Raw genomic sequence first — 72089 nt, 5'->3', positions numbered from 1 at the left:
AATATGTGAAATTGTAAAGGATAGGGTATTGTCTTCATAAGTTGCAAAGGCTCCCCCTGAAGATGTGCATATAAGTAATTTGCTCTTGGAATGCAAATGCACATGGCAGGTTGTACTTGTGGAGATCCTCTTCAACCTATGATGACAATTTATCATGCATGATATGATGTAATGAAGATAATGACATGCATAATGGAAAATGGACGTCTGCAAAATGATCTAAGTATAGAATTTATCATCGCATCACAGAATAGCAAATAAGTAGCAGACGACCATCGAGTTTAAGTGTTACAACTCAAAGAACCAAATGTATCGAAAACGAGAGTTGTAAGCACTTGGCAAAAGTAGCAAAAAGTAAAGCAACCACCCATATGGACCCGCTTGAAGACTATCAACTCATATGCTTCTCCCCCTTTTGTCAGTAAGGACCAAAAAGGTTTGAAGACATAGAGCGCCTACTCGTTCCCATGAGGTGCAGGTGAGGCAGCAGGGTCGTCGTTGAGGTCCGGTGGTGCAGAAGAACTTCGTGCAGTGTCGACATGCGCTGAAGTTGGACGAGGTGAAGTTGCATCATCTTGGTCATCGATGACTCTGGCATTCACTGTCGCAGCTGAGGACGAGTAGTCAGAGTCTTCAAGTGAGAGAGTCCGATGCAAGTGAGCATTTCTGGGAGGAGTTGAGTCAAACTTGAACCGTTCGGTGAAGCCATCGTCTTGCAGATCAGCTTCAGCACTAAGTAAGGTCAAACTCTTCCACGACCTCCGACAGGTTTCATGAGTGACAAAGGCATTCTTAGTGGCAAGATTGCGAATGCGGTTAACATCCACCAAGAGGCTTTGCATCTGACGCTTAAGCCAGTCGTGATGTTTGTCCTGTTTCTGATGCAGCACGACGAGAAGCTCTCGGTCATTTAGGACACAAGATTGCCTTCGAGGCCTTTGCGCAATGGTGCTACCAGTGGCGTCAGTTTGAGCACGAGGGGCCCGTGTGTTGCCAGCAAGGGGATAAACATGAGAAACTGCTGGAACTCCTTCAATAGGTTGGGTGAAGCTTTGGTGATCAACATTTGAAGATAAATGGGATCCTTAGCCGGCTCTGGGTGAATAGCTTCAACTGAAAGATCAACCTTTGGCAAGAATATGAGATGATTGCACACAGACAGCTGATAGTTGAATGTTGAGTGACGCTTGATAAGACGCATGACCCATGGAGCATAGAATTTCAACCCAAAAATGTCGGAGCCAGATGCAGCCAACTGCCTGATGAAGAAGTCTTGAGCATTGAAGCTGATGCCATTGAAGATATAGAAAACCAAAGTCTTCATTGCTCCTTCAAGCTTCGCTGCAGATCAATGTCCTTTGACAGGCCATAGAGTCTTCCTGATGATATGGTAAATGGTGCGAGGCAGGTACTCTAGGTCTTCAACAAAGAACTCGGATGGGTATTCAGCGTCGTGAGGCAGAGGCTTCATCATGCTCAGCATTTGACTCATGTTGGGTTCTGGCTTCTGAAAGATGCTTTCCAAGGCATTTTGGTGTTGTTGACAACCTGGTTCATAGTATTCACCAGGAGTGGGCTGGCCTGTGAACTCAATGATATCAAGAGATTTAGCTTCATGATGGACATTGCCTGTCATCCACTCAAGGACCCAAGTCTTTGGATCCCTGTTGTAGCCTCGAATGTGAAGAGTTGCATAGAACTGTAGTAGAAGTTCTTCATTCCAGTGTTCCTTATCTGTGACAAACTACAATAGTCCAGCATCTCTGAAGCAATCCAACGCTTCTTCAAGACAGGGCAGGCCAGCTATAGCTTCAGAGTCGAGGCGCATATGTGGAAATATGCGCTCTTGATTGTATAGGACGCAGGAATAGTAGCTGCGCTGCTGATAGCTCCAGAACCGATCTGATGAAATGCGAGGTCTGGTATAAGGGTTCTTGGAGCTGTTGAAGAAGGTGTTATGTGCCACGAAGCCATTCACATTGAAGACCCCAGGTGAAGTGGTAGTGCCTGGGAATCGTGGAAGTCTTGGCTTGGGCTTTTGGACTTGAGGTCTGTGCTCGACATGATACTCAAATTGTGGACCCGCAGCAGGTGGAGGAACCAGAACGGGCCAGCGGACCATAACAGGCTGACCACGATCAAATGCCAGCTCAATTTTATGAGGTCTTGGAGGGGGAACAGGAGCATTGGCATTGTTTTCAGGGGCTTCAGGGGCCACATTGGTTTCAGGTGCTTGTACCTCAGGTGCTTCAGCATTGACTTCGGGTGCTGTAGTGGCTTCAGAGCTTGGACTTCTGGCACCGCAGTAGCTTCAGGCACCATATTAGCTTCAGCCATGACGACGTCATTGGCTCCAGCGGTGATGTTGGTGGCCGCCTCAGGGTTGTTAACCTCCACTTCAGGAGCTGGAGGGTCGGACACGTTCTCCTCGAGAATAAAATCTTGGTGGGACGGGGTGTAGCAACTCTTTCAACTCTTTGTGCTTCTTCTTCATCGGCTGATGCAGCCGGAATATCTTCAGCCATTTTGGCTTCGGACTCAGACACGTGCATAGTGGGAGTGACTTGGGGCCTTGGTCCTTTGCGAAGCCTGCGTAATGCTGGCGACGCTTGTGGAGATGGAGTGTTCTGGGCCTCAAAGTCATCGTCATCTTGCACTGGTGGGGTAGCTTGCGGTTGGGGAGAGCTTGGAGTGTCTTGTCGTTGTGGGTGATCAGCCCACGATGCATCCTGAGCAGTTGGCGTCAGAGGACGACCAATGCTGATGAGTTCGTTGTGCGTGAGCACAGGCGATGATACCAATTGGTGCTCGATCTGAGGAAGGACTTCATCATCTTCAACATTTTTGTGAGGACCAATGTCTTCAGCTGCGGTGGGGTCAACAGCTGGATTGTCTTCAGCTTCAGGAGCCTCTGGAGAAGCAGGCTCATGAATTACCACTTGGCGTTCTTGATTTTCAGACGCAGGACGAGCCACTAAGATGGGCTCGACCTCAAGGGGCTCTATGGGAGCAGCCCGATCTCTCTTCTTGGTTTTGCGTTTCTTAGTTGGAGGAGCATCATCAGTGGTGCCCTTGGTTTTGCGCTTTCTAGCTTCAGCTTCAGCAACCCTTGTTTTCTTCAGTTCTGAAGCCACTGTGGGGACCTTAGGCTTCGAGCCTGCCATACTGGCTGGGAAGACAATTGGATGTACTTCCTGCCTTGGTGCTTCGGGTTCAGCCACAGCTGGCTTCTTCTTCTTCTTGGCCGCCCTTCTGGGGTCGATTCTTGGTCGCCCCAAGGCCTTGTGCTTTTCAGCCTCATTGTATCCTTGGACACATTTAGCGGCAAGATCATTCATGCGCTCACGAGAACCTTTGGCTTCTTCGCGTTTGGTTCGGAATGCTTCCTTAAGCTCATCCATCATGGTCTAGAAGTTTTGAATGTCTTCAACATTGAGCTTGGCCATGTGCTTCTTGAACTGAGCCTTTTCATAATCTATCTTATGCTTCAGTTCAACAATCTTCTGAGCTAGAGCCAGCTCAGCAGCAATGGCTCCATGGAAGGCGACGCTGAGGCCAATGGGAAGCTGAAGATCGTCAAAGCTGACATTTGGGCTGTCAAACCACTCATCAATGAATGTGTTGATGATTTCAACATCAAAGAGAGGAAGGTCATTGAAGATTTCTGCCTCTTGCTTGCTCTTGATCAACTGCTCAAGAGCATCATCGCCAAGATCATCATCGCTGGACAGATCAATGGCGTCATTACGCAGAATAGCAGCAGCGGTCAGTGCTTGGCTAGTGGGTTGCAAGGGCATCTTCACTTTGGAGGGCTTGGAGATGCGTGACAAATTTTCAGACTGCACACTGAGTTCAGGAGGTGCAGTGGCCAGAGGCTTCGCCCGTGAGACTTTTGGTGCAGGGGCAGGCTTTGAAGCTTTAGGCTTTTTCAGCTTCTTTGGCTTCGGTGGTGCAGGCGCTTCGTCAGATTCAGCATCGTCTGCAGGTTGATCCACGACTGCCCCTTGAACCATAATATGAGTGATGAGACCTTCCAGGTTGTCAAAGGGCCCAACAAGATTGGGTTCAGCTTCGCGTGAGCCATCGGCATAAGGAGTAGAGGGACCTGGGTTGAAGTCTAAGCCTCGTGACTTCTTGTTTTCTTTGGCCGAGTTCCTGGCAAACTGAAGGTTGCGCTTGAACAGTTTGTCGTCACAACACCATAGCAGTGACAATGGGTCTGCATCTGCAGGTTGTGGTCCACGGACCATACAAGGATAGAAGCCTTGTTCAATGGCTTCAGCTCTGGACCTGGGTTGAAGATTTTTGTATAGGATGTCTCCCCACGGTCGCTTGATGGCATTCTTCTCAGCATACTCCTGGGTCACGAACCTGTACTTGAACCATTGTTCTGCCCAATATCTTCGAATCCATTGGATTCGAGTTTTTTGCTGATTGTAGTCCTCCTCCGGATCTGTCTTGTACAGCTCATAGAGGTCAGGAGGCAAATCTCTTGAGGTGTTGCCACGACGCTGTCTGCCACCCTTCCTTGCAGATTTTTCTGGTGCTATGAAGTTTAACCTGAAAGGCTTCAACGCTGTCAAAGTCTTCCGTCTACTGGTCAGACAGGAACTGGCTTCAGGAGAATTTATATGATGTTGTAAGAATTCTGCAAATGAATGCAGACTATGAGAACCAAGGGATTCTCCCACGGACATGTACCTGTGATAGCATTAAGGTGCGAGGGAAGGGGAAGAGGTCATATGCATTCTCAGAAGATTTTCAAGATAAATCAATTTAGAAGACATTGACCTCATAGTGCGAAGACATTCACTCATAGATAGGGAGTTGATTCCAGATTTGTACGAATCCATGAATAAGTACAAGTGAGGAATCTAACTACTTTATGAAGCATAAGTGAACATACTAGGCATATTATGAGATGCAGTATGAAATAGATTCAACTTGGGTGAATAGAAACTGCTTGTGGTAGAAAATGATGAATCTATAGGATCAAAGGGGTCGTAAAAAGGAGGTTTTATTTACCACACGAAGAACTGCTAGACGGAGTGGAAGAGGAGGCCGAGCAGTTCGAATTTTCCGTGCCCTAACTTGGCGACGGAGGACACCTACGGCGACGGCGGGGAAGACGATGTCCGCGGTCGGCGTGAAGACGACGTCGGTGAGGTCGCGGCAGCGAAGCGCTTCGTCGTCGGTGTCATCGAGGGCTAGCGGTGGTGCTAGGGTTTGTGCGAGAGTGGAAGAAAGGATAATGACTGTGGTGAGGCGTGTATATATAGGGACAGCGACGGCACAGTGTTATTACACAGGTGCCCCTGGCGATTCACATCTGAAGGACACGTGGCTACCATGCAACACATCGGAGGTTGTTCCATGTTCCCACGCACGCCAGGATTGTTGGGTGGTCGTTCCCACTTCTCCGGGTTTCAGGTGAAAGGATTTAGCATTGAAAACGGATTAATGTTTGTCTCTGTGTCTTCTGCTGACAAGGATGCAGAGAAGACATTTTGACAGTGTCAATAGAATGCATAGAGGGGTTAGGGTCCGATCACATTCACTTAGTTCAAAAGATTCAGTAAGAAGCCATAGCTATAAGTGAATGCTGTAGAGGACGGAAACCAAATCAGTATGTTGAAGATAATCATGAGGACATTTTAACATTGAAGACAAACAAAATGCGAAGACTTTGCAAATGTAACGCCATGAGAAAAACACTTCAAAGGGAAAAAATTTGGTGGTGGCGTTACCCACCGTATAGGAAATAATAAATATGCCCTAGAGGCAATAATAAAGTTGTTATTTATATTTCCTTATATCATGATAAATGGTTATTATTCATGCTAGAATTGTATTTGAAAGTTCTAGTTATCGACTAGAGGGGGGTGAATAGGCGATTTTTATGAAAGTCTTCAAAGCATGGAAGTTTCGAAGACAAATGATAGAAATAAACCTATTACCATGCAGCGGAAGGTAGACTACACTAAGCAAGCCATAGTCAAGTATTCAATGAAGTGGAAGCACAACGACTAATAGCAGCTAGGCAGTATAGATCAGGTAGGAAGATAGTGTGAAGCCAATCAGAACAAGTTGTGACTCAGTGAAGACGAAAGATAATGCAATCATACAATGACTTCACCAGGGCCAACATTAAGTAAAGGAATGGGAAGGATGAAACCAGTGACTCGTTGAAGACAATGATTTGTTGGACCAGTTCCAGTTGCTGTGACAACTGTACGTCTGGTTAGGGAGGCTAAGATTCAACTCAGAAGACCGTGTCTTCACCTTATTCCCCTTGAGCTAAGGACACCCAGTCCTCGCCCAATCACTCTGGTAAGTCTTCAAGGTAGACTTCCGAACCTTCATAGACTTCGTTCACCGGCGATCCACAATGACTCTTGGATGCTCAGAACACGACACCTAACCGGCTGGAGGATTCACAGTCCTCAAGTGTAATAAGTCTTCCGATCACACAGACAGGAAGACTTAAGTGATGCCTAACACTCTTTGGCTCTGGGTGTTTAGGGCTTTATCCTCGCAGGATTCTCTCTCAAAGGCTTCGAGGTGGGTCGCTCTCAAACGACAAAAGCCGTGCACTAACTCTGAGCAGCCAACCGTTTATGGTTGTAGGGGGTGGGCTATTTATAGCCACTAGGCAACCCAACCTGATTTGTCCAAAATGACCCTGGGTCACTAAGGAACTGACACGTATTCCAACGGTCAGATTTCAAACATACACGGCAACTTTACTTGGGCTACAAGCAAAGCTGACTTATCCAGCTCTGGATAAGATTTTCTCTCATTATCTTTGCTCGAAGACATAGGATTTTTGGTTAAGCATCACTTCAGTCATTCTGACTGGTTCACTTGGACCCCACTTAACAGTACGGTGGTTCCTATAACTCAATCAAACAAGAAAAGGAATGACAAAACAACTAAGTCTTCGCGCTCCATAGTCTTCACTCGATGTCTTCTCTTGTCATAGTCTTCAATGTGACTGTCTTCACATACCACCTTTGACTTCAATGTCTTCATACATTTTTAGGAGTCATCTCTGGTAGGAAAACCGAATCAATGAGGGACTTCTACCTGTGTTATCCTGCAATTCTCACAAACACATTAGTCCCTCAACCAGGTTTGTCGTCAATACTCCAAAACCAACTAGGGGTGGCACTAGATGCACTTACAATATTAACCGGAAACTTAGTACATGTGTGAATACATAGACAAACAGAGTGTCCAGTATGCCTCTACTTGACTAGCTCGTTAATCAAAAATGGTTAAGTTTCCTAGCCATGGACATGTGTTGTCATTTGATGAACAGGATCACATCATTAGAGAATGATGTGATGGACAAGACCTATCTGTTAGCGTAGCATAATGATCATTCAGTTTTATTGCTGCTGCTTTCTTCATAACTTATACATGTTCCTCTGACTATGAGATTATGCAACTCCCGAATACCGGAGGAACACCTTGTGTGCTATCAAACATCACAACGTAACTGGGTGATTATAAAGATGCTCTACAGGTGTCTCCGATGGTGTTTGTTGAGTTCGCATAGACCGAGATTAGGATTTGTCACTCCGTGTATCGGAGAGGTATCTCTAGGCCCTCTCGGTAATGCACATCACTCTAAGCCTTACAAGCATTGTGACTAATGAGTTAGTTGCGGGATGATGCATTATGGAACAAGTAAAGAGACTTGCCAGTAACAAGATTGAACTAGGTATGAGGATACCGACGATCGAATCTCGGGCAAGTAACGTACCGATGACAAAGGGAACAATGTATATCGTTATGCAGTTTGACCAATAAAGATCTTCGTAGAATATGTGGGAGCCAATATGAACATCCAGGTTCCACTATTGGTTATTGACCGGAGATGTGTCTCGGTCATGTCTACATAGTTCTCAAACCTGTAGGGTCCGCACGCTTAACGTTCGGTGACGATCGGTATTATGAGTTTATGTGTTTTGATGTACCGAAGTTTGTTCGGAGTCTCGGATGAGATCGGGGACATGAAAAGGAGTCTCTAAATGGTCGAGACGTAAAGATCGATATATTGGAAGGCTATATTCGGACATCGGAAAGGTTCCGAGTGATTCGGGTATTTTTTGGAGTACCGGAGAGTTACCGGAATTCATATTGGGCCTTAATGGGCCATCGGGAAAGGAGAGAAAGGCCTCAAGGGTGGCCGCGCCCCTTCCCCATGGACTGGTCCGAATTGGACTAGGGAAATGGGGCGCCCCCTTCCTTCCTTCTCCTTCTCCCATCCCTTTTTCCTATTCCATGTGGGAGGTGGAATCCTACTAGGACTAGGGAGTCCTAGTAGGACTCCACACTTTGGGCACGCCCTATGAGGGTCGGCCTCCTCCTCCCTCCATCCTTTATATACGTGGCCAGGGGGCACCCCATAGACACACAAGTTGAGCATTGATCTCTTAGCCGTGTGCGGTGCCCCCCTCCACCATAATCCACCTCGGTTATATCGTAGCGGTGCTTAGGAGAAGCCCTGTTTTGGTAGCATCATCAACACCGTCATCACGCCGTCTTGCTGACGAAGCTCTCCCTCGACACTCTGCTGGGTCGTGAGTTCGTTGGATGTCACCGAGCTGAACGTGTGCAGATCGCAGAGGTGTCGTACATTCTGTACTAGATCGGTCGATCATGAAGACGTATGACTACATCAACCGCGTTGTCATAACACTTCCGCTTACGGTCTACGAGGGTACATAGACGAAACTCTCCCCTCTCGTTGCTATGCATCACCATGATCTTGCGTGTGCATAGGAATTTTTTTTAAATTACTGCGTTCCCCAACACATAGTAACCCCAGGGTATTTGATACCGGTTCAGTTGCTATGATTAGTAACTTGAAATAGGAGTTACAAAATGAACATAGACTGGTTAAGGGCGAGGTGACGATGTGTGTTGGAAGTAATTCCGAGGTTGATAAGATCACCATCGCACACTCCCTTTACCTTCGAGATTAGTGTTGAACCTAAAATAAATGTTATTTGGTGTTTGCGTTGAGCATAATATGATTGGATCATGTTTATTGCAATACGGTTATTCATTTAAGTCAAAGAATAATTGTTATTCTGTTTACATGAATAAAACCTTCTGTGGTCGTACACCCAAGGTGAATGGTTTATTGAATCTCGATCGTAGTAATACACATATTCATAATATTGATGCCAAAAGATGCAAAGTTGATAATGATAGTGCAACATACTAGTGGCACTGCCGTTTAGGTCATATTGGTTTAAAGCGCATGAAGAAACTCCATGCGGATGGACTTTTGGAATCACTTGATTATGAATCATTTGATGCTTGTGAACCATGCCTCATGGGCAACATGACTAAGACTCCATTCTCTAGAACAATGGAGCGAGCCACTGACTTATTGGAAATAATACATACTGATGTATGTGATCTGATGAGTGTTGAGGCTCATGGCAGGTATCGTTATTTTCTGACCTTCACAGATGATTTGAGCAGATATGAGTATATCTACTTAATGAAACACAAGTATGAAACGTTTGAAAAGTTCAAAGAATTTCATAGTGAAGTGGAGAATCATTGTAACAAGAAAATAAAGTTTCTACGATCTGATCACGGAGACGAAATATTTGAGTTGCGAGTTTGGCCTTCAGTTGAAACAATGTCGAATAATTTCACAACTCACGCCGCCTGGAACACCACAGCGTAATGGTGTGTCAGAACGTCGTAACCGTACTTTATTAGATATGGTGCGATTTATGATGTCTCTTACCGATTTACCACTATCGTTTTGGGGTTATACATTAGAGACAACTACATTCACGTTAAATAGGGCACCGTCTAATTTCATTGAAACAACACCATATGAACTGTGGTTTACCAAGAAATCTAAGCTGTCGTTTCTTAAAGTTTGGGGTTGCGATGCTTATGTAAAAAAGTTCCAGCCTGATAAGCTCAAACCCAAATCAGAGAAGTGCGTCTTCATAGGATACCCAAAAGAAACTATTGGGTACACCTTCTATCACAGATCTGAAGGCAAGATCTTTGTTGCTAAGAGTGGATCCTTTCTAGAGAAGGAGTTTCTCTCGAAAGAAGTGAGTGGGAGGAAAGTAGAACTTGATGAGGTAATTGTACCTTCTCTCGAATTGGAAAGTAGCTCATCAATGAAATCAGTTCCAGTGATGCCTACGCCAATTAGTGAGGAAGTTAATGATGATGATCATGAAACTTCAGATCAAGTTACTACCGAACCTCGTAGGTCAACCAGAGTATGTTCCGCACCAGAGTGGAACGATAATCCTGTTCTGGAAGTCATGTTACTAGACCATGACGAACCTACGAACTATGAGGAAGCGATGATGAGCCCAGATTCCGTGAAATGGCTTAAGGCCATGAAATCTGAGATGGGATCCATGTATGAGAACAAAGTATGGAATTTGATTGACTTGCCCGATGATAGGTGAGCCATTCAAAATAAATGGATCTTCAAGAGGAAGATGAACGCTGATAGTAGTGTTACTATCTACAAAGCTCGAATTGTTGCAAAAGGTTTTCGACAAGTTCAAGGTGTTGACTACGATGAGATTTTCTCACTCGTATTGATGCTTAAAAGTCTGTCCGAATCATGTCAGCAGTTGCTGCATTTTATGAAATCTGGCAAATGGATATCAAAACTACATTCCTAAATGGATTTATTAAAAAAAGGAGTTGTATATGATGCAACTAGAAGGTTTTGTCAATCCTAAAGGTGTTAACAAAGTGTGCAAGCTCCAGCGATCCATCTATGGACTAGTGCAAGCATCTCAGAGTTGGAATATACGCTTTGATGAGTTGATAAAAGCATATAGTTTTATACAGACTTGCGGCGAAGCCTGTATTTACAAGAAAGTGAGTGGCAGCACTACAACCTTTCTGATAAGTATATGTGAATGACATATTGTTGACCGGGAATGATGTAGAATTTTCTGGAAAGCATAAAGGAGAATTTGAAAGGAGTTTTTCAAAGAAAAAAATACCTGTAAAGCTACTTACATATTGGGCATCAAGATCTATAAAGATAGATCAAGACGCTTGATAAGACTTTCGATGAGTACATACCTTGATAAGATTTTGAAGGAGTTCAAAATGGATCAGTCAAAGAAGGAGTTCTTGCCTGAGTTGTAAGGTGTGAAATTGAGTAAAGACTCAAAACCCGGCCACGGCAGAAAATAGAAATAGAATGAAAAGTCATTCCCTATGCCTCAGTCATAGGTTCTATAAAGTATGCTATGCTGTGTACCAGACCTATTGTATACCTTAGCATGATTTTGGCAAGGGAGTACAATAGTGATCTAGGAGTAGATCACTGGACAGCGGTCAAAATTATCCTTAGAGGACTAAGGAAATATTTCTCGGTTATGGAGGTGATAAAAGAGTTCGTCGTAAAGAGTTACATTGATGCAAGCTCTTTACACCGATCTAGATGACTCTAAGTCTCGATCTAGATACATATTGAAAGTGGGAGCAATTAGCTAGAGTAGCTCCGTGCAGAGTATTGTAGACATACAAATTTGCAAAATACATATGGATCTGAATGTTGCAGACCCGTAGACTAAACTTCTCTCACAAGTAAAACATGATAACTCTTTGGGTGTTAATCACATAGCGATGTGAACTAGATTATTGACTCTAGTAAACCCTTTGGGTATTAGTCACATGAAGATGTGAACTAATCACATAAAGATGTGAACTATTGGTGTGAAATCACAAGACGATGTGAACTAGATTATTAACTCTAGTGCAAGTGGGAGACTGAAGGAAATATGCCCTAGAGGCAATAATAAAGTTGTTATTTATATTTCCTTATATCATGATAAAAGTTTGTTATTCATGCTAGAATTGTATTAACCGAAAACTTAGTACATGTGTGAATAGATAGACAAACAGAGTGTCCCTAATATGCCTCTACTTGACTAGCTCGGTAATCAAAGATGGTTAATTTTCCTAGCCATGGACATGTGTTGTCATTTGATGAACGGGATCACATCATTAGAGAATGATGTGATGGACAAGACCCATCTGCTAGCTTAGCACTATGATCATTTAGTTTATTGCTATTGCTTTCTTCATGACTTATAGATGTTCCTATGACTATGATATTATGCAACTCCCGAATACCGGAGGAACACTTAGTGTGCTATCAAACATCACAACGTAACTGGGTGATTATAAAGATGCTCTATAGATGTCTTCGATGGTGTTTTTTGAGTTGGCATAGATCGATATTAGGATTTGTCACTCCGATTGTCGGAGAGGTATCTCTGAGCCCTCTCGGTAATGCACATCACTATGAGCCTTGCAAGCAATGTGACTAATGAGTTAGTTATGGGATGATGCATTACGGAACGAGTAAAGAGACTTGCCGGTGACGAGATTGAACTAGGTATGATGTACCGACGATCGAATCTCGGGCAAGTAACATACCGATGACAAAGGGGTATGCTGTTGTGCGGTTTAACTGATAAAGATCTTCGTAGAATATGTATGAACCAATATGAGTATCCAGATTCCGCTATTGGTTATTGACCGGAGATGTGCCTCGGTCATGTCTACATAGTTCTCGAACCCGTAGGGTCCGCACGCTTAATGTTTGATGACGATATGTATTATGAGTTATGTGATTTGATGTACCGAAGGGTGTTCGGAGTTCCATATGAGATCACGGACATGACGCAGAGTCTCGAAATGGTCAAGACGTAAATATTCATATACTAGAAGGCTATATTCGGACATTGGAAAGGTTTCGAGTGATTCGGGTATTTTTTGGAGAACCGGGGAGTTATGGGAATTCACCGGGGGAAGTATTGGGCCTTACTAGACTTTAGTGGAAAGGAGAGAAGGGCCACAAGGGGAGGCAGCGCGCCCCCCATGGGCTGGTCCGAATTGGACTAGGAGCCCCCCCCTCTCTTTCCTTCTCCCTCTCCCTCTCCTTCCTTCTTCTCCTACTTGGACTAGGAAAGGGGAAACCTACTCCTACTAGGAGTAGGAATCCCCCCTTTGGGCACGCCCCTTGAGGCTGGCCCTCCTTCTCCTCCCCTCCTTTTTATACGGGGGAGGTGGGCACCCCATAGACACACAAGTTGATTTCTTAGCCGTGTGTGGTGCCCCCCTCCACAAATTTCCACCTCGGTCATATTGTCGTAGTGCTTAGGCGAAGCCCTGCGTCGGTAACTTCATCATCACCGTCAACACGTCGTCGTGCTGATGAAACTCTCCCTTGGCCTCAGCTGGATCTAGAGTTCGAGGGACGTCACCGAGCTGAACGTGTGCAGATTGCGGAGGTGCCGTGCGTTCGATATTTGATCGGTTGGATTGCGAAGACGTTCGACTACATCAACCGCCTTACTCAATGCTTCCGCTTTCGGTCTACGAGGGTACGTAAACACACTCTCCCCTCTCGTTTCTATGCATCTCCTAGATAGATCTTGCATGATCGTAGGATTTTTTTTGAAATACTGCGTTCCCCAACACCAGTTGCCGTGAGTTACGTTAATATTGCTATGGATCTAATGTCGAAGGTCATCATGGTTTGCCGGTCCACTACAACAAAGATCATTTCCGACACGATGCTAGTTCCATCAATGTGAGTTTCGAGGATTTACATATCTTCTTCAACTTCAACGAGCTCGATGCCACTCTTGTTAGATGCCTGATTTTGTAAATACTTAACAAACTCTGATCAACTTCTCCATACAAGGTTGTAGGTGATAAACAACTAACTGCATTTTATTCCTCTCAGGGGATTGAACGCCCGGAGAAGAAAAATGGAGAGTGTGTATTTCATAGATCCTGAATTAGCAAATGGCACAACAATACATGGTAAGGACCTACGGGACTAGGCCGTTAACACGGTCGTCCGTCTCTTCGAAAACACGGCCCATGCAGAATCATTTCTCTAGCCATATCATAAATGGTAAGTCAAGTAAACAATCATGCATACACTGATTGTCTTTCAGATTTCGACATAATTCATAAGTTCATGTCTTTCTTAATATATAGCAATCACTGGATATTGGTATTCATTGTTCCAAACAAGAACATAGTTTACTACATCGATTCTCTTAGAGAGTCAACAAACGCTCAGGATCTGACGCATCTTTAGCAATTCATGGATAGGTATTGAATTCTGTGATGTTGAAATTAATTTGCATTCATATCTGGTTCAATAATTGATGTTGTCAAAATTCATCTTCATTTGCAGTGTGCTCGCATTGTGGAAAACTAAACCAGGGAACCTGTTCAAGAGGGAACTACCTCTGCAGCACGAGATCGTTTCTCCGGCAACACACCGAAATCCGTTATTTTCGGAAAATTTATCCAACAGTCTGCAAATACCTTTTCTTACGCTAGTCAAATGTTCAAGCTTCTAAATAAACCTCTTTCTATTTTGTCCAAAGAGAAAATAATACATCTAACACTGATTAGGTTGTTCCTAACACGATAAATACATGACTAATTCTGTAAAAAAATCAGTGTCCTCAGCAAGAAGCACGAACCAACCTTTGTGGATACTATGTTTGTAGACACATGATCTCCATCTACAAATATGTTGATAGTTGTGACGATCCTCACGAATTAGTACCAGTAAGTCTATCTTAATTAATATCTTCTACTCCACTCATATGGCACATTCTGATCTTCAAAATATTGCAGCTCATCTCAAAACCGAGGACCCCTGAACCGCTCCCGGTTGGTGAATTGCTGATGGTTCAGAGATTTATCAGCAACTTCTCCCTGAATCACTACATCAATCCCACTGGTGATAATGAAGATTTCAGCATGCCTTCTCCTGCAACATTGAGTAAGAGTTAGCCGCTAAACATATATATATACGCTTGATGAGGTCTTCGTATTCATACACTATGATTAATTATGTAATGCATATATATGTGTGTGTGTGTGTGGACAAATCATTGGAATTTAGCTACCATATGTTCAATTGCAATTGTTGCGAAATCTGATGAATGTTCTTCCTGTGGAGATTATTTGTTCAATTGAATACTGTGGCGAATTTGCTTTTTGCGTTTCGATTCAAAATGGGATATTTGTGTTTATTTGTTCAATTAAATATTGTGGCAAATTTGCTTTTTGCGTGCCGATTCAAAATGGGATATTTTTGTTTATTTGTTCAATTGAATATTATGGCGAATTTGCTTTTTGCATGCCGATTCAAAATGGGATATTTTTGTTTTAACCTCGCAATTGCTCCGCACACGGTTCAACTAAATGAGTGTGTGCGATCCACATCGGAAAGCATACGTCAATCGTAGCGAATCTGTCGGTGATACACAGCAGATCACAAACGATTTGCAGCGCTATTACGTGTGCGTAGGGTCTCCGGAACCATTTGTGATATCGCATTATCGCACAGGAGAACTCGGAGTAAACCATGCCCAATGTAAAATACAATCTCAGTCGTAATTTTTTCAGGAAACGTGTGGGATCCCAAATGAAAAGCACACGTCACCCTTGCGGAAACCGTCGGTGATACCCAACAAATCACAAACGGTCTGCAATACTTGTATATGTGCGAAGGGGCTCCTGAACCGTTTGTGATAAAACATTATTGCAGACGGTAATTGTTGGGAAACGTGTGCGATGGAGTCTTGCATGGCAGACGGGTTACGTTGAAAACTCATGTGCGATGGGGCATAAATCGCACACAGTTCATATGTTGGCCGTGTGCCTTACATACTGTTTCCCAAACGGTTCATTACGACAGACCGTATGGTTTCACTGCATCATTAGAAACGTTTAATCACTGATACCACACGTGCGAAAGAATTTAGTGTGTGCTGCATCACACATGATTACATTTTGGAAGGCCTCCGGATCATTGCTCCATATCTCCGACGGTTTCTGGGTCATGTGGGAAGGACACCCTATCGCCCACACTCACTTGGCGATGGTCCCAAATGTCATCGCGGAAAGATGTTAAAAACCATTTGCATAGCACCGACGCGTACCAGTGTGTGTTGAATGGGTGCCAACTTTCAAATTTGACAAGGTAGGTAAGGAGATTCGAAAATCTATCTTAAAATAGTTATGCACACATATGGCGCACAACTGCCAAGCGTATACTTTTCATGTGCAACACTAAACAACAGAGGTGCCAGCTGGTACCAACATATGGTGCAACTGAAAAGAAAATGTACAAAAAAATAGGTACCTCAGCAGCTTCTGTAGAGGTTGGGCCACCCCCATCAGAGGACTTGTTTTTTTCCTTTTGTTCTGGCTCGCTTTGCAGCACGGGATGCAGTAGCATCCTCCACCTACAAAAACAATGATGCCTCATGTTAAAAAATCATGAAAAAGAGAAAAAAAATAAATATTGAATTTCTTTTACATATACTCGAAATTGTACATTGCGTATTCAAAATTTATAGAAATAAAAAAGAAATTGTTAAAGTCTCCGCTAAAAACTTACCCCTACTTCCTCACCATCATCGGGGGCAACACGAGTACGAACACCCCACTCAGCAGCCCTTTTCCCATTCCACCGTGTATCCTTTGATACAATCCTCTGGATGGGTCGAAAGAACAAAAACCAAAAAACAAAAACAATAGGGGAAAAAAGAGAAGAAAACAGCACATATATTCAGTCATACTGGCTCCCTCTGAGCTTAAGAAAACAACCTCTTCCCCACTTCCACTGGCATCTCCCTCTTCAACCATTGTCACTTCAAAAAAATAGGTCCCAAAAAAATCATTCTAATTGCACGCACAAAAAATTGTAGTTAAACACTAACAAAAAATTGGTAAACAATGCATAAAAAACCAGAACCCCTCCACTAGGACATGAAAATTCGTGCAGCAACTGGACCCTGGTTTTGCCAACTGGACCCTGGTTCTGCCAACTGAGATATGGTAATGCCAAGTGAAAAATGCAAGAACACATATCCCAGCTGTGTGCAACTATTGAACCTAGATCTGCCAGCTCGGAACTGGTCCAATGGCAAGTACAAAACCCACAGAACAAAGATACCCGAATGCGTGCAACTATTGTACCTATAAATGCTAAACTGGGGGTTGGGCTAACAGCAATTTCAAAATCCACAGCTGCCCCCAAAAAATGTGTGCAACAGATGCACCTGGAACTGCCAATTGGTATCTAGACAAATGTCAAGTAAAAAATGCACAAACACATATCTCAAATGGTGTGTAAACAATGTCAAGTAAAAACATGGCCAGGTTCCACACACACATGTGTAGTTGCATAAAAAAAACAAAAAACATACTACTCACTTTACCCAAAACACACATGAGACAAACCACATAACATTCCCTGTGCAACTGCCAACTGCAAACAACTCATTGTGCGAGTGGGCAATGGAAACATTCCTTGTGCAACTATTATTTGTGCAACTGCCAACTGCAAACAACTCGTTGTGCGAGTGGGCAATGGAAACATTCCCTGTGCAACTATTATTTGTACAACTGCCAACTGCAAACAACTCGTTGTGCAAGTGGGCAATGAAAACATTCCCTATGCAACTACTATTTATGCAACTGCCAACTGCAAACAACTCGTTGTGCAACTAGGCAATGAAAACATTCCATGTGCAACTAGTATTTGTGCAACTGCCAACTACAAACAACTCGTTGTGCAACCGAGCATGAAATTAATGCAATAAACAGACAAAAAACAAAGGGATTCAATGACCATGGTTAAATATCTACCAACTAAAATGCAACAATACCTAGGGTTTCGATCACTTATGCAAAAGACACACTGGATTTGCTGTCGGCGCAGCCTCCCTCGCTACAGGCACGGCGAGTGCGTCTAGCGGGCGCGGCCTCCCCCGCTACAGGAGCGACGAGAGCGTTGCGGTCGCGGACTCTGCGGCTATGGGCGCGGCGACATCACAACAGCGCGCGGCGCGGCGGGAGCACTACGAGCACGGCCTCCCTCGCTATGGGCGCGATGAGAGGATTTTTTTTCAAAACTATCATGTTTTTTGTAGCAATTTCGGAAACTATAACGCAGAATAAAAAAACGCAAAACTAGTAGCCCGTCGGCCAGGAGTGGGCCGAAGTAGTACTTTTCGGCCACAGCTAGGCCGAAATAGTACTTTTCGGCCACAGCTAGGCCGAAGTAGTACTTTTCGGCCAGAGCTAGGCCGAAGTAGTACTTTTCGGCCACACTTAGACCAAAATAGACTTTTTGTCAAGTCTAGGCCGAAAAGTCACTTTTTGGTCATCCCTAGGCCGAAGTTGCATGGCTCATGCTGAATTGTATTTTGTTGCCACCCGTTTCCCGCCCACCCCTTCCCGCCACCCGTTTCCCGCCAACCCCTTCCCGCCTTATTTTCCCGTCAATCCATTCCCGCCTTATTTTCCCGCCAATCCCTTCCTGCCTTATTTGCCCGCCAATCCCTTCCCGCCAACCCTTTCCCGCCATACCGTAGTTATTCTTTCCCGCCATTTTCTCCTCTGTATCTATAAAAACCCCTTCAGGCGGAGGTGGATAAGCATTCCAGTGTAGTGTAGTCGAGATGTCCCATTATCCATTCGATCGTAGTTTTCACCCTGAGATGAGCAGCACTCTGCTGAGTCTAGCTACCGATTTCAGGATGGACAATAGGATAGTTCCATGGGACGAACTCACCGGTAGTGACACCATAATGAATGAGTTGGCTCACCAACTACGTAGGTCTGGGTGGCCTAAAAGGACCTATGAGGAGGTACGTCAAGAACTTCTTAGGTTGCATGAAAGGTGGAAGAAGGTGGTGGAGCCGAAGAGTGAAACTTTCAAAAGGACTGCAGAAAAGCATCCATTTTTATGGACTGAGGAGAGCGAGGACGACGATGATATCTTCATGCCGCCGCTTCCGGGTTCTACATCGTCGAAGGGCAAGAGTTCTGCATCGTCCAAAGGAAAGATTTCTGCATCCGCGAAGGGCAAGAGTTTTGTATCGACCAAGGGCAAGAGTTCTGCATCGACGAAGGGCAAGAGGAGCGCATCATCGAAGGGCAAGAGGGCTGCATCAACGGAGGATGATGATGATGACTTCATGTAGTATGTAAGATGTATTCCAGTTGTACCGTTTCATTCAGATGTATTTGCATTATTAGTTTGTATTTTATTATTGTAGGGCATTATGTTCTATCTGAATTTCATTTTGTAGTATGTAAGATGTATTGCACAAGTTGTATCTTAATTATCGGTTGTAGTCTATTTGGAAATGTAACTGAAATAAGAATGCGAATTAATAGTAATATGTCTCTCGCATACATAAAACAATATATGTCTCCTGATCACATAGAAGCAAGTGCGATAGTAACACATACATGAAGCATGTCTCATACATAAATACTGACACACAGCTGCGAATAGTCTGAAACTAACATAGATAATGAGTCATACATAGATAGATAAGCATATCACTGCGGGGGACGACGACGAGTCTGGGTCTTCCTCGGGCGAGGACCCGAAGGTGATAAGCGCTGAGGCGGTGGACGAGGCTCGCGATAACCACGACCATAGTTAACCTCGTCTGTCACGGTCTGTGTCTCCTGCGTCGGTGGTGGTGGTGGAGTGTGAAACACTGTCTGCGAGAAGCCATAAATGTTTGTAGCTTGGTCATCATCCTCGCGGTCGCCCTCAAAGTACGAAGCACCACCACTAAGGATCGGTGACTGCTCTGAATGCATGAACGGCTGCGACTGGTTGCCGCCTGCGGTAAAGTAAAATTGATACAAATGCATGAACGAAGCACCACCAGTAAGCATCAGTGACTGCTGAGAATGCAAGAACGATTACTACACTGTTCAAAAGAATGTAGTGAGTAGTGTTACCTAGATTCATCTGCTGATGCCAGTAAGCGCTCCCTAGCTGTGAAGGAGGTGACTCATGCCAGGAAGAGCTCCCTGGCTGTGAAGGAGGTGGCTCATGCCAGGAAGAGCTCCCTGGCTGTGAAGGAGGTGGCTCATGCCAGGAAGAGCTCCCTGGCTGTGAAGGAGGTGGCTCATGCCAGGAAGATCTCCCTGGCTGTGAAGGAGGTGGCTCATGCCAGGAAGATCTCCCTGGCTATGAAGGATGAGGTTCTGCACGGTGCACAGAGGGTCGTGGTTCTGAACGGTGCACAGAGGGTCGTGGTTCTGAATGTTGTACAGAGGGACGTGGCGGACGATGTGCTGGAGGAGGAAGTGCAACATCCGAAGTCCGTCTACACGTAACAGCTGCGTAAATCCCGCGTAGCTTGTCATCAAGACGCCTCAACCATGAGACGCCCTCTCGCGGTGGGATAGTTTCTCCCCTCTAAAAGCGCCGCATTAAAGCGGAAACCTCCTCTCATGCATGTACTGTCAAGTCACCCTGTACACAAAGAATGAACCAATTATATGCTCGTTGTATGATAGACACCACGAATAGACAACCAAGCGAATATGTCCAGATTAACAAAAGACTTAACATATGAGAACCAAGGCATTTACCGCGTGGTGTCTGGTTCCCACAACAGAGGCAGTTGGGTACATATCGCTGGTGAGAGGGGTTTCGATCTGATCAGGAGCAGCTGATGGAACCAAGTAGATCCTTGTTGTATGTCGGTAACGCTGCAGATACAACCCGAACATTTCCCAGTTAAAGGGCCGAACCTCACCCCAGATATTTGTCGCAGCGGTAGTCCATTCGTCAACGTAAGGGTTAATGCTCTCAAGCCAATAAGCCATGGACTTGTTTCCTCCTAGGCGACTGTCCCTGAGATTGACATGCGCGATACATGATTAGGTATATTATGAATGCAGAGCTGCCAACTAAAATAGTATTAGTACTTACTTGTGCACGTGGTCTGGCAAGTGTGGAATATCTGGAATCTCAGGCTGTTGATATAGACCGAACTGTCTCATCACCCTATGAAGAGACATCTCGTCAACCGTCACGTCGAACACCAACTTGGCCTTAGTCATCCAAAAGTGCCGATCTCTAGTGCACAATCCAGAAATCCCAACTGGGTACCTCGATGATATAGCCTGAGGCGAGTATGGCTCCCAAATAACTTGATCCTCGTGCAAACTATCAAACTGCGCCATGAAGGACGGGTAGCATCCCCTAACCTGAGTATGCGCAAACTGTCTCTGTGCATGACAACAAATAAGCATTAGTAATACTATTGAATGGCAAGAAATAATTGAATTAATTGTTACTCCCTCCGTCCAAAAAAACTTGTCATCGAAATGGACAAAAAAGGGTGTATCTAGAACTAAAATACATCTAGATACATTCCTTTTTATTCATTTTGATGACAAGTATTTCCGGACGGAGGGAGTACTTAATATAAAAGTACCTCTCGCCATGTCCAAACAGATCCCATAGTAGGTAAGTCGCCGATAGCAGGCACATAAGTCCCAGCTAAGTCCTCCAAACCAAAAGGTTTATCAATGTAGACATAGGGTCGTCCAATAGGGAACCTCTCGTATGACCAAAGCTGCAACAATAATGGACATCCAACAAGACTAGATTTTCTAGACTTCAACAAGCAAGCTTTGCACAGGCCTCTGTACGTAGCCGCTAACACAGCAGGACCAAAACTCCTCTGTAGAATATCCGCAGGGCAACGTGCGTCAGCTATCTCTCGTGCAATACCGATGAGTCGTGCCTCGACAGTGGTCACGTGGTTCTCCGTAAACATTGTCTTGCCGAATAGCCAAAGAATATATGCCTCTAGGGACCGGTCAATCTGAGCCTCCGACAACTCAACGTCGGGATGTCCTAACGAGACAATCTACATAGAAACGTAATAATTGTATGAACATCGGACAACTAAAAAACAACATTTGTTTAAGTGGCCGTGGTGGTTACCTGAAACTGGCTCAACCATCTAAAAAGAGGTCCATGAGGATCGTTGTCTATAGCCCTAGCAGTCGGGACTGCAGCCAAAAAACGGGTCTGCATCGCTGCTTGCCACCCAGATTCTGCCTCTAAGGGACCTATGGCAGCACCGGCCAGAGGTAATCCCAACAAGTAAGACACATCCTGTAAAGTAGGCGCCATCTCTCCCCAAGGAAAGTGAAACATATGTGTTTCTGGTCTCCATCTATCTACTAAGCAGGTAAGGAGTGACTTGTTGTAAGAGAAACGTCTCACTTGCCTCTCGTGTAACTGCAATGGTTCACCTGCCTCATCTAAGTCCGGACCATCAATCCACTCATCCAATGTACCCTCAACCAGCCGTGCCAAGGGTAGAAGTCCAGCCCAACTTAACCTACAAAATAAAAAGATTGTTAGCGGTTATGAAAAGTATGTCAAACATAGTAAGTCATTATATGGTCTCCATTATATGCACACATACCTATCAAACCATGAATCGTGTATCAGCCAGTTAGTCTTTGGGGTACGAGTGACCAACACGTCTAAGTTGTTGCCCGCTTCTATAAGGGCGCCCCGGTGCTTTCTATCGATGTTACCATTAAGCAACGGATACGAAGACATATCTGCAATTCAAACAACAAATCTCAGGTGCAAATAAAACATAGTATGACATATTACAAATTATAACATAGTCCTGACATATTACGAATTAAAACATAGTCCTGACATATTACATATTAAAACATAGTCCTGACATATTACATATTAAAACATAGTCCTGACATATTACATATTAAAACATAGTCCTGACATATTACATATTAAAACATAGTCCTCACATATTACAAATTAAAACATAGTCCTGACATATTACATATTAAAACCCACTACGGCACATTATATAGCTTGTGAGTTATTTCTTCCTCGTCCGCCCCTTCGGCCTAGACTGCCACGACCACGCTTGCCTCTTGGTCCTGTTGTCGCAGCCGTCGATGTGGAAGCACTCGTCGATACGGAAGCACCATCTTTGTTCAGGTCGGGACAATATTTCATCCTATGCCCATAAGCCGCGCATAACAAACATTGTTTGGTTGCTCCACCAGCTTCAGACTGGTCCATATCATTCCGGATACGACGGGCCTTTCGTCTGCCCCTACTTGTTCGCCGAAGGTCTGGATGCGGGATGTACACTCTCTCACCGTCGTTTACCTTGTTGAAATTGCCGACGACTCTAAACCCTGTCATCTTGCCTGTCCAGGTGTTGAGCACTGCCTCTTTTAAATAGTATGGGGACACGAAGGATATAGCATCCAACTGAATCTGGCCACAGGAAGCCAACACATGAGAGCAAGGTAGGTGCAACAACTTCGGTTTGTTGCATGTACACTCACACGTTGGATGAAATTCCGTTCCAATTTTTACCTCGTGTGTCTTCAACTCATTTCCAGAACCAAAACCATCGGTAGGAAGCTGAACCTCATACCTCCTTTCTTGATTCCCTATGAGTCTGACACTGTGCTTCTTTGCTTTCTCTATCTTCTTTGCCATGTATTCCATTACATGGCTACAATAAGGTGTGTTCTGATTATCTTCAATATGCTTCTTTGCTAACTCGTGCCTTTCTCTGAAATATCTCAAAGTGCCATGGAATACAGCCTCCACAATAGCGGTGAGTGGCAATGCTCTATTCCCTCTCAGCACAAAGTTATACACCTCTGCAAGATTGGTTGTCATGTGGCCATACCTAGCTCCATGTGTGTCATGCAGCAAAGACCAATTCATTGGAGGCTCTTTCTCTATCCACTCAGAAAAATTCTTTATTGCCCTTCCCTTCTTTCTCTTAGTATTAGGAGGGTCAATTGCTGGCAAGTCACAAAGACCAACTGGCTCCTCTAGCTCCGCGATGAGTGCTGCTAATTTAACCTGATCTTCTTCCATTTTCTTCCTTGCACGGACCTGCTTCTTAGTAAACTCATCTAGTTTTGACCAAATAAATTCGTATTTCCGCTGCTGGCTCTGCTTGCATAATTTTTTGAACAAGTTCATCAACCGCTTGTTCTTGAACTGTGAGAAAAAATTAGCCCTAAGATGGCGCATGCACCACCGGCTCTGCAAGTCCCTCCAAGGTGTTGGTTCGTCATCTGCTGGATTCCGAAGTGTCTTCACGGCCTTCAATATACCAGCATGTCTGTCATGAATGACACACACGTTTGGTCGGTCCTTCACGATGGCAATTTTCACTTGGCGGAAGAACCAAACCCAGCTGAGAAAGTTCTCACCCTCCACAAATGCCATGGCAAGTGGGATGATTTGATTGTTCCCGTCCACACCAATAGCAGTCAGGATTTGCCCTCTATACTGACCGGTCAGGAATGTACCATCCACAAACATAACAGGAGGACAATGTCGGAAAGCTTCGATGCACATAGCAAATGAGAAGAACACTCGTTTCAACACCTTGAAATCTGGTATACTCAGCAACCTCATGTGTTGTACATTCACATAAGTGCCGGGATTCCTCTCCTTCAGTATGCCCAGGAGACGGACAACATTATCATATGAGTCAAAGAACGTCCCAAACCTTTCCTCCATAGCCTTCTGCTTAGCCCTCCAAGCCTTCCCATAAGGAATGACATAATTCCATCTGACCTTCACTGCTGTCTGGATGTGTTTTGCTTCCATATCTTTCTTCTCTACTATCTCAGTATACATGAGTTGCGCAATGAGACTTGAAGTCAGGTTCGGATGCTTCACCAGCAGGTTCGTCCTCACACAATTATGTGGGAGGACAATGGTGACAACCCAGTGGATGTCATACTTCGGCACGTGACCGTGCACCTTCCCAGGACAACCTGTTACAACACATTTCACGGTATAGTTTGTTGGACTTGATATGTGTGTCTTGAAAACCCTCTGCGTAGACATAGCCCACTTTATCACCGCATACTTCAATTTTTTCTTTGTATCAAACATAGCCCCTATTTGTACTTGGTTCAGATTATACTGCCATGGAGTCTCATGGCCATCGTTCACCGTAAGGCCGGTGGATATGTCTTGCTCCCATGCAGAAGGAATCGGTACCTCAACTTCATCCTCAGAATTTTCAGAATCCAGTTCCTCCACCAATCCATCCTCGTCCTCTTCCTCCATCACCCTCTGCATTTCATCCCCTTCCTCATCCCCATCAGCAAAACCAGAAACAGCTAATATTATCGACTGGCTACTCTGCCCAGTATCAGGACCACAAACATTGTGTGGCACGTACTCTGACTCTTTCTCCGGTTGGCTAGCATACACATCTTGTGGCTGTGACCCGGATAAAACAATCTCGTTAGCCACTTCACTGCCTTGGCCGGGTTCATACCCCCTGTGGAGTTGTACGGTATTCTCCTCCTTCGGCACAGGTTGCACAAGTGCATATGGGTGGATTCGTCGGTCTCGACAGCGTCTTAACAGGGACAACCAATGCTGGCTCCTATCTACCGGCATCAACTCCCACTTGACATTTTTACAAGATTTGGTCCACAATGCATGAATATTGACGGAACATACTTCAGGATCCAGACCGAAACTAGTTGTCAACCAGTACTTCAACTGTCTAATGTCCAGTCTGTCCGGGTCAGCTAGTGTTATGACGCCATTTTTAAACTCGCTAAGATCAACCCCCAACTCATTATATCGAACATTACCAGCGCCGTAGTAAACATTCAGATTTACTGATTCAGACATTTTCACCTGTCAGACATTGCCATCTTCTCATTAATCACAACGAACTATGCGCTAAAATGCCTCCAAAAATATATTAACACTAAATTTCACACTATGACTTATATACACTAACTAAACTATATTAATCACAATATACACTAATATTATCCGCTACACGAACTATGCGTTAAAATGCCTCCAAAAATATATTAACACTAAAATTCACAATATACACTAATATTATCCGCTACACGAACTATGCTCTAAAATGCCTCCAAAAATATATTAACACTAAAATTCACGATATACACTAATATTATCCGCTACACGAACTATGCGCTAAAATGCCTCCCCCGACGTGATTATACCTTCGAAGTGTGTGTCCGCTTCTTGCTTCTCTCTTTGACTCAGCGACACCGGCCACCTCGCGAAGTACTTGCACCACCGGAGAACGACAACGCCGCCCCCGACGACCGGAGGTTCAACTCCGGTCAGCCCCCAACCTGCTCCTCCTCCTCACCACCTCCTCCTCTGCAGCTGCTGCTACTAGTCACCACCACCAACCCATCCTCCTCTCCACCATGGCTAGCTCCTCCTCCCCACCATGGCTGCTCCTCTCCAAACACATCAAAAACTATCCCATAGCAAAAAATAACACCGTAGGCCGGTGGAGATTGCTATGATCTACCAATTCTGTGGGTTGGATTTGTAAATGTGTGGCAAATGGAGGAGATCGGCGCGGGGGGGAGTTCTACAGAGAAGAACTGAGAGAGAGAGAAAGGGAAACGAAGAACAGGCGCAGGGGCGAACGACGGTGCTTATCCGCACCTTTTCGGTCGAAGCCTGGCCGAAAAGGTCTTCGGTCGAAGCCTGGCCGAAAAGGCCAGCTTCGGTCACCTGTGGGCCGAAAACGGCCCAGTTCGGCCGCGTAGCAACCGAAGCTACTATTTTCGGCCGGGCCCCCGCCAATAGCCAGTTTTCGGCCCAAGCGCGGCCGAAAAGCCTACTTCGTCCATACCCTGGCCGAAAACTCCCTTTTCGGCCCACTCCTGGCCGACGGGCTACTAGTTTTGCGTTTTTTTCATTCTGCGCTATAGTTTCCGAAATTGCTACAAAAAACATGATAGTTTTGGAAAAAAATCCGATGAGAGCGCTACGGGCGTGGCCTCTCCTGCTACGAGCGCAGCATGAGCACTACGGGCGCGACGAGAGCACTACGACAGCGGCCTTCCTCTGTACGGGCGCAGCGAGAACGGTACGGATGTGGGGAGAATGAGCGGATGAGCGGCGAGCGTACCTGAGCCAGCGACGAGCAACGGGTGCCTCCCCTGCTACGCATCCGCCTCCTGCGCACCTTTCAACAGCAGATTCGGCGACGAGCCCGACAAATCGGGAGGGGAGGGGAGAGGGGAATGGAATGAGGCGAGCGATGACGGGTCCTGAAGGGGGGAGGAAGTGGCACGAAATTCGAAAGTGCCCACCGCCCCCACTACTTGTCTACGCTCACTAACGGGTATGCCTACACAGCAAATGACAGGGCGGGCCCACAGGGGGGTGCACGCCGCGCGCCTTGGCACAATCGGGCCAGGTGTGTGGGATAAACGGGCAAGGGAGAAACCGACCATGTAACACCTGACGGGCCCGGCCGTGCGATCGCATGCGATCGGACAGTTCGTGGCCGGCCGCTCGAGACGAGACGCGAGCGCACACGCACTAGTATGTGTTTACAAACAAAATTTTTGGTGGTTAGAATCCTAAACGTGAATAGTGAAAACAGGTTTGGTATACATCCCGTATCCAAACAACCTCTTAGGCATCATTTGGTTGCAAAGTGAAAATATCCCAGGATAGTAATCCCACGAGGGGGACTTTCCATGCCCATGGGAAATCCTCTACCACCACCGGGGGAGATCCCCACGTGAGTTTGGAGACAAGGGGGGGGGGGGGGGGGGGGGGGATCACGTCAGGGAAGTGCCAAATTTCTTAGCAAAGAAATATAGTATTCGAAAACCATGACAACTAATTCCCTTTTTTACAGAAGCATCATAGCAGTACGGAAGTAAGTAAATTTCTAATTTTCATAGAAAACTCGGGAATGACAGAACAATGAAGAATAATTCAGTAATTTCAAGGATAAACCAGGAAATATGAAACATGCATAATCAGGAAAAAAACACTTCAGTCCACATCACACACGCTGACCATAAATAACACAAGATCAGGGATAAATTTTGGTGTGCTAATCATGGTTTTACATGTTTTTGGAGAAAAGACATCAGTCGAGTCCGAGATGAGGCTCGAACCTAGCCTGACTTTTTGAATTAACAAAGCCATCAACTGCCAGGATTACAAGCATATGCCCTCAGGCAAAAGAAAGAACAACACGGCGGTAAGATACATAAACGATGGACAACACCAAACTACTCACACGCTACGGAAACTGAAGATAACCAAAAGAGAACGAAGCCGAAGATGCCGAGGACCTCAGAATGCTGCACCAGGAACAATATCACACTGGCTCGGAGGAGAGAAGGGCCGACATCAGCTGGGCATATGATGTCGCCATGCATCTACGAGCCCCGGCACGACACATCCGGTATGCCATCTTTGAAGAAGGCCACTACCTCCTCGCCTGGATCGAAGGCGCCGCATTGTCGCAAGATGGGATGGATGCTGCCGAAAGATGGCCTCGTAGAGAGGGTCAGCGCATCCCCAACGAGATGCCGGAGGCTCTCCTTGAGCAGAACATCGTCGTTGCACACATTCAACATCGTCGTTGCACACATTCAACACCGAAGGGGGAAGTTTCACGTTAGGACAAGAGGGCCACACCACCGCCACCACCCACCACCCGCAAGCACCACCCGACCACAAGGCTCACAAAGCGGCGCCTTCAAGAAGGGAACGACACCGAAAGCACCGCCGCCGCCCAACAAAGTTGGGGCTTTCGCCCGGGAGACCTAGGGGCAGGAGAAGTGAGGGGATCGATCCATACCGATGCCTCCAAGGAGGGGAAACGACACATTTAGTTCCATTAAAAAGATGTACATATGTGACTGATCAATGCCAAAATGTGTTTCACTGGAATAACCACTCTACTGAAACTTCCACCATCAACTTCTTTGAACATTTTCATTGGTTAGCTTTAGGAAACCTGCAAATCAAAACAGAACAATATGGTTACTATATAATACTCCCTTCGTCCCAAAATTATTGTTTTAAATTTGTCTAGATACGGATGTATCTAATACTAAAACGTTACTTGGTGCATCTGTATTTGGACAAATCTAAGACAAGAATTTTGGGACAGAGGGAGTATGCCATTTTAAACTATATATAAGCACACATGCATGGTTGTCAATGAAATAGATGCAAACATAATAAGCCAGACTGATTTATGTTCTTATAAATAAAATATTGTTCCCTCTGATTCCTAGACGACCACGGCATGGATGCCATCATTTGGCAAGAAAAGAATGTTACACTGAAACCAGCTTGAAAATAGTCCTCGAAGCTTCTCAATTGTATAAACATTATTCCAATTGTACAATATTCAAAATAATATACACTGTATGTCAGTTTCCTAGGAGTGGCAACGTTAAGATCAATACCCAGATGCATTTATCTAATCAGCACAAGATACATATATACATCATTAGCCTGTGCATAGATGACTATCTAATTAGCACACAAACGGATGCATATTTCCAACAAAACTTACAGTACGGTGTTAGCATACATGTGCATATAAGAATCCAACTACATTTTCAGCTAGCTATAACAAGTAACAATCGAGCAACTGACATACCACATCACTTAAATTAACAAAAAAACAATCTTGTCATGGATGAAACAAGAATTAGCCTACCAAAAGTATGAATGAAGAATATATTGCTAGATGGAAAAATAGCCAACAAAGCTTATGAGTTTGTGTTCATAGTCTCTCCCAAGAAAGAGAATGGATGCCAACAAAGCTGTAGAACATGCATTAACAAGAAAACGCAAGATAACCCTCCAAAAAAACTGCCATGAGCCCGTGAGCATGAACTCATTTGAAGGTGTTACTTTCTGTAGCTTCCCTACTATATTGTCTGCCAACAAAGGGCTATTTCCTAACAGTACATTAGTAAGTGATAATTTAACAACACTACATCAATAATAATATCAATTGGCTTTGCTGCAATCACATCAAAATGAACCCAGCTCTTTCTTTTTTATAGGAAGAAAAAGTCCAATCAAGAGCAATGTTTTGCGACGTTTTGCCTTCTCTCAACTCCAGTTAGTTACTCTTTGGTCTTCACTGAAGCATCCAAATGCTAGAATACTCACAATAGGACCAAGCCTCAGAGCACAAACAAAGCATGAGGACTTCTACAAGAGCATCTACTCTTTCGGGCAACCAAAACCACTCATCTCCATCAAGACACAAAATTAGATGATCTAATAAGTCTTTTACATTCTTTTTTTCGAGAGTATGCAAACTGCGTACCTTAGCTTTATAGAAGAGAGAAAATAATGTACAAGAGTGTTCTGTGTACAACCCACAGTCACAAGCCGACCCAGGCCACGCAAAACTCCAACTCCACACACTACGTTAACTCCTCACAAAATGGTTTCAACTCCACACCCTCCCGCTATCGCCCAAGTGCGAAACTCATCTAGAATCTTATTTACAAGATCTGTAACCGACATTGGTGTGTCCACCGAGCGGAAAACACGATCATTCCTTTGCTTCCATAAGTGCCAACACACTAGCATCACCAAACTATCAAAAGCTTTATAACCGCTGATCTACAATTTTCAGAGTTGGCGTCATACATCACGCAAGCAAAAGAGCAAAAATCTGTTTATATAATTTTGCCATATACAGTACAAGATGAGAATTGAAAATAATAATACAATAATTGATTGTGCTATCGCTAACTGCTTGCATTAATCACGGCAGCGTCTAACTTTTTTTTTTGAGACAATCACGGCAGAGTCTAACCACACACCATTCACAAAAAAGAGTCTAAGTACGCTAGGGCCTATGAGACTTAGTAGAGGCCGGTAGGCATCTCATGGGCCTTTTCTTTTTCCTGTTTTTATACTTGAGACAAGGAGGGCCCAGTACGTGGCTTCTCATGGACCTTTTCTTTTCTCCATATTGCTTGAGATTAGGGGGGGGGGCTAGTACGTGCAACTAATGCGTAGTTTCCTCGATCGTTAGGGGGGGCCAGGCCCCTGCTCGCCCCCCCCCCCCTGTCTCCGCCACTGGTCATGGCCTTACCCGCGAGCTTCGCCTCCATGCAGCCCACCCTCACGGGGGGCAGCAAAGTCGCCGCGCCTCCGTTCAGCACCAACAGCAGGGGCACCATGGGCAGCAGCTCCTGCCGCTCATCCACGACCAACATGGCGATCGTTGTGTTCTTGACGTTGCCGGTTGTCGGCGACCAGCAAGGCAGCGGGGCTGTGTTGATGTTGATCCCCATTACCTGCAATAGGAAGACGGCCACCAAACATCCTTCGCATAGTTGCAACTATACTCTCCCCAATCATGTCACCAAGTGATGCGCGAGTTTTTGGGAGATCATCTTCCAGATGCTGATGTCCATGTACACTCGAGTTGGATCCTGTCATGTTAACTCTTGGAAACAAGTGGACAAAAGAAAAATATATGTGGAAAACACTCAGCTCACCTTCTTGCTTACCCAAATTCTAATGATTCCTTGGCGGCTATGCGGAAGTAGCAAATCAGGAGTGGACAAGCGAATGAAAGGAAGGAAGCTGACGGTTTCTAGGTGGATCTGGGTGGGGTAAAAAGGGAGGGCTAGTTCTGAGATCCAATCGATGCAAACCAAATGAATAAGAAAATTTGTAGATCCTTGCACCACGTTTGAGCTGCAACACTTGCCACTACAACTTCTGAAATTTCTCACCCAAATGAAAATGATTGCACACTTGCTCAACACTTTCTCTTCTCTTTTTTTTTGCTTTTTTCACTCTTTTTTTTCACTTTTTCTCTCTTTTTTTGCAGCACAAAAGATCCAACAAGACTCAAAGAAAACAGCAACAACTTTGGATAGAACTTGGTGCAAACACAAAGATGAAAGCAAACAACTAGATCCCAGCAAACAAAGGCTTGGATTTTTTGTGGCTTTTTGGCTTTGGACTCTAGGACGGGGAAAACCAAACTAAAGAGGATAGACCTAGCAACAAAGATACAGATCTTACCGTGTAAACCTTGCTCTGAATACCAGATGATGCGACCCCGTCTTCGAAGAAGAGGGAGTACAAGGGGAGGTCCTATCTTCACGGCGTAGGATCGATAAATGGATGAGGATAACTAGCTGCAAGCAGCCGGAAAATGGAAAATAAGAGATCATGACCCGACGAGGAGGATGCTCACCAAAGCTTACAATCCGAACATTCGCCGATCCACAACCCGCAATACTACCCCCACAACCATGCTCAAGTTGTGGAGCACGGAATAGGTGCAATCCGCAAGGGAAACCATGAACTCTAACCCACACAACACGATCTAGTCGTGGAGCACGAATTAGAAGCAATTTATCAAGGAATCACGAGAATAAGGGTAACAAGAGCTCTCCAATCTCAAGAGGAGTCTCCGTCTTTGGTCTTTGATAGAAATGGCAAAAGTCCCCAACAAAGGGATGAGCTAGCCTATTTATAATCGGGACAACCCCCCAGGATAGGTGTGAAAGAGAACTAGCTTCTATAACCATCTTAGGTGTGAAAGTGAACCAACTTTGTTTGACTAAATGGCTTCAAGACTTAATGAGGTAGCTTCTGGAAAACTCTCGTTGGAGGTGGTTGGCAGTTCCCGACCAAACGTTGTTCATTGGGGTCAAACAATGTTTCCTTCAGCAGAAAACTTGAGTCCTAGAAATCTTTCGCAAGTTGGGATATCCAAACTCGTGCAAAACATTGTTTCGTCAAAATCGGAACAATGTTTCTTTAGCACACAACTCATTCTTCATGGATTCCTAACTTTGTTTCCTCGCCATAAAACATTGTTTTGCACGGACTGAAATGTGTTTGGCCTTCTTCGATATCGCACCTGAGTTCAACCAACAACAAAGGAAGTGAAGGCACAACCATGTTTTGAAGGTCAAATGATAGACTTAAGTTAGCGTTCACCTGATAATGTATTTGCATTGCGCGACTTCTTGTGATTGGACCGTTGATGGTTGGTGATGTGGTATCCATGGTTGGGATGTCCTCATCATCCTCCCTCTCTTGAAAAGGAGTCGTCCTCGACTCTAAGGATTGAACCGTTTTCATGTCCTTATCACCCATCCATCTATCTTTCCAAAACAACACCTTATTTCCGTCCCCAAGTTTCCAATGAACCAGACTGTCAAAAGCCGCATGTACTTGTGGATCCTTGGCCATCGGGAGCCCATGCCATGGCCGGCTTGAATCAGTACGCCTAAGCCACTCCCAACGCAATCTTAAGGCCAGACCTTGACAGTTTAAGTCTAGCAGCCCAAGTCCACCTAGCTCCTTAGGCCTGCACACTCTTTGCCGGGCCACTAGGCACTTCCCTCCGTGGATCGCTTCCGATCCTTCCCAAAAAATGCTCTGTAGCGCTTGTTCACTTGCTTGATTGCCCATTTGGGAGCGTCCGCTATAATAAGATGGTGAGTGGGGCGCACCATCACCACATCATGCACAAGTCGTTTTCAGGTATTGCCCCACCATGATTCCAGATTGTCGTTCACCACCGGTGCTAGGGCCAGAACAAGCCTCGTGCTAGATAAGATCTTGTGCCACACTTGACGCGAGTAGACGCACTGGACAAGTAGATGATCAACGTTATCCTCCTCCCGGCCACATAAGTAACGTGGCGAGGGGCTATCCTGCAACCCATGCCGAAGCCTCCGATTGGATGTCCATATTCTATGTTGAATAGCGAGCCACATGAATATCTTGAAAGTGAGGGGTGCCCAGCACTTCCATATCCACCTCGCATAGGTCACACTTATTGCACCTTTGAAGAGCATTTGGTAAGCAAAGGCCGAAGTGTATACTTGCTTGGAGTTCTAGGGCCAAACTGCCTCATCTCGCTCGATGGGATTAAGCTGTGCGGTAATAGCGATCTCCTAGAGCCTGATCAATTGAACTAGCTCCTCCGTGGAAAGCTCGCCTGAGATATCTGCGGTCTAGCGATGGTTGAGCAGTCCATCATGCACTGTCTGCTTGTTCACTGTTTGCGCGCGAACCTTGCCCCAGATGTTCGAAGCAATCTCCCTGGCTGTCACACCTCCCATTGATGCGACCCCGTCTTCGAAGAAGAGGGAGTACAAGGGGAGGTCCGATCTTCACGGCGTAGGATAGATAAATGGAAAATAAGAGATTATGACCCGACGAGGAGGATGCTCACCAAAGCTTACAATCCGAACATTCGCCGATCCACAACCCGCAATACTACCCCACACAACCACGCTCAAGTCGTGGAGCATGGGATAGGTGCAATCCGCAAGGGAAACCATGAAATCTAACCCACACAACACGATCTAGTCGTGGAGCACGAATTAGGAGCAATTTCTCAAGGAATCACGAGAATAAGGGTAACAAGAGCTCTCCAATCTCAGGAGGAGTCTACGTCTTTGGTCTTTGATAGAAATGGCAAAAGTCCCCAACAAAGGGATGAGCTAGCCTATTTATAATTGGGACAACCCCCCAGGATAGGTGTGAAAGAGAACTAGCTTCTAGAACCATCTTAGGTGTGGAAGTGAACCAACTTTGTTTGACTAAATGGCTTCAAGACTTAATGAGGTAGCTTCTGGAAAACTCTCGTTGGAGGTGGTTGGCAGTTCCCGACCAAACATTGTTCATTGGGGTCAAACAATGTTTTCTTCAGCAAAAAACTCGAGTCCTGTAAATCTTTCGCAAGTTGGGATATCCAAACTCGTGCAAAACATTGTTTCGTCAGAATCGGAACAATGATTCTTCAGCACACAACTCATTCTTCATGGATTCCTAACTTTGTTTCCTCGCCATAAAACATTGTTTTGCACGGACTGAAATGTGCTTGGCCTTCTTAGATATCGCACCTGAGTTCAACCAACAACAAAGTAAGTGAAGGCACAACCATGTTTTCAAGGTCAAATGATAGACTTAAGTTAGCGTTCACTTGATAATGTATTTGCATTGCGCGACTTCTTGTGATTGGACCGTTGATGGTTGGTGGTGTGGTATCCATGGTTGGGATGTCCTCATCATCCTCCCCCTCTTGAAAAGGAGTCGTCCTCGACTCTAAGGATTGAATGGTTTTCATGTCCTTATCATCCTCCCTCTCTTGAAAAGGAGTCGTCCTCGACTCTAGCTGGTCATCGCACAAAAGAAAATTGGCCGGTACAAAGAAACAATGCAATTATTTTATCAAATGCTTAAGTTTAGCTTTCACCTTTGCGAACTTCAAATGTTTTGTTCGACTCAACAATTCTTTCCAGCTAGCATTTCCATGGAATACAAACTTGTAATCAGGCACATCCATGTTTTTATCATCCTCCCTCTCTTGAAGAGAAGTCGCCCTCGACTTCCTTCGGTCTACAAAATAATAGCACAAGGACAATGCAAAATATCTTGGCCAAGTAAAAGTCGAATAAGCATATTCAGTTTTTAGTTTTATTGGCTCCTTGATGGTTTCGTTATGATTACCAAAAGGATATTGTTTGATGGATGACATAGCAATCATCTTTTCTCTAATTTCATCGGGTCAATGCTTAGTTCATAAGTGCATACCTTTGGGTGCTTCAAGATTTATGATCTCTTTTCTTTTACCTCACCGAGTACTTCCATGCCCTTTTGAAGATCACTTACCCCACGCGATGTTTCCTTGATGGTACTCAATGTGCGCCATAATTGTTCATGGATCTCATCCTCCCATCGTTGTAGCAGGGCAGCTAAGTATATTTTTTTTCATCTGCACATACTTCAAATAAAGAGAATTTTTTGAATTGTTAGCAATTGAATAGTCTTATCTCCCTTCATTTGGTGGATCTCTCAGTTCTTTGATATTGTGTGTAAACACCTCAAGCTCAGATTTGGTAGACTCACACAACTCGCTACTCCTCTCACTTTGGTGGTGTGGTATAATATGTTGTGGTTCACTCATTTCTCTAATGTTATGGTGGATTACCTCACCCTCATATTTGGTGGACTCACACAACTCACTAATTCTCTCTCGCTGAATGTGAGGTATACTTTGGTGGAGATATTCCATCTCTCTAATCTCATGTTGAACAATCTGATCCTCACATTTGGTGGATTCACTCACCTCACCTCTCGTATCACTCTCATTATGTGGAATTTGGGGAAGTGAACACTCTTACTCACATCTGGTGGAGTCACTCATCTCACCTCTCTTAGCACTCTCAATATGTGGAATTTTTGGAAGTGGGGCGCCCGGAACCAAGTCGATTTGGTGTTTAATGCCTCGCTTCAACGGCAATCTGGGTGGTACCTCCTTGTGAAGCACATCTCCATACTCCTGCAAAAGATCCAATACAACACTAGGAAGAGTTGAGGGTAAGTCGTTAGCATCCAATAAAGTTTCCTTATACATGGGTACAAAAGAATGAAGCATTATGTTCTCCCAATTCCCGCATATCCCTTTTCCTAGCCATCATAACTAATCCCTGTTTTTCCCAAGGCTTAGTCATATTTGGCTGTGGAGCTTTTGGCTATGGAAATACTCCCTCACTATGTTGGTGGCTCACTCGTTGTGTATGATCACTCTCTCCCTTTTTTCTTTCCTTTTCTTTTCATCTCATCAAGATAGACTTCCTCGGGTGTCATGGGCAGCCAAGTGAACTATTCTCCTCTATGGACAAAACATAAGCGATTTGCACGCCCGCTGCTTTGCACATCACGGTCATGCAACCACGGTCGCCCAAGAAGCAAGTGACAAGCATGCATCGGCACCACGTCACACTCAACATCATCCTGATATGTCCCTACTGAAAATGGTATTTGATTTCCCCGCAATCATTCAGCCATTGCATGCGGTATGGGTGTGGATGACGTTTTGTTTGCAATTGAAGCTTCTCGACCATCTCCGTACTTGCAATATTGTTGCAGCTGCACTATCAACAATCACTCGACATATCTTTGAGTTGATAAGGCAACGGGTGTGGAAAATATTATGCCGCTGCCCCTTTTCCTCCTCCACAACCTGGGTGTTAAGTGAGCGACATACAACCAAAGCTTCTCCATCAAATTCCTCATGATATAAAATAGTTCCTCCTACTTCCCAACCTTGCTCCTCTTCCACTTCATCATTGCCACCTTCAGGGTCACTTTCAGACTCCCATTCACCTCGTTCATTGATGATCATAGTTCTTTTACTTGGACATTCTGAAGAAATATGACATCTTCCTTTGCACTTGTGGCATTGAATGTCACTGGTGCGTGTAGAACTCTTTTCCGGAGGTGGAGCAGAGGATACTCCTGCTGTAGCTGATGACCTCTTATCTTGATTGCGAATAGCAGGTGAGGAAGCCGTCGAGGCATGTGGGTGTCTAGGTGGTGCATCCTCAAACTGAGAACCATATGGCTGTTGTGCTCGCTGCCATGAGCATGTGGTGGTGCGGCCTTGGAAAGCACGAGTACGACCATTACACATATTCTTCTTCTCAACTCTTATAGCTTGATGTACCATATCTTGTAATGTATCATAAGGAAACATCTCCACAAAACCTGGTATTTCATCATTCAGCCCATGTAAAAATCTCACCATCTTCGCCTCATCACTTTCACGGGTCCTTGTCCGAATTAGCAGCACCTCCATCTCTTTATAGTACTCCTCAACAGTGCGGGAACCTTGATTGAGCCCCTACAATCACTTGTACAATTGCCTCTCATAGTATGATGGAATAAAACGGTGCCTCATGACTTCCTTCATCAAAGTCCAGCTGCGGATATGATTATTGCCTGATATCAACCGATCGTCTTGCAGCTGATTCCACCATGTAAGAGCATAACCAGAGAACTCCATAATAGCAAGATCAACTCTCTTGGCTTCAGAAAACCCATGGATACGAAAGATTTGGTCACACTTCTCTTCCCACTCAATATATGCATCCGGATCCTCTGTTCCCATGAATGATGGCACATGTAGTTTCACTCTCCCTTAGTTGTCACGGTCATCCTGATCACGACGGTCGTAATGATGACCATTGCAACCAAAAACAGCACCACGACGAGGCGGGGAGTAGGGTTCATAGTCCCCCACGCCTTCATCTTCGTCACCATGCTCGGAGAGATCTTCAAGGAAGATGGCATCACCATCATGTGCCACTCGTCGCCGGTGATCAGCAGCAAACCCGCGGGGGTCATGGCCAGGGGCGGAGCCAGGATTTGAGTATAGGGAAAGCCAAGTTCAACGACGGAGCTACGGTTTCAACATAGGGGCCAATGCAAATAAAAACAATTTTGCTTTTATATAATAATTTACCACTTCAACGCTATATAAAATGATAAAAATATCTACCATAATACTATAAAAAACTATCACTTGGGCGTTGTAGAACATGTTTTATTTGTATATGTTTAAATCTGACTCTACGATGTCAGTAAAATAAAAAGGAAAAGTAGTTTCATTGGAAGAGAATTTAGCTGCTAAACCTTATTTCCATATGGATTATCATGCAATGCCAAAGCGAAGTCGTCTTCCATCAGATGATGCATCAAAATGAAATAATTTTTACGGTGTTTGACGGCATTTTCTCTTTATAACCGCTGATCTACAATTTTCAGAGTTGGCGTCATACATCACGCAAGCAAAAGAGCAAAAATCTGTTTATATAATTTTGCCATATACAGTACAAGATGAGAATTGAAAATAATAATACAATAATTGATTGCGCTATTGCTAACTGCTTGCATTAATCACGGCAGCGTCTAACTTTTTTTTTGAGACAATCACGGCAGAGTCTAACCACACACCATTCACAAAAAAGAGTCTAAGTACGCTAGGGCCTATGAGACTTAGTAGAGGCCGGTAGGCATCTCATGGGCCTTTTCTTTTTCCTGTTTTTATACTTGAGACAAGGAGGGCCCAGTATGTGGCTTCTCATGGACCTTTTCTTTTCTCCATATTGCTTGAGATTAGGGGGGGGGGGGGCTAGTACGTGCAACTAATGCGTAGTTTTCTCGATCGTTAGGGGGGGCCAGGCCCCTGCTCGCCCCCCTGTCTCCGCCACTGGTCATGGCCTTGCCCGCGAGCTTCGCCTCCATGCAGCCCACCCTCACGGGGGGCAGCAAAGTCGCCGCGCCTCCGTTCAGCACCAACAACAGGGGCACCGTGGGCAGCAGCTCCTGCCGCTCATCCACGACCAACTTGGCGATCGTTGTGTTCTTGACGTTGCCGGTTGTCGGCGACCAGCAAGGCAGCGGGGTTGTGTTGATGTTGATCCCCATTACCTGCAATAGGAAGACGGCCACCGAACATCCTTCGCATAGTTGCAACTATACTCTCCCCAATCATGTCACCAAGTGATGCGCGAGTTTTTGGGAGATCATGTTCCAGATGTTGATGTCCGTGTACACTCGAGTTGGATCCTGTCATGTTAACTCTTGGAAACAAGTGGACAAAAGAAAAAATATATGTGGAAAACACTCAGCTCACCTTCTTGCTTACCCAAATTCTAATGATTCCTTGGCGGCTATGCGGAAGTAGCAAATCAGGAGTGGACAAGCGAATGAAAGGAAGGAAGCTGACGGTTTCTAGGTGGATCTGGGTGGGGTAAAAAGGGGGGGCTAGTGCTGAGATCCAATCGATGCAAACCAAATGAATAAGAAAATTTGTAGATCCTTGCACCACGTTTGAGCTGCAACACTTACCACTACAACTTCTGAAATTTCTCACCCAAATGAAAATGATTGCACACTTGCTCAACACTTTCTCTTCTCTTTTTTTTTGCTTTTTTCACTCTCTTTTTTTTCTCTTTTTCTCTCTTTTTTTGCAGCAGAAAAGATCCAACAAGACTCAAAGAAAACAGCAACAATTTTGGATAGAACTTGGTGCAAACACAAAGATGAAAGCAAACAACTAGATCCCAGCAAACAAAGGCTTGGATTTTTTGTGGCTTTTTGGCTTTGGACTCTAGGACGGGGAAAACCAAACTAAAGAGGATAGACCTAGCAACAAAGATACAGATCTTACCGTGTAAACCTTGCTCTGAATACCAGATGATGCGACCCCGTCTTCGAAGAAGAGGGAGTACAAGGGGAGGTCCTATCTTCACGGCGTAGGATCGATAAATGGATGAGGATAACTAGCTGCAAGCAGCCGGAAAATGGAAAATAAGAGATCATGACCCGACGAGGAGGATGCTCACCAAAGCTTACAATCCGAACATTCGCCGATCCACAACCCGCAATACTACTCCCACAACCATGCTCAAGTCGTGGAGCACGGAATAGGTGCAATCCGCAAGGGAAACCATGAACTCTAACCCACACAACACGATCTAGTCGTGGAGCACGAATTAGGAGCAATTTATCAAGGAATCATGAGAATAAGGGTAACAAGAGCTCTCCAATCTCAAGAGGAGTCTCCGTCTTTGGTCTTTGATAGAAATGGCAAAAGTCCCCAACAAAGGGATGAGCTAGCCTATTTATAATCGGGACAACCCCCCAGGATAGGTGTGAAAGAGAACTAGCTTCTATAACCATCTTAGGTGTGAAAGTGAACCAACTTTGTTTGACTAAATGGCTTCAAGACTTAATGAGGTAGCTTCTGGAAAACTCTCGTTGGAGGTGGTTGGCAGTTCCCGACCAAACGTTGTTCATTGGGGTCAAACAATGTTTCCTTCAGCAGAAAACTTGAGTCCTAGAAATCTTTCGCAAGTTGGGATATCCAAACTCGTGCAAAACATTGTTTCGTCAAAATCGGAACAATGTTTCTTTAGCACACAACTCATTCTTCATGGATTCCTAACTTTGTTTCCTCGCCATAAAACATTGTTTTGCACGGACTGAAATGTGTTTGGCCTTCTTCGATATCGCACCTGAGTTCAACCAACAACAAAGGAAGTGAAGGCACAACCATGTTTTGAAGGTCAAATGATAGACTTAAGTTAGCGTTCACCTGATAATGTATTTGCATTGCGCGACTTCTTGTGATTGGACCGTTGATGGTTGGTGATGTGGTATCCATGGTTGGGATGTCCTCATCATCCTCCCTCTCTTGAAAAGGAGTCGTCCTCGACTCTAAGGATTGAACCGTTTTCATGTCCTTATCACCCATCCATCTATCTTTCCAAAACAACACCTTATTTCCGTCCCCAGGTTTCCAATGAACCAGACTGTCAAAAGCCGCATGTACTTGTGGATCCTTGGCCATCGGGAGCCCATGCCATGGCCGGCTTGAATCAGTACGCCTAAGCCACTCCCAACGCAATCTTAAGGCCAGACCTTGACAGTTTAAGTCTAGCAGCCCAAGTCCACCTAGCTCCTTAGGCCTGCACACTCTTTGCCAGGCCACTAGGCACTTCCCTCCGTGGATCGCTTCCGATCCTTCCCAAAAAATGCTCTGTAGCGCTTGTTCACTTGCTCGATTGCCCATTTGGGAGCGTCCGCTATAATAAGATGGTGAGTGGGGCGCGCCATCACCACATCATGCACAAGCACTAGTCGTCCTGCTCTAGTGATAAGCCCCTTCTGCCAGCCTGGCATGAAGTTAAGCACACTGTCCACTACTGGTTGCCACTCCGAGCGCGTCAATTGCCATATTGAGAGTTGTAGCCCCAAGTACTTGCAGGGAAAGGACTCCATGCTCCACGACATTGCACCCTAAACCAGCTCCTTGTCGCCATCCTCATCTCTGATCATGATAGCCATGGATTTTGTATAGTTGATGTGTAGTCCCGATGCATTCCCAAAAATGTGCAGTGCTTCCTTGACAAACCTAAGATCCGAAACGGTGGGCCTGACGAATAGGGCAACATCGTCCGCATAGATAGGAAGCTGTTGCATGGGAGTACAGCCCGGCATTCTACTCAACACGCCCCACTCCTGGGCTCTTGTGATGAGGGATGTGAGGACATCCATGGCAATGAAAAACAGTAGCGGCGAGACCGGGTCTCCCTGCCGTAGCCCTTGAGCGTGTGAGAATTTTTGCCTCGCATGTCCATTAACCACCACTCGAGAAGAGGCCGTCGAGAGTAAGGTTGCTATCCAGGACAGCCATGTATCCAAAAACCCCTTGGCACGTAGAACCTCAAATAGGAAAGGCCAAGACAAAGTGTCGAACGCTCGTGAGATATCCAACTTTAGCATGACTCCTTTCGCTCTCCGGCGATGGAGGGATCGAGCCAACTGTCTGACGAGCATAAAATTGTCATGAAGATTCCTCCCCTTGATGAACGCCGATTGATTGGCTTGGACAAGCTCATTCATGCGTGGCCGCAATCTGTTTGCAAGAAGCTTGGAGCCGATCTTGGGCAAGCTATGAACCAGGCTAATGGGTCGGAAGTCCCCCACACGACACGCGCCAGCCTTTTTGGGAACTAGGTGTTGGGGCGCGCCCGTGGCGCGCCTCTTGAGGGGGAGTTAGGCGGTGCCTGGTTGTATTCGCCCCTTTAACACTCTTCTCTATTCTAATTAGCGTTTGGGATGAATGCTTTAATTAAGAAACTTAGCAGCCGAAATAGAAAATATATACTCTACAAAGAAAGCCCATTATGGATCTGAACATGAAACATCTGACTGACAATAGTGCACTTAACATAAGCAACAACATAGATTTAGCGTTTTGAAAAGCATGTGATAAGAGGGCCCAAAAGTAAACCATAGGTTATCACAGTATATAGCATAATTAGGAGTGCTTAGTGGTACATTATATTAGATTATATTGACACAGGGGCGGCAACGTCTTCGATGGTGCATCCAGAGGCAGTGCATGGTGACAACAAAGCGGCACTTTAAAGTGATCCTGAAATGAAATGCACAAATGTCTCCTTCGCGAATGTTGGCGCAGCAGCGAAACTCAGACCAGTTGGTGGTTATAGTGGCCCTCTTATCAGTTCCTAGCATGATGCGACATTCAGCGAGCAGATTGCCATCTGCAAGTCTGACCATGAGTGTATATCATTGTTTGGATCAATGTAGTCCAATAGGTTCTCTTCAGTATAGTTAAACTGAAAATACTGGTAGAAGAAAGCAAGTTATTTACATGGACAGAAATTGTTGTGTGATATGGAAGATAAGAGCGTGTTCTATGGATATTAATGATATTAATGGTGATAGCAAAGTACTGTTATTGAGTACATGTCTTGAGGACCCAAATTTATGAATGCTGAAGTAAAATGGCTGATGAAAGAGCAAAGAGAAGTCAATATTTCTGGTGTCTAGTTGATGATTTGAGTATGTACAGTCTACTTTTGTAAGATGACTAAACTGCTGACTGTTAAGTAGTATGAACAGAACAGAAATTTTTATATGTTAAGCATGGATAGAACAATAGTATATATAAGAAACTCTGTATGCAACTTCCGTTTGTATCGTCACAAACTTACAGCTGTAAATGTAATTAAAATGCATAAGAAAACAGCATTGTATATTCTGTACAATGGCTGGTGAAGCTCATGAAAAGATTCTCCTCTTTATCATGTGCATTTGTTCGTATTACATGGATGAAAAATATGAGATGGAAAAGACATCAACCTACAATAAACCTCTTCCAGATTTAGTACCAACTTAAATACAAGAATGAAGAGCTGGTCTAAAAGAGAGTGCCAATTCTAAGTTCGTGGAGAATACATGCATACCCAGTGTACATTGGAGCAACCATTATATATCAATCATGCAAAAAATGCAATCACATACACACACGTTTATTTTCATCAGACAACACAGTGATCCCATCTAATCAACAATACTTGTTGAGAGAAACCAAGCATGTGAGTGACTTAGTAGCAGGGACAAATAACAGAGAAGGGAACGACCTGGAGACAAGCAATGTAGATGCTCTGGCGCATGATGTCGATGAGCCCGTCGTCGTAGTCGACGACGGAGCAGCGGTCAATCCAGATGTCGAAGGATCCGCGATTGTTATGGATGCCGTTGATGTCGTGGCTGCAGCCAGCCTCGAACTGGACTGAAATAATCCAGAATTAGTACCAACGACATTTGGCAGCAATAAAATACTAATGCATCTAATTATGATGCCATATGTGGCAAGTAAACAAACCCAAAGCAAGAAGCGTGTTATCATCGGTAGCACGGTTAGTCTCCTCCAGCATCTTAACAATGGAAAGGCAGGCAACAACGGAAAGATGCTCCAGATGTGCTCAACTAATAACCAAAGTAAATATGGCCAATAATATAACCTCTCCCTTTTGGTTTTGCCTTGCATCATGCCAAGATAAGAACATCAAAAGGATGTAACTTTTCTAGCCTAGTCCTTGGTGCAGGACTGACGATAGGTAGAAAGCCTCGATTTGAACAACAAAGTATATATTGTACGGAAAAAGTATACCATTATATTTATATGGGAAAGAAGTTTCCGATGATACATTTTGTAGGCATATAACATATATTTTGTTGGTCAAGCCCATGACCAGGGTTCAGAAATGAGATTGATATGGGGCTTATAGAAGGGGAAAATGGAAATTATGGTCACCAGTTAGTATTGGGGTTTGATTTTTACTGGTGGTAGATAAGATCCACCATTAGTTTCCATGGAATTGGAGGGGCAGTAAATTGCTTTTGGAGATACGAGTGAAGGCAACACACCAGCAGAAGACAATGGAGGAACAAGAAAGCAGAAAACACCCGGTTCTGTTTACGTAAATGTTGCTACTTTGCTTTAGTCCAGCCAAGTAAAAAAGAGAGGCAGAGTGAAACTGGAAATGTTCTAAAAAAAGTGAAACTGGAAATGAAATAAAAGAGGTTCTCGTCCTGTAACGCAATGCAACAAAGCCCGGACACCATTGTCTTTCTGTTCATGCAGCCGTCCATCTGCATATAAACTGGCGAAGGAGATCGGGCGAGGCAGAGACCTGTTACCTTGCTGCAGGAGCCGTGGTAGTGGGTGAGGGTGTAGGCAAAGGTGTAGGAGACAACAAAGACGAAGGCGCTGAAGAGCGCAACTGACCCACCGGACAGCACCCGAGAACGGGAACGAACAACAAAACTTAGCCAGTCCTTAAATTAACACAGGATAGTAAGTCTAAAATCTTCCAGAAAAAGGTAGCAATAACTGGACAAATGTGCACTTGTAACTCAGTTGAATCTAGACTAACTACTCTAGAGTTGAATCTAGACTAACTACTCTAGAGCTCCATGCTACAGCAACGGCTGCCTGTTGCAAAATTTAAGAGAGGCTATTGAGGTTACCTTTACGTAGGTGAAGATTTCCTTTGACAAGAACTTGCCTTTCTGATCTATGCCCACCACATTGATGTTACATCTCTAAGTTCTCGTGCAGCAGAGAAAGATCTTAACAAATAGAGCAAACCAAATCTGCTGAATCGAACAGGTAAGCTTCCTGTCTTCGGTTTACATGCTTTTTCCTAAGCTTCCATGTTTGAAAGGTAGCTAGCACTCTGTAATCATACATGAGTTATAACCATATCGGCATATGGCAATGGCAGGAGAAGATATTGTCAAATGTAAACTCTGAAAATTCTAAATTGACAACAGAAAAATAATGACATGAACATAAAAGGCATTCATCTCCTACAACTGAAGCGCGTACATCTAGCAAATTAAAGCACTCGTTCGTGTAATTAGTTTCAGATTAAGCTTTCGCACATTACCATGCATCTTTTAGAACGAAGAAATCATACATCACCAAAAAACTACAGAAAGGTTACCTAGGTGAAGATGGGAAGAAGGTGCTGCCGTCCCCTTGCTCTCCTTTGACCCATGTGACCGAAAGCCGCCGGCGCCCCCTTCCTCCTCCGCCACCGCCATCCTCGCCACACGGCTTCAGCTCCCAAACCATCGGCACCGCCGTCCTCCCGATGCAGATGCAGGTTGCCGAACCACGACCGGAACGGCGCCAGCCCCCCCTCCCCCCCCCCCCCCCCCCTTAGACAGGAAGGTGTTGCAAGGTCTGATATTGGCGTAGGCTCACACCACAGATCTAGCACACACGCACACCTCCAGTAGCACGAACACCACACGCACAACAACTAATCTGGGCATGTTCTAACAAGATGTTCTTCAGGAGGAAGATCTCAAAATACTTCTCGCCTCCTTTCAAAGAGCTCAATGTCATAAAGCAAACAAAGGCTCAAGAAAAGCTCCCAACCACATGACGAGAAACAACAACTTAGTTGCTTCGACAAATCAAAGCGATGGAGTCCTAATTCATATTTTTTTTTTACAAAAAGTATAGCACAGAGCTATCAACTGAGCAATTTAGATCGACTCAGACCTTAAAATCAAAAGTACAGATTAATGCTTATTATGGGTATGCATTAGTTGTGTTTTGTTATGCCGATAAGTATGTATGGTGTTCAAATAAAAACATTTTGTCTTGGACAACAACGAACTGACATAGATCAGATGTGTAACTAATATATTATCAAAAAGATACTAAACTTGTGTCGGCATATAATTTAGTAAATAGTTCCAATACAAATATGAAAATTGAGAAGCATAAATAGCCAGGTTCCCCAACCAATCAAGACGCTCTAGCAACTCATCATCAATGCCCTCAACATGAACAACACAAAGAACACCTACACTGCTGTCAAGGCTTTACGATGCATTCATGAACAAGCAGAAGCCACCCTCAACATGAACTACAGGATATTCACAGTTTCATACCTGCCTGAAAATAAAATCTTTCTTTCCTTCAAGAAATTTAATCAAATTCTCCTTCTTAGTTGCCTTCATGAACAAGCAGAAGCCACCCTCAAACACGTCCTGCAGTTCATTCCAAATCAAATATGATTACTTAACATAAGAGAGAAGAGCCCAAGAAAAGAAAAAAAAGAAAATAACCTGCAAACTGAAACGTGGGTGGAGACAGAGGCGATATGAAGCAGACAACTCCTATCCTTATTATTGATGTTGTCGGAGGCCTACGGGATCATAAACGACTCTAAGACCTTGTTCGGTCGATGGCTCGATGCTCCCCGATGCAGTCTTCCACAACCCACCTTTGGTGCCACCGATCCAGCGATGCCTGATCCCGGCCGCGAAGCCGAGCCGTAGGAGCCATTGTACTCCACACTGCAATGGCAATTTTAAATATGTTCAATGGATATACAGACTGCTACAACCCACATGTATTACATTTTAGATGGAGTTTTAATATCTGTTTTTTCTTCACATTTTGTACGAATGCTGGACGTATCCAACTCCATTCTCTACAAATTAATATCTTTGCCTGCACCATTTATTGAGAAATCAGATTATATAGTTGCTTAGAAAAATCATATGCATCGCTAATTTATTTTCAGATTCTATGCTAGGTGCACATATACAAATTCCTTTGTTTATCCTGTATGCTTCTCGATCCTAACAATGGCAAGTTATGTTTCTTTTTAGAAACAGTATTTTGAAGAAAAAAATTGAAACGTGAGAGCAAGATAACATAAAAACTTTGCTTCATGGAGAAATGTTTGAACAATAAATTCTTGGACAAAAGAGTAGAAGGATCATAAAGATTCATACTTGTATAACATCAGGGTTTTCACTTGTGCAAGCTTTGAACAGAGAAGGAAGATATGCGTCATAATACCTGAGAAGTGAGAACCAGATAACATAAAAACTATCCTTCATGGAGATAGGTTTAAAGAATAAATTCTTGGACAAAAGAGTGGGAGGAGCATGAAGATGTTACCTAGCTGTCGCTTCTCAAGAGTGTTCTGCAACATCACCAAAAACGCATAGGGTAACTCTTCTTTGTCCTGATGTCTTATCCTTGCCTTGATAGCTAATATATTTTTAAAAAAAAAATACCGTGCGACAAACTAAAATCATATATGATATGAACTAAACTGAAAGTATCTCAAGCTGTATATTTTGACCAATCGGTTATGCCTTTGAAAATATATTTCAGAGCACGGCAATATAGAAGTAGCATCGCATGCAATTGCAGCATGATTATCCCAGTTGTCGAAAGTGTAAAACCTACTTGACAGATAAGCTGCAAAACAGCTAAGGATATGAACAACCAGCACAATTAACTGAATATTCTGAAAAGCTTCTTGAAGCATGCAAAGCAAGGCATGGCAAAGGTAAGAAATTCTACAATTAGTTTATCCAAGAAGCTGGGTATGAAAGGTTAAGCATAGCAAAACAAGGATCAAGAAGTTAAAACACATATATGCTGGAAGCATAGTTGAAGGACAATAACAAGCTGCACCTTTTGGATTAGCAAAACAGAGCGCCAGTACTTGTTCTTAGAAGGATAATACTACGAAACATATAGCAGCGTATTATGTGCACAGCAGCTGTAAAATCAGTCAATATCTTTTAAGTCAGGATAGTAAATCATAAGGAAATGCATTAGTTCTACCAAGATACCACCATTGTTGATTTTAGAACATGAATACACTCATAATACAGTCTATTAATTATATAAGAAGCTACATATATATCAGGAAATAAGCATAGATTTGCAGGGAGGAGAGCAAAAGACAGCACCTTGGTGCCATAGTGGAATTTTACAATTTCAAAATTGTACATGCCCTGTAATGCATTACCTTGAGACTGCTACTACTACGTATGCTCTGAACTGGCTCCACACGTGCACCCATATGCTATGCCGGTTATTCTTCTGAAGATCCTATACGCCATTAAATGTTCATTAAACAACAACAGTTATGACAGATGCAACAATACCTGGTATTAGTAGAACGTAGACTGAACTGAAAAACTGCAAACCTATAAGCTACAAGTATAACTGGATGGCAAAACTGCAAACATGATCAGCAGCAAAACATTGACAATTCCTTGTTTTCCATAATTATTCCCTAAAACTGAAGATTTTCCATGCATACCTTCAATCTTCATGAGTTTTGGACAAAATGCAAACACAAGTGGCTTGAAAGCCCACCAAAAAAACATAAGAACACCTGAACAGCAAGCCAGCAGAAATTAGAGATGCAAGAACAGCTGGTACTGACAGCAACATAGCAGTAGATGAAAAGAAAAAATCACCTTAATATCAGTAGCTTGACCGGAAGTCTCATTTATTCCATACTGCTATTTTGACCATGATAGCCAAAATAGCAGAGTAGACTGCCACGTCTTGATGAATATGCAAAATATGAAGAAGCCTATAAGATCAAACAAACACCTGCACACATAACAAAAACAAATGGTGATCACCGGTTTTGTTGGAAGAAAAGAAGATAGACTTGCAGAAGGCATTGGTTGATAATGATGCCGATTTTTATCAATTTGTGGAAAGAAAAGGGGTGTCGAGAAACAAATCTTAAATAATTTCACTACCATTGAGAAGAAAATGGAAATCAGATATGGCAGGAGTAAAAGTGGATTTTTTTTGCGGTGAGTATAAGTTGAAGTGTATAAGATGAAGATTCCTGCAGCTAATTTGCATGTAATGGCTCTACCTGAAATTAGGACCAAGAACCAAGAGGGAGCCCAGTTATAGTTCAGTTCAAAAGTATGTTGTTCCTGCTTCGCATCAAAGAAAGGTGCTGAGAAATCTCAGCCAGGAAAGTATTTTGGGTGCCCCCCATGTGCTTAATCCCCATCTTGGTTTCTGCTTCTCCTCTCACATTTACTTTGCTTCAACTAAATTATCTATTCTATCTAATTTCTGGTTGCTAGATAGATCAACTTCTCCTAGTTCATACACTTCTCCATAAAAAATCCCCAAATATTGCTGTTATTAGTGTGTGGTGAAATATCAGGGCCAATCAGCACACTTTGTGTCTTATCAGATATAGTACATCAGGAGTAAAGTTCCAGTTTAGATATACTTACGAGATTTAAGTACAGGAAAGAAGACCAGAACCACAGCCACATAGCAGGAGCTCCAAGGCATTGTCCTGCACGGTGGATACATCTGAGTTCAGCTCCCTAATGGCCCTTGAGCTGATCAAGACATCCAAGGATATATTAGTGAGTTTCATTAGTAAATTAGCCCAGCCACTCTGCATTTCGGGATATCACTGTACACCTACTCATATAAAGAATAGTTACAAACCAGTCAACAATTAACCCACCAGAACAGGGTTAAATACTTGAATTAATCACATAATCAGAGATGATGTAAAAAAAATATGAACTTTTTTTTTTGAAAAAATGCTCTCAAAGGAGAGAATTAATCAGATAACCTTAAAGAAACTTAGTCCGACAATCCCATTGAGCCAACAAACGCTCTCAAAGTATTCATCTCTAGGAAAAGAACAGAGGCCGCTGCCGCAGAGGCCGAGATCGTCGTTCGGGATGATGTGTTCGAGGCTGGGACAGAAGGAGATGGCATGCAGGCGAGGGCGGAGGGAGAGGAAGGGGACATGGGGAAGGCGGCGCACCTTTGGCACCGCGGGTGCACGATCTCCCTCGTCTTGCTGTCGTTGCAGACCAACTTGCCGCCGATGCAGCGCCTCCGACCACTTCATTGTCCCGTCACCACTAGGCCTGGCCACTGCCGCCACTCCCTGGTCCTATGTTAGATGGGCATGAAGACAGATTAGGAGTGGAGGGGAAGAAGAATAAAGAAGCTGATGAATTACTCACCGGAGTCGCCCCTGGGCTGCAGATCTGGCGAAGAAACCAGCTGGCCGTCCATCCCGCTCGCCCCCTTGACTCCCATCCCGCTGCAGCTGCAAGGCCCCCGGAGAAAGAGGCGGAGGCGAGGAGGCGGCGGTTGCGTTGGCTTGTGGAACGAGAGGAGGTCGCGTGCGTGGGGGAAGAATACAAGACGCTTGGAACCTGATTTTTTTTGTCTCTATTTCTGCCCAATACGGGAGCGACCCAGTCCCTCCCACCCAATCGCAACGCGTTTTTTTTTCATCTCCTTGTGATGACGTGTATAGCGCGAGAAGGCTCCTTTGATGTGTACCTTATTGTTTCTAATAAGCGTGATCAAGGCTTGATTCAGTCATCCCAAATCGCGGCCATTGCCAAGAAACGGATGGTGGATGGCTGCCATCAGGTCTTCTTTGATGATATTCCACGCCTTCTAAAAGAAAAGACCAATAAAACCGCCCGGCCCTGGTGCGCGATCCGCTGGCATCTCTTTGATCGTGGCCCACACCTCATCCCCCGTGAACAACATGTCCCGGTCAATCAAGTTGATAGGTTGTATCTCAAGGAAGTCCAGATCGATAGTGTTCTCCCACCCTCTTGCCGTTCCCAGTAAGTCTTTGCAGGTTTGGAAAGAGTTTCCTCCTTGCCGATCTGGTCCGTAATCAGATTTCCGTTGTGCATGATTGCCGGGATGAAGTTTTTCGTCTTCCTTCCATTAGCCACGAGGTGAAACAGCTTGGTACTCGCGTCGCCCTCCTGTAGCCATCTTATGCACGACCTCTGCCTAGCAATCGTACGCTCGAGCGAGGCCGGGCCCAGAGCTATGAGCTTAAGTGTTCAATGCAACCACCTCTCCACTTCCGTGAGAAAGCGTCTTTCCTACGCCACGTCAAGCTGGAAGATGATCCAGTTAGCCATCGTAATCTGCAGCTGGACGTTGGCGATCCTCTTTTGTCCCCATGCAGTTAGGTACCGAGCAATTAGGTGCCTGCCGCCGTTGCCGGATGGGACACGAGCTTCGAGGCGGAGAGGTGGTCCGGAGAAGGAGGAGGGTGGCGGTCGCGGTCTGTCGCCGTCGCTGTCACTGAGGGGCGGAGCGTGGATCCTAAGCACTGGGGGAGGGCTGCGAGGAGCATCGCTTCGTTCGCCGACGATGGAGGTCGGACGCGGAGGAGTTCGGAGGTCGGAGGCGGAGATGGATCTTGGTCGACGACGTCTGGTCGGTTGCGAGAGAGCGAGCAGTCGAGGGTTTTCTCCTTGGTCTATCGACAACGGGCGAGCTATCCTCAGGATGGGCCGGGAAAAGGCCAGGGGTCTTTTCCCTTCGCGGGTCATCAAATGATGCTGTCTAATTATAAAAAAATAAACAAAAACAAATGGCGCTGTCTGCTGCCCCGGGCCAAATCAGCCCATGGTTATCCGACCAAATGAGCCCTTAGAGTATGTTTGGGCGACCGTCATCGTAAGATTTGGACCGTCCAATGGTAAATGTCTTTGTGCCAAATCCACACTAACCAGCCTCCCACAGAGACCGTCCAATGGTAAATGTCCTTGTGCCAAATCCACACTAACCAGCCTCCCACATAGCCAAACCCCCGCGCACCGACCGAAACCAAAACCCTCGACCCGAGTCGCCTCCTGCCCGCACCCGGCACCTCTCTCTCCGCCACCGCCACCGCCACCGCCGCCATGAGCGCTGGCTGGAGGACGCTGCTGCTTCGCATCGGCGACAGGTGCCCCGAGTACGGGGGAACCGCCGACCACAAGGAGCACATCGTGAGTTCCCCTACCTCTCTCCCTCCCACATCGCCACCCCTTCAAAACCCTAGCCACCGGTCACAGTTCTCTGTGCGGAACACTCAGCTCTTGGTATTGGGGGTGCGGAGTGGAATTGGTATCGCGGCGGCTCTCAATGTGCCAACCTGGCTGGCAGTATTAAAAAACAACACATCACGGTGTGACTCCGGATGGGGTGCTAGTGCTTTTTTAATCACTATTGTTCTAGGGCGCCTACAGTTCCCTGCCTGTTCTTAATTATCCAAAAGCTTTGCAGCCTTTGCTTTCGTCATCTCATTCCTGCCAATCTAGCATCGTCGCTCTCAACAGTTGGATTTGGTTCCCAGGCCGTTGGATCTGCTTCTTGCATTTAGATACAGCAAGTTGGCTCAGTATGATAGAGACCAAACTTGGGTTGCGACGTACTACTAGTGCCTTAGGAACTTGTCTGCTTGCAGTGTTGCACATCTGCTGTCACAATTCAATTTCTGGCCATGACTAAAAGTTTGGACCTTGTTTGGACGGTTGCCAACTTTTGGGCATGCCAATTCCCCTTTGCCTACTCTAGTACATTTTTCTTCCCAACACTGGCCAATTCATGGGCAAACAGAACCTTGGCCAAATTTGTTTGTTGGACAAGCCCGAGCTCAAACCAAACACATCCTAATATCCTATGACTACATATTGGTGTTACAATAATCCTAGGATAGTTCCAGGGTTATTATTATGTTAAGAGCGACATAAATCGTTTGTCACTTTATCCTGTTTCTAGTTGAACATGCCCTCTAAGATAAGTGAAATTGTGGTACTATTGGATAGTAGTATGTAATGATGAAGATTACCCATCTCTAGGTATAATCCTGATTTATTGCAAAATGCAGTTTCAATCAAATGATTACTAAAGGGTTCCAAGCAAGTTCATAGACACACACATTTTTCCTGTGATTGTTTGTCAATATTTACAACATCGCAGTTGTTCCAACTAACGCACAATGGTCTGAATAGAATGTTGCATTTTTTCATCTATCATGCCATGTTTCTTTCGCACCTGTTCTGACCAAGCATTGGCTTCACAGGAAATCTGTTACAATGTGCTTTCTCGTGAATATGAACACTCCAAAGATGATATTTTTGAGGTTGGTGTCCAACATTCTACTCTGTGTTTGTTCATATTATTGTGCTTTTACTATTCCAATCTGGCTATCTTTTGATAATCTATAGTTTTAATTCTACGAAGAAGCATTAGTGCTTAATTGGTTCCTTCTCAGACATTGTTCAAAGAAAAAAACGTGGAGTATGGATCCTACATGCTGCATCCTGTAGCATTTGCTTACCTCTTCAATGCCTTCGATACATATCACCATCTTTTATCTGAATTTATTTGAGGTGCTAACTAAATGTACCTTTGTCCAAGCAGTTTCTCCTTCAGTGTGCAGAACAATTACCTCACAAGATTCCTTTCTTTGGAGTTTTGGTATGCAGCTATTTCTATGAAGCCTATACACTCTGCTAATTTATGTTGTCTTCTTTCATAAATATTACTCATGGATCATTTGAAGTTCTTATTGAATCTCAATACATGTTTGACTTGTTGCTCATGCTTTGAATGTCCTTATTATTTCTGTAACAAAGAGGGAAGCAGCATGTATATCAGCATTATAAACAACATATATCTACTATGCATATTTATAGTTTTGAGTTTCTGGTTGGACTTATGAAACAAAACATGGCCCTGTACAAGCGTACAGTTTGGTCATATACGCCACAGTTATAGTTTGTAACCCTGATCTAAAATGTGATCTATATGATTGGTGACTTTACATTGTGAGTGAACTTTGAAGTTCACATATGCTTTGGCTCATATTCTGTTGGCCTAGGTCTTATCATGTTTACACATGATCTGCATGTTATTTTTTAATCTGTGGGTAGGATTTTGATTATTCTAGTGCTCATGTATGACTGCTCATTTATATATCCTCTCCCACGCAAAGCTTGCCATGCCAATGCAAACATACTATCTTTTCATTATTTCCACATGTGTTGTGCAACAAACCTGCTACTTATAAATAAACAGAGATCAATTGTGGTCTCTTGATCCCTGCGGTACCGTGTATGCTATGGTGGGCGATGATGTCCAGCCGTTTGCCAATACTTCTACGATTTTATTCTGTTGGCGTATTTTTATGTGCATCTATTCGTGAGAGGAGGGTATGTCTATTGTTTTAGGTCAAATGATGAATTAATCGCAAAAAAATGGACGCACAGTAATTTTGTATTTGAGCAGTTATCTTCCATAAAGAACTGGTCTTTATTTATGGCAGTTGGTTTTAATACCTTATGTACCTAACTTTGTAATCTCACATTAAATTAATTTTTGAGCTACATGTTTTAAGAACAAGATGCTGCTATATGATCTCTCTTATTTAATTGAACTAAATTGTTGTGATGGTTCTGCTTTGTTCTTTTGTAATGTCAGATAGGTTTGATAAATTTAGAAAATGAAGATTTTGCCAAGGGTATCGTGGATGCAACACAGGCAAACCTACAGGTGTGAATCTTTGTTTCTACATCACAGAGCATGGCAGCATCTGTTAATCCTTTCTCCCCCCTTGTTCAACTGGAGAAATGTTCTCTATGATTATATTCCAGCATTATTGACTTATTATGCCACTGGACTTCTTTTTGCCAACTTTGGTCCCTCTTAAGATCATCCTAGCCTTGTAATGACTCATTGTAATTGCAGGATGCTTTGCATACTGAAAACCGTGATAGGATCAGGATATTGCTGCGGTTTCTCTGTGGCCTGGTAAGTTATGTAGTAGTTTTGGGTTGATTCTCTTGCTCATCCTTTTCTAGCTGCTACCATGTGTCCCAACTTGTGATTCTTGAATATGTCATACCTGACATATTGACATGTTATATTGGCAACACATGTTCATCAATAATCGAGCACTGCTAAAGGTGTTTAGTCTCTTCCTGTTACACTAGTCATGTGTAATTCTAAACTAGAAGTACGAATAACTATATGATAAAATTGGGAAGGGTGCTGTTCTGAGGGAAATAATAGTTGCAAGGTCTCTTTGGATTGTAGGAATGAAACACAGGATTTCGATGGGAATGCAAGTGCAAAACTGATGATTGCAAAACATAGGAAAGCTGCAGGGTAGTCGTTTGTGTAGGACATAGGAAAACTTCCTTAGTTACTAAGCAAATCAGTAGAAAAGAAGACGGAGTGGATGCCAGATTCCTATAGAATTACGGGCACAGGAAAGCAATCCATACAAATTCTTTAACTTCATTCGTATAATCAAACGGGCCTCTATAGGGAAAAAAAATCCTAAGTAGTTGCATCCTCTAAGAATCATACGATCTTTAAGGCAGTAGTGTTGCATGCATGTTAGTTATGGCTTATTTGTGTAGCTTCGGCTTCTCCAGCCCAGAAACTGAAGCAGTACAAGTCTAGAGATATGTTTTTTTTATGATTTATATCATAATTTGTATAATTTATGATTGTAGAACTTGCATTTGGTCAGCATATTGGTTTGCGCGATATCATCCTTACGTTAGGCTCTGATATCTCCTATTGCTCCCTGTATTGAGAGCTTATAACTGTTTCCCCTTTGTATTTTCCTCGCTCTCTAAGGGGTTTTCTGCATATTGTATTGTACCACACTTGTGTACGTGTATATATGTTGTCCTACGGCCACCTAGATATACAAGTTGCATATTTCCTAACATGGTATTAGAGCATTAGTTTTTTCCCCGCATGCTCAACTTGTGCTCTTTCTGATCCTGTCTCGTGCACCGCCGCTACCTTTCCCTTGCCGGCAGCCGTTGTTCCTTCTCTCACGCCGGCCACCGGTCCGCCTATTCTCCATGCGCGCCTCCTGCCGTCGTTGTTCCGCCCTCTTGCGTATCTCGCCCGCTCGTCAAGTTGGCCAAGCAACCTTCCACCAATGCGCCGTCTGTGCCTTCCGCAAGCACGGCCCATGCCAACACGTGCTCCTCGCCGGCTTTGCGTTTGACCGCGTGCGCTGTTCGATCCGCTTGTTGTGTTCTGCCCGACCCTTCTGGTGTGCCTCCTCTCCGGATCGAGTTGGCCCTGTATCAGGTCAAAGCCCGTTGGCTCGTACGAGCTTGAAGCTCCGCTGTGTGTTGTCCCACCCCACCTGTAGGTCGTCAGATGTGTATTTCTCGGGATGTGACTTTTGATGAGTCTCGTCCCTCTAATCATGTCCATCTTCCTCGACCTTTTCAGTGGAGGATATCTTAGTCCTCACTTTTCATGACACTCCTATCAATCCTGTTGAGCCCTTGTCCATCTGTCCTACTGCTCCTGATTCTCCAACTATTGCATATTTGATGCCGCCATCTCCTATGGCTTCGTCACCTCACTTATCACAGGATTCTACACCTTCATCACCGGTGGCTTCCCCATCTCCATCACCTGAGTTTATTCCGGTGATTCCTCCTCGTATTTTTCCATCTTTTCCTCACTTCTATACTCGCCGTTTGTATGTTGTGGATGTGTCTACTAATGTGCCATCTACTTCTGATGTGCCATGTTCCTCGTCTCATCCTACTTATGGCTTGCGTCCTCGTCTGCTTCCGCCTGTTGACCGCCTTGGTTTTCTTAAGCCGACTTCTTATCGTGATGCTGTTGTTCATCCCAAATGACAGCTTGGAATGGCAGGCACCGACACGTGGGATCTTGTTTCTCTTCCTCCCTGTGTTTGTCCCATCACTTGTAAGTGGGTCTATAAGGTTAAGACTCGCTCCGATGGTTCTGTTGAGCGCTACATAGCTAGTCTTGTGGCTCGTGGCTTCCAGCAGGAGCATGGTTGTGATTACAATGAGACTTTTGCTCCTGTGGCCCATATGACCATTGTTTAAGAATGCCTTTCTTAATGGTGAGTTGCGTGAGGAGGTTTACATGCAACCACTGCCTGGGTATTTTGTTCCTGACTGCATGGTCTGCCATCTTCGCCGCTCTCTCTATGGCCTTAAGCAAGCCCCTCGCGCCTGGTTTGAACATTTTGCCTCTGTGATGACTGCTGCTGGTTTTTTAGCGTGTGCTCATGATCCTGCACTGTTTGTCCACCTTTCTGCTCGTGGTCGGACTCTTCCTCTATATGTTGATGACATGATCATCATTGGCGATGACCCCGAGTATATTGCCTTTGTGAAGGCACGCCTTAGTGAGCAGTTTCTTATATCCGATCTTGGCCCTCTTAGCTATTTTCTTGTGATTGAGGTCTCTTCTACCTCTGATGCCTTTTTTACTTCCCAAGAAAAGTATACCCAAGATTTTATTGCTTGTGCTGCTCTTACTGATTATCGCATTGTTGAGACTCCCATGGATCTCAATGTTCATCTCCGTGCTACTGATAGTGACCCCTTGTCTGATCCGACGCGTTATCGTCATCTTGTTGGGAGTCTTGTCTATCTAGCTATCACTTGTCCAGATATCTTCTATCCTGTCCATATTTTGGGCCAGTTTGTCTCTGCTCTCACTTTGGTTCACTATAGTCACCTCCTTCGTGTTCTCTATTATCTTTGTGGCATGATCTCTCACCATCTGTTCTTTCCCCGCTCCAGTTCATTACAACATCAGGCCTATTCAGATGCTATGTGAGCTAGTGATCCCTTAGATTGCCGTTCGCTTTCTGCTTACTGTTTTTTTGTTGGTGGTTCTCTCATTGTCCTGAAGACGAAGAAAAGGCTGAGTTGTGAGCTATGGCTCTTTTGACGGCAGAGGTGACTTGGTTACGGTGGTTATTTCAGGAGTTTGATGTTTCTATCACTACACCTACTCTGCTCTTGTCTGACAGTACAAGTGCTATTAGTATTGCCCGTGACCTTGTTAAGCATGAGCTCACCAAACATATTGGTGTTGATGCTTCTTTTGTGCGCGCTGGTTTGCAGGATCTGGTTATTGCTCTTCAGTATGTGCCTTCCGAGTTACAGTTGGCGGATTTCTTTACGAAGGCCCAGACTAAAGCAAAGCACGGCTTCTATCTCTCCAAACTCGTTGATCCACCATGAGTTTTAGAGGGGGGTGGGGGTGTTAGAGTTATATATATTTAGCCGCGTTCCCCTTTTTATTAAGGGGTTTTCTGCATATTGTACCACATCTGTATGTGCATATATACTGGCCTATGGCCACCTGGAAATACAAGTTGCATATTTCCTAACAACAAGTTGATTCTGAATGCTTTTGCTTTGTTCTTGAAAAGAGTCGAGAGATTTCTCTCTGTCCTCCTTCCTTTCATGGTAGAATTTTTTTCTTGTATTTTGCGCTGTATAGACGAGGCAATTTGTAGTGTTTCTGTTGTTTCAACCTTTTCTTCTTGTAACTGTAGAATGTGTGTGTGTGTGTGTTTTGTAGATGTGCAGCAAAGTTATATCCCCAAATTCCATTATTGAGACATACGAGACACTTTTATCATCTGCTGCAACTATATTGGATGAGGATGCTGGAAATGCTTCTTGGCAACCACGTGCTGATTTTTATGTTTATTGTATTTTGGCTTCCCTTCCATGGGGTGGTTCAGAATTGTTCGAGGTAATGCTATTAAACTATTCTGGTACTGTTTAATCTTTATTATATCTGGATCTTGTTTATTGTGAGACGGTTATTCATTTAAGTCAGAGAATAATGGTTGTTCTATTTATATGAGTAATATCTTTTATTTATGGTCATGCATTACCTTTGGTGTCCAATTTGACTGCTTTAGCAGCAACACATGATTCTTGTTCTCTGCTTGTATGAACCCCCATTGGCTTTATTAAGCTACTTTGATTACTCCCCTTTTTTGTAGTATGTGCGGTTCAATTTGAATGCCTCTGTTACGCTGGCACTGCTATTTTGCACATCTTAATAATTAGTGTTCATGCACCTTTTCTAGTTTTTGATCTTTAGAAGGGTATCTTCATTATTTTCTAATGTTGCTCTATATCATTCCGTCATCTATTTGAAAGCTGCACTATAAGCATCCCAACATATTTTCAAGAAGTGAAATAGGGACACTGCTCCTCTAGTAAGTAGCAAGACTTGTGCATATGAGTACCCACTGACCTTGAAAGTTTGTATGTGTCTGCACCATAAAATGAACATTAGCCATGATTGCTTAGACCTTCTGGAAGAATGCATGAGCCACATTTACATTCTGGGGGTGGGTGGGGTACTCCCCACCAAATTATTGTTGCAATGCAAAGTTATAGGCTCCTACAATGTACTCCCATTCTTGAATTGTGTATTAGAAAATTCTGCAGACATGAATCGGTGGTAGAATACACTGATGAATTCTGACATGCAGCAAGTCCCGGATGAACTCGAGAGGGTTCTGGTTGGTATACAGTCTTACATAAGCATCAGAAGGCATTTTGATGATATTGCCTTCTCAGTCTTCGAGACGGATGAAGGCAACTCTCCCAATAAGAAGGTACTGGCAATTTCTTGAATGTCTGAACCTTACACTGGTTTATTTCCTGAATTCCGATCCATTTAACTCCTTTTATGATATTTTGATCAGTTCAGTAACTTATATTCTTTGTAGGATTTCATGGAAGATCTATGGGAGCATATGCAACTTCTTTCTCGTAATGGATGGAAGGTTAAAAGTGGTATGTCATTACATGATATAAAATACACACGATTTCTTACTGAAATAATACGCTGTTGAGTTTTAATATTCAAGCAGTATAGTGTTGAATGATAAGATAACTTCTTCTTTATCCAGCTCAGGACTGTATACGTAATTCCAAATGTGCAGTTTCTTAATTTGTTTTGCATTCTGTTTAATTGCCCCTCGCAGTTCCAAAACCTTACTTGTCGTTTGAAGCTCAGTTAGTAGTTGGAAAATCTCACCGTTTCCACCCAGTTAGTTGCCCACCGCCTACTTTCACGATGTCATCTTCTGAGATATTAAAAGGGCAAGAGAAGCATGAAGCCAATCTAAAGTATCCTCAAAGGCTTCGTAGGCTCCATATATTTCCAACAAATAAAGCTGAGGTAAATCGCAACTTTATGTATATACTAGTCCATTGAGCATTGTTACATTTAATGTTTTCATCACTGTCTTTTCTGTAACGTATGTTAACTAACATGAAATTCGCTATTACTTGGTTTTATGTTACAAAGTTCACCTGTTTATATACTTATTATGAGGCAGACACCTTTATGCTATGTTCTAGTCCATTGATCATTGTTACATTTAATATTTTCATTGCTGTATTTTTTGTAATGCATGTTAACTACATGAAATTCGCTATTACTTGGTTTTATGTTGCAAAGTTCACCTATTTATATATATACTTATGAGCCCTAATCAGCTATCATTTTCTTACAGAATATGCAACCTGTAGACCGTTTTGTTGTTGAGGAATACATATTGGATGTGCTGCTTTTCTTCAATGGATGGTCAGTTACAATTTTTTCTCAGTTCTATTAGTGTGTTTGACACTTGTACAAAAGCTGCGATTGTTAGATGTCAGACATCTGTTTGTTAAGTTGTTCATGCATGACATTGCTGACACCATGTACTCATTGGATTTGCTTGTCAGTCCTTAATGTGAATAAATTTGGTGTTCTCTATCTTCGTAGTGCTGAGTCTTATGTTCTCTCCTTGGTTAACAAAATCTGGCTGTATTTGGATGTGTTGCTTTTGTCTATCATCTCTTGTTAAGCTCTAGAATTTTGGTCTATAAACCTTGCTCCCAAAGTATGCAGTGGAGGTGTTCTAACATCTGTTTTATTTTTGCTAGAACTAATCCTGTTTTATTACTTACAACACCTTGCTGTAAATTTCTCCCAACAGTGTGGCAACCACGGTTGTGACGAACAAGTTGTTTGCCACACACGTGGCATCAAATAGGGTATAGGGGTAATAAAGTGTATCATGCCAAGCCAAAGGTTCTGGAAAGAACTAAGCACAAGCCTAACAATGTCAAAGTTCCTAACTCAACAACAAACAAACTACAACAACAAAGCCTTTCAGTCTCAAACAATTTGGGGTAGGCTAGGGTTGAAACCCGTAATATATCGAAACTAAGTCATGGTTCTGGCACGTGGATAGCTAACTTCCACACACCCCTGTGCATGGCTAAATCTTTGGTGAAGTTGCCTAACTCAAGTGTGACATTTTTACTTTGCTGCTAGCATGCGGAAATATCATTTTGAAGACAATAATTAGGGTTGACAACTTTTCTCATGCCCATCACGGGAAAATTTGTTGAATTTTGTGTTAATATTTGCCTGCTGAATTGTATTATTTTGGTTCTCTTACTAATTCTATCATGGTTATATTTTTCTTTGAAAGACAGTCGCAAAGAATGTGCGTTTTATTTGGTCAGCCTTCCTGTGTCTTTTCGGTATGAATACCTGATGGCTGAGACCATATTTTCACAGGTATTTCTGAACTATCTTTATTACGTGTGTTTTAGACTATTATTACTAGTTTCTGCATGTCTGCCTTCATGTTAAGTGAACTGTTATCTTTAGTTGTTGCAGAAGTGAATCTTCATGTTCCACTCTAAATTTCTTGTATGGCAATGATTTAACTTAACCACAATGAAATGGGTAGTAAACCTTGCTTTTCTTGGTGCATGTGTTGAGTTTCGCCCAAGCATTTCCAGTGGATCTGCTGAATATGACCGATTGTTTGGGTGTGCTGATCTGAGCTAATTGTGGATTAGTTTGGAGATATTATTGTGGTAGTAACACATAGTTTATATTGAGTAAGGTTTGAAAAATTACGTCCAGCTGACCAACATGAATAAGTTCACCTAAGTTCGCAAATTTTGTTCAAGATCCAATATTTGTGTCTAGCTTTCTGCTTTTCCCAATATATATTTCCCTTTATAGAGTATATGAATTTTTATGATCTTATACAATTATGGGCGGCTCAACGAACTGACCTTGTCATACAAAAATGATCCTACCTTAGATCATTATCTTGCTAACATTGTTTAACTATCCGTGGTATTCTGAAATATAATGATGATAAACCTAGAAAAGCTGGCTGGAAAACTTCAACCTGCCATGAGTATCTCTGAACAAGTGTATTACTTCCGTGCAATAGTTTCAGCAGAGTTTAATGTACATGTATATTAATAAAGAAGGACAAAATCACTCATTTAGGTACTAAAGTTAAACCCTTGAGTGTTCCTTCCGAATAGTTGCCAGTTTGCCATTTCTGTCTTCATATTGATCTACTAATATTGTTTGGGGCAGTTATACATGTATTTCACAATACTAGAAAAAGAAGACATGGCCGGCATGAATTTGGTTATTAATAAATCCAAATTGTGACTCTTCAGGCTGTTTTCTATTTAGTAGCTGAATTTTAAAATTCCTTGGAATACTGTCTTGATTGGTAGCGTGCCAACTATTTTTGCATTTTATCTGAGGTGTTGGTTCTGGGCTTTATGATACCAAGTTGTATCCTGGTTCTGATGGATTATAGACACTAACAGTCTTAACAGTTACCGCTATATTTTTATAAAGATATAGTTAGGATACCTAGTGCAATATTTATGCATGCATTTTTTCTCCATTATCCATTATAGCGAGTATACTTGTCAAATAAAAATGAATCTTTTCTTATGACATATTGATATTCTGCAGCTACTATTGCTGCCGAATCCACCTTTCAGGCCAATCTACTATACATTGGTTATCATTGATCTTTGCAAGGTAGTTCTTCTTTAATGCTTTGAGACTGTTTAGCTGATATTTTGTGTGGTGATGAGACCAGTATGCAATGTGAGATTTAAAAATACATCATTGTTAATGAGCACATCAGCAGACCTAAATACTCCTTGAGTTCTATCATGGCCATGCAGATTTTGGTGCATGGGTTGACCAAAATTCTGTTACATAATTGTATGGTTATGATGAGCACAGTTGTGAAACCACAGTTCCTTTGTTTCGTCAATAGGACACTTATGATTCATTCATAACATACTTAAACATACTGTTTACTATTTGTGTTCGAAAGAATGATATTGTTATGATCTATCTGCATACCAGATTCCCATTCCATACTTGCTTATGTTTTCATCTATACCATTACACCTTTTATTTTTGGTAAACTATTGATGCCATAATTTCTGCCTGTGAAATGCGAATGTAGATCTGCTCTAGATCTTTGAACCATATAATCAACGTAGATGTGGATGTGAAGTGTAGCACCCTCAAATTGATAGGTTCAGTGTATTTACTTATTTGCAAGTAAGCTTCCACGAGCTAAGGTAATCACGAAGTAATCAATTTTCTGTATGGTTTCATAGCAAATCTGAGTCCTAGAAAAATAATTGAGCTGTCTATTAGTGAGTTGGCTACTTAAACAACATAAGCTTTGGATATGTCATATATAGGATGCATGTTACACTTTTCACGTCTGTCAACTCACCTGATTGCGACATTTACTAGTCTGTTGAGTTGATACCTGGACCATCAGGGTCATCACCACAAATCGTTATTTATCCTCTCGCCCAAAGATCGGGACACCACTTATCACATCAACACCATACCATTACCAAGTGTTCTGGATGTCTTTGTTCAACATTTAGAGAATAGGCAACACATGGTTCGCGTGCAACCTCCCGTAGAAACCGGCTGGTTACAGTTTTACCTTTTTTCCTTCCCATAAAAGAAAATTGTTTTACTTTCTTCCTTGAGGATGAGTGGACCGAGTCTAATTATCTTAACATATCTTCAGGCTTTGCCAGCTGCATTTCCATCTGTGGTGGTAGCAGCAGTACATGCTCTTTTTGACAGAATAAGTAACATGGATACAGAGTGCCGCACCAGACTTATCCTATGGTTTTCACATCATTTGTAAGTTCATTGCCATGTATTTGTTTTGTTCACGAGTGTTCCTGCTTTGTTTATTTGGCCTAGTATGAGTTTGTTGGAACCTCTTACTGCAGCCTATTGGCTATTGCTACTCTTCCTCTCGATGTTCAATATCCTAATGATGACCCACTTCTGCTACTGCTTAAAAAAATCCATAAAACGTTACATACAATGCTAGTATAGCTTTGAAACCAATTGGTTTCAGAACATAAATTTTCTTTTCACAAGTTTGATCTCCTGTAGCACTGAAAACAAACTGCAACCTTGTACTGCTAAATCTTAATGACATTATCTGCCTACGCAGGTCAAATTTTCAATTCATTTGGCCTTGGCAGGAGTGGGCCAATGTGAAGGGCCTACCAAAATGGGCTCCACAACGTGTTTTTGTCCAAGAAGTACTAGAAAGGGAAATTCGGTTGTCCTATTTCGAGAAAATCAAGCAGGTTAGTGACATATGAGACATTCCTTTTCAATAAGGAGTTTTTTTTTTACAATTTATTGTTTTGTGTTAGATTTATGCCTTGCCACTTTGATTTGGTAAAAGGTCCTTTTTACTACCCTGAAGTATTACAGTTGATCGGATAACCCCCTGATCTATATTTTTGGTTCAGTTCACTCTCCTCGAGTTTAACCCCTTACCCTAGTTTCAGACTCTTGTTTGACTGATGTGGAATGGTTCTGCCACGTGGCATCATACATGAACAATGACATCATCAAAATCACACAAGATCCTGCCAATCTGCCAACTGCAATATCTTCTTCAACCTTTGTTCCTTCTGTCTTTATTTCTCACCCCTTCTGCCCATATCTTTCTATTTTGTACCAAGCTCATCTGCTCCTCGCAGCCAAGAGTGGTAGCATGTGCATCCACCAAGCAGCTGCACCAAATCTATTGCCGTGGAACCAATGGTCTCGAGCACCATGTGCCGAAGTAGGGGGACAATAACTGCTCATTTATCATTAGCCGTGGTAGTTCCCTTTGTTTCCCGTCGTGCACTCTACACCTATCGTGATCCTGCTCAAGAGACGCTTCACCCATTAGTAAAGAGGTGGGAAGTGAGCACGAGCGATGAGATCTGTGACTGGGAGGTGACTACTGGCTGAGACGGGACGACTTGTTTGGCCGTGTCCAGAGTGGCCATTGAACTCTGCCCAACCAATAGTCGTGCTGACATACATCTTTGTCCAATATTGTGTGCCTCTCGTTGCCTTTGCTCATATTGCATCCTCAATCTTCTTCACCCTCAATCATTTCCACAAAATTGTTCTCCCATCATGTTTATTACATCCGGATGACATATGAACCTGGCATGTGTATCATGCCCTTGACTTTATCAGTACCTAATTCACGTGCCTGGTTAAACTCAGTTGCCTGCCTGCTCACAGAAGAGCATTGTTGGCTTGTTGCGTGTGCAACCACTACTTTAGCTTAACGGCATTTTCCTTGTTCCAGTTTAACAGCATCCATGGCCATGGCGTTCCTCGTTGTCTGTGTTTTCTGGAACGATGTCCCCATCCATGTATGCATTCTTTTTTGTCCACAGCTCTGAGTCTTGTGTACTTATTGCCCACGTCAGCAAAACCACAATATGAAACCAGAGTAGGCGGTTTAGTAAATGGTAACTGAAACTTTGGGGGAGAAAACTGAACCAAGAAATAGATGGGGCAAATACTTCAGGGGAGTAAAAAGGACCTTTTTTGCTTTATATTTGTATATCCTTCTACTCAATTGTTGTGTGGTTTGCAAATGGTCATTTGAATTGAATTTATTGCCTTTATTGTTTTGCAGAGTATTGAAGATGCTGCTGAGTTAGAAGGGTTGTTACCCCCAAAAGCTGGTCCTAATTTCAGATATCATACAGATGAAAGCAAAGAAAGCACCGAAGGCCACAGGCTATCCAAGGAACTTGTTAGCATGGTTAGAGGAAGGAAGACTACACGTGATATTATTTTGTGGGTTGAGGAACAAATAGTTCCTGCAAATGGGGCCAAATTCGCAGTTGATGTTGTTAGTCAGACACTTCTTGACATTGGTTCAAAAAGTTTCACCCATCTTATCACTGTTTTGGAGAGATATGGTCAAATAATTTCCAAACTGTGCCCAGATGAGGAAATGCAGTTATTGTTGATGGATGAAGTCAGTGCTTACTGGAAGAACAGTACCCAGATGACTGCTATAGCTATTGATAGAATGATGGGTTATCGCTTAATTTCCAACTTGGCTATAGTCAAGTGGGTTTTTTCTCCTGCTAATGTCGATCAATTTCATGTGTCGGATCGTCCATGGGAGGTAAATTCTTATCCTCATACTAGAAGATACCCTGCGCGTTGCTGCTGGATTTTGTAGCAATCAATCTTTTTTGATTAATTTTTAGGAGGTCCATAGAATCACATTGGTATACTTGTAGTGCTAACAACCTAAATTATGCATTTTGTACAACTACCAAATATAAATTAAAGGTTAAAGGAAGTCCATAGCAAAAGTAGGTAAATCATACGAAGAGAGCCATCTTGAATCATTTATAACCACCCTTTAGTTTGGTATACTGAGCAAGAATAACCCAGAAGAAATTAAAGGCTATGATAATCAATGTGAGCATGAAAATAAATGATGGCATGAAAATAAATGATAGACCAGAAAGAATTCAGAAATAAAATTGCAAATTGTTAGGATATCTTACGTGCGTATCCTGCAATTTGCGCACCTATATTTATGGCATGTTATGTCCTATGTGGATTCTGTAGAGGACAAAATGAATAAAATAACACATCCCATACATGAAGCTGTTTTGGCAAGGAAAGTAATGTTTTATTGGTGCCAAGCCCTGAGAAGGCAAAGATAAAGTAAATATTTTGAGTCAACGAATAAGGATATGGTGAGCTATATATTCTGCAAATAAATGTTTGCATCAACCTGTTTTATTTTTTTTGATCGTTCAGTTAGTATGATGTAACAACAACATTAGGTAATCTGCGTTGGGTATTCCTTTGCACATGTGACAGACATCGGCAAGTAAATGTTTGCGTCAACCTATACTATATTTTTTAATCATGTAGTCCAGTTAGTACTCCCTCCGTTTTTATTTAGTTCGCGTATTAGATTTGGTCAAAGTCAAGCTTTGTAAACTTTGACAAAGTTTATAAACAAAGATATTAACATATACAATAATCAATCAATACCATTAGATTCATTATTAAATGTACTTTCACCTCATATAGATTTGTTATGGTAAATGTTTATATATTTTTCTATAAACTTGGTCAAACTTTACAAAGTTTGACTTTAGTCAAACCTAATATGCAGAGTAAATAAAAACGGAGGGAGTATGATGTAGCTAGCCACAGCATCAGGAACACCATAAAGGAAATCTATGGAAAGTGAGAATATAAAAATGAACACACAAGCGCACTTGCCTCGGTGGTGATGAAAGGCAGCGGCGACCTCATGTAGTGCGGCAATCCTAACGGCTGTGTGAGAAAAAAATCCTTAGCGGTGGAGGATGCTGCAGCTTTGATCCTGGCCGGCCATGGATTTGGAGGAAGATGCCAACAACCATTTGCAACAGCGGCGGTAGAATTTTATTTAGGGTCTGGAGGAAGCAGTTTCACGTGGGGATTACAGAAGGGAAGGGGAAATGGAAGAGGAAGGGGAGGTGGAATGGAAGAGGAAGGGGAAAAGTGCAACCTTGTATTCAATCAAACACTAATTGATAAGGCTGTCTAAACAGACGTACACCACTGATGATCTTCTCAACAAAAAAATATGATGGGGAAGAGATTATGCGTGACATATGAATGGAATTCAACAGTTTCCTTTTTTTAAGATTGCCTCCAGTAGTATCCTTCTAATAATGGGATGCATGTGGTTTGGAGTAATGGGCTGCATGTGGTTACCAACTTGCTAGCAAAGGAATATTAAACACACATAATTAGAAGGGGCTACGCTCAGAAGATTTTTTTGTGGAAGGCTGTTGAGAGTCGTTGACGTGGCAGATTGCTGAGGTGGATAGGCTGCATGTGAAGAGAAATCATGTAGTGGGGGGCTCCTAGATATAGTAGATTTGTCTACTCTAGATTTGCATGTGTCTGGATGTTGCTCATGAAATTTACGGCACATACAAAGATATTTTTTGCCTTATGCATGCATGTTTGGTGTTATATTAATGCTATGTAGCCTTTTCTGCCCAATGCAGCACATAATATACTCCCTCTGTCCCAAAATATAAGATCATTTTTGACACTAGTGGCAAAAATGATCTTATATTTTGGGACGGAGGGATAGTGTAAAAAATGATCTTATACTTTGGGACGGAGGGAGTACTTGTTATGATTTTTTTGTTCAATCTGTCTGATTGGCATGCCCTCTTAACAGATTCTTAGGAATACTGTTAGTAAGACATACAATCGAATCAGTGATCTTCGGAAGGAAATTCAGACACTGAGGAAAAGTATTCAAGTTGCTAAAGAGGCTAGTGCAAAAGCCATCAAAGAGTTGGAGGAGGCTAAATCAATACTTGAAATCGTAGAGGGCCAACCTGTGCCATCTGAAAGACCAGGCAGGCTGAGACGGCTTCAAGGTTTTGCTGACAAAGCAAAAGAAGAGGAAGTAACTATTGAAGAATCGTTAGAGGCAAAGCAGGCTCTCCTTGCCCGGGGGCTTGAAGAAGGCAAAGTATGCTACTCTCTTATATCTTATTTCTGTAAACCCTTGCATATCTGTTGATAACTTGATATACATATTTTTGTGAACTTAAGTTTTCTGTGGCACTTGCTTTTGCTATGAGAGTTTTGAGCATCTCACATCAACTTACCATTATCTCGCCATTGGTTTTCCAGGAATTGCTTAGGTTATTATTCAAGAGCTTTCTTGATGTGCTTACTGAACGCCTGCCACCTGTTTCTGCTGATGGAGATGTTCCTAACCTACGCGCTGGAGATCCTAATGTAACATTTCCAGCCAGTGATCCTGAAGCGGCAACTATGGAGATAGACAATGAAAATGGAGCAGATAACAATAGGTGAGTTTAATACACAGTTTCCAGTACTTCTTTCAGAATGACTGCTTCTGGCAAGTTTGGATTTACATTTTTGTAGAACCAGCCAGATTACCTTGTACTTTTGTGGACATTTATTTTGTGGTGGGGCTTGCTATGAATAATTAATTTGTGTTTAACACACAACACTCACTGGGAATCGAGTCTGAAATAATGCAACGGATATTGGTTCATAGATGAATGAAGACCTGCTCATTAATACCATTATCGGCGTACAACCCAGTATTTACTAGCCAGTGTGCAGTGATGCACATGCTGGTACGAGTTTTACGGCCTCTGCTAACTTGTCGTTATGTTTTGACAGTCAAGTGAATCGTGAAAATACGGAAGCTGGTTATACTATTGGAGAGCTTGAGCAATGGTGCCTATGCACATTGGGGTATCTAAAGTCATTTTCTCGACAGTATGCAACAGAGGTAATTACTGGTGTTGGTTGTTTGAACTGATAAATTCATAATCACTGGTTATTTCAAGTTTCCATGAGCATAAACTGATTGATTAATAGATATAAAAATACATATGATATGTTGCAGATTTGGTCTCACATTGGCATGTTGGACGATGAGGTTTTTGTTGGGAGTATTCACCCTCTCATCCGGAAAGCCGCATTCTCCGGTTTGTGCAGACAGATGAACCAGTGAAGGGTTGTAACTCAGCTTTGATTCCTGACCATCCTGGTCTTGAAAACGACCTGTAAAGACAAGCTGTAACAACATTCTTGACTAATTCTGACATGTGGGCAACACTCGCACCCAAGAATTTCCCTGTTTGGTAGTTATGTTGGTCAGTGTATGTGGAGCTATGCATTTTCATTTGTCTGGTGTCAGTTTGGGTGGAGTAATCTTGACGTGTATTTAGCCTTTTTGCAAACTCTCCTGCTTGAGACATGAAAAGGTGTTTGATAGTTGAGGGCCATTGGTTGTGCCTTTAGATTGAACATGTGGAGCGCCTGGAAAGTTGGACTGTACATAGACCTGAAAATGGGTTCGGTTTCAAATGGTAGTTATTGGATATATTGCTAAAATATATTAGAATAGGTGAGAGGTCAATTCGCTTGATTAGGATCACTTGTCCCCCACCCCCCCTCCCCTATTGAGTTGGCCTTGACATCGCTCTGCCTATGTTTCAAAGCAGCGTCCCTGTTTTTATAGAGTACGCCAAAAGCTTAGCTTTATATTTACAAGAGAATTAGATACTGCAGGCCTCGCGTACTCTCGCCTACTCCGAACTACCTAGCGGACTACTCACTACCAGTTTGCACTCCCCTCCCTCTCTGGCAATCGCCCACAGGTGTCGCTCTCTTAAGTATAATCTGTATTGTGCCTCTTTCGTTACAGATATCATTCATGGGCGCGCTTGGTGCCTCATAGCTCTCATGAGCGCGATAGCTTGCCGGCAAGTAGCACCCGCTTGTAGCAGCCACGACGTCGGCTCATAGCAAACCGGCGGTGAGTTTGCAGCGATTGTGCATGTGTGAATCCTACAAGAAGCTGCGGTCGGCCAACTTGGTGAAAATGGACAAAACTGGCCCTTATCTGAAACTTCCAACATAAAATGGCCTCAATCTGATTTTTTTTCATGAAATAACCCCTTTTGCATGACGCCCGGAGCTAGGGTGCCATGCTAGATAGCATGACGCACCGGGCTAGGGCGTCATGCTATTTGGCATGGTGCCTAAGCCGGGGCGTCATGCTACATGTCGCTACCATGGCACCTTAGCCCCGGGCGTCATGCTCTCTAGCATGGCGCCCTAGCCCCGGGCGTCATGTAAAAGAGGGCCATTTCATGGGTTTTTTTTTCCAGATTGAGGTCATTTTATGTTGAAGTTTCAGATTTGTTCATTTTCACGCCAACTTGTAACACCACTCCAGTGTTGACCCTTGGTTTGGCTTGCCGTGTCCATGCAACACGGCCACACAGTTAGACGGTGGCGAACAAACCAACCTGGGTCCCCACGGACCTTATTGAGGCTGCATTGCAGCACCAATGGGGCATGGTGCTTGCAACAAGCTCATGTGTGAAATGGCGGGCTGACTTGCAGCACCGACCGTCGTCTTTGCAGCAGTGGCTTGGAAGCTCCTCGGTCGATGGCGGGAGAGAAGTGGGAGAAGGAAGGAGGCTCTCTGAAGCACCGGTGCATGCCCGCGGTGGTTGTCCTGCAACAACAGTTATTGTCCTTGCAACAATGGTGTGGTGAGCTTTGCGAGTAGTGTTGGGAAAGAAGGGAAGAAGAGGAGGACATGCGGCGCGTGCGCAAGAGAGTAAATAGCATGAAACTACTACAATTCGGGTTAGGGTTCCAAAAAACTACCATTTTTTGCTGATAACTACCAACTTGGGGGTTGGTTGTTTCAAAAAACCCAAATGACCATGCAATTCAGAATTGATCCGGTTTATGACAGGTCAGGCTCACCTTAAACAAACCGTTTGTTTGACCGTTAATTGACATGTGAGGCCCACATGTCAACCATGGAGCAACTAATCAAAGCGACATGTTAAAAAAATAAAGCCAGGGGAGGAACAGATCCATATGGGACTCTAGGCGGTGCCATGGCAGGCGGCGACGACTCCAGGCGTCGCCATGGCAGACAGCGGCGACTCCAGGAGGAGCCCAACGGCGGCGTGGCGTCAACCACATGCGGAGACCCACGACGGCGTGGCGGCGATCACAGGCGAAGCACCATGGAAGAAGGCAGTGACTCTAGGCGGAGCCCCATGGTGGCATGGCGACCCCAGGCGGAGCGCCATGGCAGAAGGCGGCGACCCCAGGCGGAGCGCCAGGGCTACGCGGCGCGGCAACCCCAGGCGGAGCGCCATGGCAGAAGGCGGCGACTCCAGGTGGAGCGCCATGGCTGCGCGGCAGGACGACCCCAGGCGGAGCCCCATGGAGGTGCGGCCGCGACCCTAGGCGAAGCGCCATGGCGGCGCAGCGGTGACGACTCCATGGCCGGATTGCTCTTTTAAAATGTCCATGGACCTGATTGCTTTTAAAAATAATTATAGGGACCTGATTGCTTTAAAAAAATACTTATATGGGTTATTCTGTAAAAAAAATTGTGAAAGAGACACTGGCATGTGGGCCCCACGTGTCAGTTAAGGTCAAACAATTAGTTCTCTTACGTACGGCCTCAACTGTCATAATCAC

The 72089-nt window shown here is 43.7% G+C and overlaps 3 protein-coding genes across 23 annotated transcripts; 1 reads left to right on the top strand and 2 right to left on the bottom strand.

Moving 5' to 3' along the window:
* Positions 1–20729: 20729 nt before the first annotated feature.
* On the bottom strand, positions 20730–25582 carry LOC147975853 (uncharacterized). Its single transcript, XM_087519684.1, has 2 exons — positions 23810–25582; positions 20730–20792 (listed from the first exon to the last, which is right to left on the bottom strand). The coding sequence occupies exons 1-2, from the start codon at positions 25580–25582 to the stop codon at positions 20730–20732; spliced, it is 1836 nt and encodes a 611-aa protein (XP_087375810.1).
* Positions 25583–42222: 16640 nt separating this feature from the next.
* On the bottom strand, positions 42223–51644 carry LOC125551561 (uncharacterized). Of its 20 annotated transcripts, none has more exons than XR_007302802.2 (12): positions 50243–51644; positions 50038–50169; positions 49487–49597; positions 48695–48833; positions 48535–48609; positions 47373–48320; positions 47204–47270; positions 46529–46759; positions 45391–46450; positions 44582–45120; positions 43519–43670; positions 42223–42720 (listed from the first exon to the last, which is right to left on the bottom strand). XR_007302802.2 is itself a non-coding variant. In XM_087518414.1 (12 exons), exons 10-12 carry the CDS (start codon positions 43813–43815, stop codon positions 42601–42603), a joined length of 324 nt encoding a protein of 107 aa, XP_087374540.1. In that variant the 5' UTR covers positions 43816–45120; positions 45391–46450; positions 46529–46759; positions 47204–47270; positions 47373–48320; positions 48535–48609; positions 48695–48833; positions 49487–49597; positions 50038–50169; positions 50243–51644; the 3' UTR covers positions 42223–42600. The 20 variants fall into 20 exon arrangements, 1 of the variants encoding a protein (XP_087374540.1); XR_007302813.2 differs by having other exon boundaries at positions 42223–42636; XR_007302809.2 differs by having other exon boundaries at positions 42223–43670; positions 44582–44719; positions 44912–45120.
* A 156-nt stretch (positions 51645–51800) lies between these two features.
* ABH1 (ARM repeat superfamily protein) lies at positions 51801–69881 on the top strand. Of its 2 annotated transcripts, XM_048714811.2 has the most exons (19): positions 51801–52030; positions 53107–53166; positions 53448–53504; positions 54507–54578; positions 54774–54836; positions 58419–58595; positions 59350–59475; positions 59590–59656; positions 59848–60044; positions 60382–60452; positions 61355–61439; positions 62658–62726; positions 63754–63872; positions 64195–64333; positions 65680–66180; positions 68263–68562; positions 68727–68908; positions 69249–69360; positions 69478–69881. In XM_048714811.2, exons 1-19 carry the CDS (start codon positions 51944–51946, stop codon positions 69583–69585), a joined length of 2592 nt encoding a protein of 863 aa, XP_048570768.1. In that variant the 5' UTR covers positions 51801–51943; the 3' UTR covers positions 69586–69881. The 2 variants fall into 2 exon arrangements, with proteins under 2 accessions (XP_048570768.1, XP_048570769.1); XM_048714812.2 differs by lacking the exon at positions 62658–62726.
* The last annotated feature ends 2208 nt before the right edge of the window (positions 69882–72089 follow it).

The sequence above is a fragment of the Triticum urartu genome, chromosome 4A, assembly GCF_056163025.1.
Source record: "Triticum urartu cultivar PI428250 chromosome 4A, HENAU_Tu73, whole genome shotgun sequence".
NCBI lineage: Eukaryota > Viridiplantae > Streptophyta > Magnoliopsida > Poales > Poaceae > Triticum > Triticum urartu.
The sequence above is the reverse complement of the archived record's forward strand: the minus strand, read 5'-3'. Positions and strand labels throughout refer to the sequence as shown.

Coding starts and splice junctions, on each gene's coding strand:
- LOC147975853 (XM_087519684.1), bottom strand. CDS start 25,582: ATGTCTGAATCAGTAAATCTGAATGTTTACTACGGCGCTGGTAATGTT. Junction 20,793..23,809: donor ATGAGTTTACTAAGAAGCAG/GTCCGTGCAAGG, acceptor TTTAGTTGGCAG/CTCTGCATTCATAATATACC.
- LOC125551561 (XM_087518414.1), bottom strand. CDS start 43,815: ATGCTGGAGGAGACTAACCGTGCTACCGATGATAACACGCTTCTTGCT. Junction 43,671..43,763: donor TAACACGCTTCTTGCTTTGG/GTTTGTTTACTT, acceptor GGATTATTTCAG/TCCAGTTCGAGGCTGGCTGC. Junction 42,721..43,518: donor TCTACATTGCTTGTCTCCAG/GTCGTTCCCTTC, acceptor TTCTTCTACCAG/TATTTTCAGTTTAACTATAC.
- ABH1 (XM_048714811.2), top strand. CDS start 51,944: ATGAGCGCTGGCTGGAGGACGCTGCTGCTTCGCATCGGCGACAGGTGC. Junction 66,181..68,262: donor TGTCGGATCGTCCATGGGAG/GTAAATTCTTAT, acceptor CCCTCTTAACAG/ATTCTTAGGAATACTGTTAG. Junction 68,563..68,726: donor GGGGGCTTGAAGAAGGCAAA/GTATGCTACTCT, acceptor TTGGTTTTCCAG/GAATTGCTTAGGTTATTATT.